Source organism: Lytechinus pictus, chromosome 2 (assembly GCF_037042905.1).
Source record: "Lytechinus pictus isolate F3 Inbred chromosome 2, Lp3.0, whole genome shotgun sequence".
Taxonomy (NCBI): Eukaryota; Metazoa; Echinodermata; class Echinoidea; order Temnopleuroida; family Toxopneustidae; genus Lytechinus; species Lytechinus pictus.
The window spans coordinates 9,995,966-10,068,054 of NC_087246.1; the positions used below are offsets into that span (position 1 = coordinate 9,995,966).

The window sequence follows — 72,089 nt, forward strand, 5'->3', positions numbered from 1 at the left end:
ATTTCCAATATCGTTTAACTATTATGCTTTATATGACACCTAGATAGATCCTTGTCATTTGATTGGTTGTTTGATATCGATCATTCAGCCCATTTTACAATGACGTCATCAACCGTGTAATTTTGGACCCATTCATCGTGCATCTTTGGATCCATACGATTTGTCCATTGCATGTGTGCACTGAGACTGCAAGCACTACAAGCAAAACCGCTTGAGTTTGCAGCGCGCATGCTGTATGTACGCAACAATCAAAAGACCGAGTTCGCATATTTTGCATCAAAATTCATAAAATTCATATGAAAAAGAATCTTTTCTTAGGTGTCATATAAACCAAATAATGAATAATAATAATAATATAGGTATATTGACCCAGGGTAGCCACTTTAGTTTCGAAAACTGTTCTACCAGTGGGCCCTGCTATTATTATTACCCCAGCTTTAGCTGAGCTGCCTAGGCGCTCAAGCATTCAAGGAATTTCTTCCTACCTTTTCTTCCAGGTGAGGTGAATGGAAATGAATGTTATTTCCAAAGACACATCACACATATTTATTCATCTTCCCTTCCTTTCTTTTTCTTTCTTTCTATATTCAATTCAAAGAATGGCAGAAACCTTTTTTTCTTCGGTGAATGATGAAATGAATGATCCATTCAACTCAGCTACGCCTCGTTGAATGGATCATTTCATCTTTTACCTCATGAAGTATTCTGTCCATTGCACTCATAAACATTCATTATTTGAATACAATGTATTCTGTACATTGCCAGTTTAGCAATTGACAAATGTAAAAAATAATTAAAAAAAATCTTCTATAAGTCTCTCTATGGTTATATAATTTTTCTGTGGCTTTTTAATAGTGTTTCTCTTTTCTTTGGAATTGATCTTCCTAATTTTTTTTTAAGTGATAACTGAAATAGTTATTTTTCAATTGCTAATTGGGCATTGTAGAGAAAAACATAGATAATTGAATCAATTAATATACAAATATATGTTTAAATGATGGAAAAATATTCCAGATTTCATTTTATTTTTTTAGACTCTTCAAATTTCCATAATTATCTCTTTTTCTTACCAAACTTGATGAAATTGTTGATGAGATTATTGTCCCCTCTTTCTAATGGAATTGATTGCCCGATAAAGGCTTGCAGTTTTCTCCAAGTCATACCCGGGCCTCACTGTACAAAGGGTTCCATTAGATTCTAAGTCAAATTGCTAATGACCTTAATTGGCTATTTCTTAAATCCATGATTTAAGATTGATTTTCTTATATTAACTTATCACATCTCTTTGTAAAATAAAATGCATTCACTGCATCATTATTATTCACTAAAAATCAATAAGCACAATAAAGGGTGAATGAACCTGTTAGCAGACATAATTAACCCATTAAACCTCATTATGGAATCTGGGATGTTGATGGATATTACACATGGCATGTATCTGTTTGACTCCTTCATAGCACCACTAGGGAGTGTGCAACCTAATTCTAACATAGTTAATATCAAATTGATGGCTTCACATGGCTTCATTATAGGCTATGTTTAAATAATATATTCATTTATACTCCTGTCACACCGATACCAATGTCACATGTCGTACAAAATTAATGTTTAAAATAAGGTTGGCTGAGGTCAGTTTTGCCAGGTGTGATGGTGGCATCAGAATCAAATTCCTTATCAAAGGAACATGTTAATAATAGGATTTTTTTATGACTAGATTCTTGTGAAATTGAATGCATTCTTCTATCATAAGCATTAAATTTCCGTCAGAATCTAGAATATTGTTATAGAAATCATATTGTGTGCCCCTCAGATAAAAAAATCTATTCAATTTGACTTGTACTAGAGTACGGCTATTTTAGATTAGTTTTCAAAACTTACCAACAAATCACAAACATGACAAATGATCGATTACAGTTTCCTAAAGCTTAAGCAGTGCAAATGAAATCTTGTGAAAAAAATAAAATACAGAAATAAATGGCATATAATACATCATCTCAATGAGGTCATAGACATTGTATTGGTCATGCAAGAATATATTCATCTTCATCTCCAGCTGAGTTTAAACTCCCACTTCCCTGGTCTAATCAAGAAATTTGATTTGTGCTGGAATTATTAAAAGTGACTTGATGATGGACCATGATTTATCGGTAAAGAGCATCAAGACATTATAATGTATTAAACACTGTATAGAGGCTCAGAATGGGATACAGAAATATTCCACAAGTTAGGGTCCATATTCATGTATATCATAACAAATGCTATTCAATATAATTATGATTACCTTGAATGATGATATTACTCGACTAGTTTGGTATGTAAGCCGAAAGTAAATTATCAAATATAGGTGCTTAATGCAATAACAGCTAATATCGTAAAGGCAAATCATGCAGAACAATTATGCATTTTTTAAGAATTGCTCAAACGCCATGCGAATATATTGTAATCATCATTATTATCATTATAATTACAGGGGCCGTATTCGGAAAATTGTCTTAAGAGAAATATTCTTGTATCTGTAGAGTTAAAATAAAATCCCTATTCCGAAAATTCTTGTATCTTTTCTTGTAATTTTTTTGTAACTTTTGCTGAGCGTGTATGATGTCAGAGCTAGAATTATACGTAAAGTTAAAAACGGCGCATAAATATCCCTTTGCGCAAGATAACATATCGAGATAAAAGGAATTCTGAAAATTCTCTTATCTTTATAAGAGGTAGGGGGCTATTGTAACTTATTGTCGCATGCGATATTTGTCCGTCTGCAATAATTATTTCTTGCTGCATCCCGCAAGAACATCATATTTTACAAAAGGACACATTCCAAAGACATTTTCAGCAATTAAAAATTGGTGTTCGAGATGATGAAAATATATCTTTGAGAACAGCCACAGGTATTTTTAGCACAGAAGCGCACAAGCATAAGCGTCGGGGGGCGCAAGGAAATTACGCCTCATATCAACAATGCGCTTCATTATTTTCCAGAAAAGACGCTTCTATTGGTTGACCTAGAAAAATCTAAGCATATAACAAGCTTAATGATTGGTTGATGATGAAATATTGGGCATGTAAGAGATAAAATAGGGGACGTCCTTACAGAGATTAGACAATTTTCAGAATACCAATTTATGAGAATTTTAGCGAGCTGTTATCTTGCTGACTTACAAGAAACGTTACAAGAAAAGTTAAGACAATTTTCTGAATACCACCCTAGGATATGAACATCATAATTGGTATTATTTAAAGGGGAATCCAACCCTAATAAAAACTTGTGTTTAGAGGAAAAAGAAAAATTTGACAAGTTGAAGTTGACAAGGTGAAAGTTTGAACAATATCGAAACAAACAATAAGAAAGTTATGAATTTTAAAAGTTGCAAATATTGGTAATATCTATAGGGGAAGGCGGGGTAAGTTGTGACACTTTTTGCATTTTGCATGCTAGAATTGATATGACTAATAATATTGTAGTATTAAGTACCTTGCCTTTAAATTTGATTCTTGGGAAATATTTTTCATCTATATATAACTTTCTACCCCCACACTGAAAGTCACTGTGACCTTTGAAAATAACGATGTCAAATGGCTCAACTTGCCCCATCTATGGGGTAAGTTGTGCCACCTTCTGGGGTAAGTTGAGCCACAAAAACTATGTACAAAATGTATGCAGGAAGAACCAGCATGTCAATTTTTATTTAAAGTCTTTTCACTTGCTAATTCTCTATAAATACTAACATCCTCTAAAAGTAAAAGAACTGTCATGTCAATTTGCTCCTTTCTGTCTGCATATCAATGGCTTTTTAAGGTTTGTTTTTTGTTTTTTATACATTACCATAAGAATTACCATGGCTCAACTTGCCCCATGTTGGCTGGCACAAATTACCCCAGTCCGAACTTAATGCGGTATTTTCACATCCACACATTTCTTATGCATCCATCATGTAAAAGACTATGACAAGAATGAGAATCCATACCTGGACTATCAATATTGTTCTTATTTCTTTATTATATTTAAAGACCTGTGTGGGTAAAAAGCACTTATCTATTTTACACCCTTTTTTACTTTTTTGGATGAAATTCATATTTTTCCCTCTAAAAGAGTAATTTTTGTTTCAAAGTTGAAAACAATGTGGTGGGAATAAGGGTTATATAATGGGTCATCCATGCATGACACCACCACAATGTCTGACTCATTCATTATTGGCCTGGGGGTGGCCCGGGGGGGGGGCACTCAGTATATAATGCATAGTGGGTATGTGCCGCGGAGGGGACCCCCATTTTTACACTCAAATTTCCGTTCCAAGGCATAGCATTTTTATCTTATTGAGAAAAAGAACAAAGAAAGCCGCTCCAAGGCATAGCATTTCCTTCTTATCGAGAAAAAAAGAAGAAAGAAATCCGCTCCAAAGCTTCGCATATTTTTCGTTACGCCGTTCCGGTCGCATTGATCTGCTACAAGGAGCTGCAATTTTGGTGAAAAGCGGCCGTAGAGCGCTTTTCGACCGTCGCCTAAGCACGAGCGCACCCGGCGGGGGCCGCGCTAGCTGCGTCATGGGCGATTGCCCGTTCCATGGGGATGCATACGCACTCACAGAGATACGAAGATCCGTTCCGAGGACCCCCGTTTTCACAAACATTTGTAGTTCCGAAGCCCGTTCCGAGGACCCTCCTTTTTTCCATAAGCCCGCTCCAAGGCCCCCGTTTTTTGCCTCACCCGCGGCACACCCCTACCACTTTTTTGGTCGAGTGCCCCCCCCGGGGGGGGTGGTGGCTCAACTTGCCCCTATGCTCAACTTACCCCGCCTTCCCCTACCCATAGATACTTCAAATTTGCCGCATATTGATGTCATAGTGATGAAAGGCAAGGACTACTATTCCATGTACTCCAATTCATAAAATGGTTAAAATTTCATTTTTTCAAAAGTTTTATTTCAAATTATATTTTTCTTTCATGAGGGCATAAAACAATTTAGATTACTGCCCCAGGTAAATGGGGTATGTAGAAAGAAAAAAAAATCCCTGATAATCAAGAACATGATCTCTCGGATAGTTGTCCTTTCCCCTTGTCATGAATTTAAAATCTACATAGTCTTAGGGGTCTCAGCTTTAAAGCAGCCATATAGCTTTCTTATTGCTCGTCTGATTTCTTTCAAACTTTCAAGGAATTTTAAGATGATTCAGCTAAATTAAATCTCATAGAACTTGATCAACTTTTCTTCGAATTCATTTCACCTGTAAGTGAATCAATTCTATGATTTGCGCTTGAAATCAGCCAGTAGAGAAGAGGTGGAGGTTATTGTGAATGAATGGACGTGGGGTGTTTGGAGCAATCACAATCAAATGCATGTCACACGCTATGTATGCTCTAACACTGGAGCATGGTTTAGACAGGGAGAATGAATTTCTCTGAAAAGCACAGACAAACTGTCCTGAACATGATGAGGGTATTACTCTGGAGACAAGGGAAACGTGATGAAGATTCTCTGAAAGGTGATCAACTCCTCTGAGAACATGACCAAGATCCGAAATCTCATGAGCCATCCAATGAGATATATATCAGAACAGCATTACCTCTAAATAATCAGATCTGTCTATCTCTTCCAAATAAGTTGAACCATGTATGTATCATCTTTCTATCTCCTGAGATTGTGAAGATATTAGCTGCTTCATTTTGTGCAACTCATCCTTCACGAAAAGAGAGGTTGCAATATATTTTTTTTTGGTAAGTTAATTTACAATTACTTCTGTCCTTTCAAGAACTTTCTATAAGATCAACAGTCTTCAATTTTTCTATCTGTTAGGTATTTAAAAATCTTAATTACCCTCATTACCACTGAGGGTATGTCAAATAAGGAGATTATTCTGTGTATCTCTTGCATTGACAATCTTTCTTCTTTTTTCATCACATCTCATTCACACTTTTTTTATATACTTATTCACAAAGGAGTTATTGTTGAATGAGTACGTATTTAGATTGAAGTTTAAATCCCAACTTCCGGAAATGAAACATTTAAAGTCTAAGGGGTAAAAAAAATGCATTCAATGGCTACTATGCTTTTCTGATATTGTAATGTTTGTTGATATTGTAGTATTGTTTACATTACTGACCCTTTTCCATATTTGAAGTGTACTAGAATGCTGCTATCTTTATGAATTAGTTGAATGGAGTTTGTGTTGTTTTGAACCTGTCTGTGATTCATCATTAGTTCATAAAATATGTTTCCCCCCAGGGGTCATACAAATGTCCTAAATTTTTATTTGGACATATAATGTCTAAAGGTCAAGGGAAGAGGTAACACTAAGGGCAACAAGGAGACCATGCATCTTGAACTTGATGAATCACAAAAGCCAAGGAAGTTTCAATTAAAACCTTACTTTAGTTTTGGTAAATCCCTCCAGAAGTGCTTGTCACTTTTCCAATTTATTACTTCAGTATATGAACACATGTGCCTTAAAGCAGGTATATTGCAAAGGATAAGTTGTGTTAGATAGATTTACAGATCTTACATAGAAAAAATTGTTTCAATTATGTGCTCAATCAGAATAGAATATAGCAAAACCCAGTGTGTAGCATTAAAAAGGCTAAAAATCTTAGGATTTTATCTTTTTCATTAGCTTTCTTAAATTCAATTACTTAATCTGTAGAGTAAGGGCAGCTTTAAAAAGAATTAAAACAATACTACAAGAGGGGGCACTAGATGTCAAATTTAAATGCTTTTGGCTGAAAATATGCCAAATCTAAATAATTTCTAATGACTGAAAACATTTTTCAATGACATATATACATTTGTAATATTGGAATGTTAAGATGATAATTAAGTAAAATGGGCTACAACCTCCTTGCCAAAACAGCATTATCAAAGCATGAAATACTTCTAAAACTCTATGATTATTTAAATCATATTTAGCTCTTGAATCATCTTTATTGTTAATATGTTCTTATCAATTCAGAGGTTTTACATTTAACTTGTAATCATTTATCTTTTCTTTATACAAGATAGTCTCCTCAGTGCAGTGAATGCTTTAAATAAAGGGTCCTATAAATTATTCATAAATTTGTTTAAAGGCAAAATATAACATCGCTCCCTGTTTAAAAAAAATCAATGTTGATACCTGAAAATAGTATGGGTATAACAGTTACAATATTAAAATGCCGTCATGAAAATCTCACATCACAAAAATCATTGGATATATTTATAAAAATATGAAATATAAGTGACCCTCTTTCAGTTGCAGGAGTCCGTTGTGACAGAAAGTTCGTTGCATTTCAAAATTGTGCCATGTATTTATTAGTAGCGCCCTCTTCTGATGAGAGTGTGCAATGCTCATAGATGATCGTTGATTGGTGCTCTGATGTGTGGAGGCGGGGCAACGAGCGACGAGGAACAAGTGTTTTGCTTCTAGGAAGTACGTTCCCATATACACATCGGCGTTTGCCAGGTGCCATTGCAGTTTGGCCGCTCAGCGTGTCTCTGTTTACAAAGAATCCCCACGTTTCCACTGCCGCCATGTCCTCGCACTGATTGCGATCGCTGATTGTGTTTATGATACGGTCTCATGTGGTCGTAAGAGGTCAAAGGCCAGTCTAGTGTGTCTGGTGACTATTTACAGAAATCCCAACACCACTTGGATTGATGCCTGCATGTTCGAACCTAGCCTCTTGTCGAGGCCCTGGCAGCTGCTTCCTGAGCGAAGCGAGGGCTTTCCTAATTCGCGAAGCGAATTAGGCCTGGCGCGAGCCAGCTCTCTGCCGTGCTTTGCCATGTTCGCTCGGAAAGCAGCCGACAGGGCCTCGACAAGAGGCTAGTTCGAACCAGGCATACGCATATCCCTGCTCCATGTAGGCCTATCGTAATTGCTAGCTACTCTCTCTGTGTTTGGCAATACTCAAACTGATGAGGGGGGGGGAGGGGTGGGTGCGGTGTGTGAGTTCCTTGGTTTGCTCCAAAATTGTTACAAACGGTAACGGTCATTTTTTAGTATCGCAACTGTAAATTTATGTAAAACAAACAGCACTTGTTAATAATTATGACTTTGTTTTCATGATTATGTTTGCATGTTTTATGGGTTTGTAGCTTATAATAAGACAAAATGATTGTTTGAATTTTAAATCCCCCAAGTATTTTTGCAACAATCAAAGTAACAGGGGCCGCGGAACGTTTTTCAAAGTGGGGGGCCGTGGGGGGGGGGGGCTGACCATCATCGGCTAAAAATCACAATCATATGGTCATTTTTACGTATTTGTACACGGTTTTGGAAAGGGGGGGGGGGCTGATGATGAGCCACCTCGGTTCCGCGGCCCCTGCATGCTAGAACGTAGTCAATTTGCAAAATTGAATCTGTTTCAACATCATCACGATACTCAACGGGACTCTGTTATAGTTTGTAGGTCTGTGAGTTCCTTGGTTTGCTCCCGAGTATTATTCTTCAAAATTACAAACGGTAATGGTCGTTTCTAGTATCGCAACTGTAAATTTATTTAAAACAAACAGCACTTTTTTATAATTATGACTTTGTTTTCATGATTATGTTTGTTTTGTTTTATGGGTTTGTAGCTTATGATAAGACCGAAATGATTGTTTAAAGTTTAATCCCTCAAGTATTTTTGCAACAATCAAAGTACCAGGGGCCGCGGAACGTTTTTCAGAGTGGGGGGGGGGGGGTGGCTAGCTGAGACAACTTGTGGGGGGGCTGACCATCATCGGCTAAAAATCACAATCATATGGTTATTTTTACGTATCAGTGTACACGGTTTTGGAAAAAGGGGGGCTGATGATGACGCCACCTCGGTTCCGCGGGCCCGCGGCCCCTGCATGTTAGAACGTAGTGTAAAATTTGCAATTGAATTTGTTTCAACAACATCACGATACTCAACGGGACTGTTATAGTTTGTAGCCTATGCCTAGGCCTTTTATTGTCCAAACAGTTGTAATGTTTGTAATCATGACTTTGTTTTATGCTTATAATTTTTTTTTCGCTTATACTAAGACAAGACGCGGTAGTTTTAACTGATCCATTTCAAGTTGATATATATTCATGGGCTTACAGGAAAAATACTTATAAGTCTACAATAGTATTCATTATATCCTTGGATTACATCTTTCATTTTATGAATCGTGTAGGCCTATAATGTTGATTAAATTTTGTACCCCTATTCTGGTTTGTGTGTGATTTATTATATTGTGGTGGGAGCTTACGAATCACTGGCGGATCAAGGGGGCACATCCTGCGGGCATCCTGCCCATGCCCATGCACCCCTATAACAACGTACAACACCCTCAAAATTGTAAATGTAAGTATCCCAAGTGTGCAAATTACCTATGCAGGGGGCCCGGTATGGAGCGGCATTGCGACCCCGTCATGGATCATGTAGCCACTGATTTTTTTTTCTGAATTCATTGCACAACTTCCCCTGAGCCATGCACCGTTCAAGAACAAGTCCAGCCAAACAAAAAGCTAATTGAATAGAAAGAGAAAAATCAAACAAGCATACCACTGAAAATTTCATCAAAATCGGAGCTAAAATAAGAATATTATGACATTTTAAAGTTTCGCTAAATTTCACAAAACAGTTATATGCACATCTTAGTTGGCATGCAAATGGGATGACTGATGACATAACCCAATCACTATTTTTTTGTACTTTATTATTATGAAATATGAAATATTCTCATTTTCTCCCCATTGTCATGTGAAATAAAGTTGCATTCCTACCCGAAGATGTATAATTAAATTGTTTTAACGTTATCTGGTTCAGACAATATAAGGTCCTAATTTTCAAATCTGTAAAAGCTGAAATGATATATAATTCAAGCAATAAAAACAAAACAAAAATAATAAGTGAGTGACATCATTGACTCTTATTTTGCATATCATAGTATTGAGCATATAACTGTTTTTTTTTAAATCAGCGAAACTTTAAAATGTCATAACTTTCTTATTTTACATCCGATTTTGATGAAGTTTTCAGCGTTATTTTTGTTTGTTTGATTTTCTCTATCAAACAACTTTTTTTTTTCTGGGGTGGACTTGACCTTTCAGGTAGGCATAATCTTGCCCAGCGCACTTGACATGATTTACAGGCCTAGCCTATAATATATCGATTTCACAACCGAAGAGTTGTCGAACATATTTATTTTTAAAGGAGAAAATTCTTACATCACCTAATGACCAGACCCCGTCACTGAACGAATTTATGAAACCATATATTCCAAAAAAGGCTTTATATGCTTTGTGTCAAAAAGAGCTTGTCAAAAGGAGGAAAACGCGGCTACGACCAGATATAGATATTAGTTTTATGGCCGCAGACGTTACACCGGGCTGAAAATGTCTAAAGTAGAATTTACTAAAATTTTATCAAATTCTGATAACAGCAAAATTATTAAATTTGAAAGTTTAGCAATATTTTGTGAAACTCGTCGTCATGAATATTCATTAGGCATAGGCGGATCCAGGGAGGGGGGGGCCGCCCCCCCCCCTATTGGCGGAGCAAAAAAGAAGAAAAAAAGGAAAGAAAGAAAAAAAAAAGGAGGGAAAAGAGAGGGAAAAAAAAGAAGAGAAGGAAGACGAGTGAATAAAATAAGATGAGGGGAAGACTTGGAAAATAAAAAGAATCTTTCATGTCACTAAAATTTTTGATCGCGCTTCGCGCTCGCATTCCCTGTTAGGTGATTTACATATCTCTTTCAATATGGAGCTTAAATATCAAGTTTGGAAGTCAATATATATTTCACCTCGGAAATCGAACTTTCATTATTTTGTGTGGTTTCCAAATCAATTTTTAAAAAGTGCTCTTTATAAATGAAAGTTTTATGGTCTGAATATTAAAATTTCGGCTCGCGCTTCGCGCTCGCAAATTTTGATTTATCAGGTACCTATCATTTTCGTGTATTCCATTTAGTTTTCAAAATATCCCTTTTTCAGGTCTAATTGTCAAAACGTATCAGATAGCGATAAATGCTCGCATTTTGATTGGCGAGTTATGTATGTCTCAATATTTATTATACAACAAACTACTTAAAATCCTCTTTTCAATACAGTTTATCAAAAATTTTGGCTCGCGCTTTGCGCTCGCATTAATGGTTAAAAATAGATTAACTGATGCATCGTATTCCTAATTACAAAAGTGCTTGAAATGTCCAGTTTTCAGGCCATAATATCATCAGATTTCTCACTCTCATTAGGCATTGATAAATAAGATTTAATAATTACACTGTCTCTTTTGTTTCATCTTGCTGCTTAGCAAGAGGAATATGAAGATAGTCATCATTTTCATATGATGATAGGTCCTAAGGATGTCCCGGTCCAATGTCAAAACTTGAAGTAATGATAATGAAAAATATCAGCTCTTTATTAAGTTCGAGCCATATCCACCTCACAATTTTCCTTCAAACTGCTTGAAATATAGAGCTGAAATTGACTTTTTCAGATCGGAAATATGAAATAGTTTAAGCTCGCGCTTCGCGCTCGCTTTGATTTTCATGATAAAAGATGTATTTAGAATGCCTCGGGCCAAATCTGAAACGCGCGCGCATGTTTATTCAGATACTCAACTTGTTCTCTATATGTAAATCATTATCCAGTTTCAGCTTCGCGCTCACATTATACGAATAAGGATTATGATACTGTATATTCATGTTGATTTATTTAAGAATAAAGCTAGGAAGTTACTATGAGGACTACCCCTTCAAAGGAATAAAACAAAAATCATCTTCGAGCGGCCGATCGGGGAAAATATGGCTGGAAAAAAATCCTGCCCCCCCCCCTATCGGCGAAGGCTGGATCCCCCCCCCCCTGATTAGGTGGTCTCATGATGTCAGATCCCCACTTGCTCTTTTCTTATGATGGCCTACTAAATCAGTTGACAATCCATTTTTTTTAGTGCTTGGAGGAAAAAAGGTGAATAAACCAGGTAATAAAATACAAAATAAATGAGTGAGGATATGACATCAGTTGCCCATTGAATATTTATGAAGATATGTTTCACCAGATAATGCAATCTTTAAAATGTAACTATGTTATCCCTTGTCCGGGCCGATTTTGATCGATCAGATTTTCACTGTTTTGTTTTTCTGATTTTCCTTTATGTGTTCAAATCATATTAATTTCAGATTTAAGTACCCCTTTAAAAAACGCATTACAATTGCAGATTGCAAGTATCAGGCAGTTATATCATGAATGTTTACAGAACAAAAATCACAAAAATATATAGGCCTATAGGGAAACAATGCTGTAACAGAGGCCGAAATTATAACATAACTTGTAAATATACTTTTGAAGAAATATAATTGTTTCATGATTTCGTTCGATCGACAAATAAAGCCAGATTGCCGATTGTAGTAGGCCTATATTGTAAAAACAGTGGCAACCCCCCCCCCGAAACGCGGCGCGAATGGTAGGGTTAGGGGATTGGAGGGATTATGTGCATCCCTAATTTGCATACCTATCAGTCCAAAAGTGCGAAACATGCGGCTTTTGGAAAGCCATGCTTACATAAGGAAGGTTATCTCTGAAGTGCATTATTGTAAGTATCTGTGCGACACTTTTCTTCTCCCTACCTTCGTCCATTTCGGGTTTTTTTTTCGTCTAACTTTTTACTTTTCGAGTTGAGCACAAAACACTGCGGCAAACCAAAGAACCAACTACCGTATAGCGCATCACACGTAAACTCTATGTACACGTACAGCGCATCCGCTGTATGGCCGGTATAAACGTGGTAGTATAGTTGCGTAATCCATTGACTGCATGTGCTGCAGTTGATTCACACAGGCACAGAGCAATCGCATGTATCATGCATGCCCATATATGGATGGAACTGCGAGTTTGATTGGCAGAACTACACGGTCTCTTATCACAGAGGGAAGCAGACAACGTTTTTTTGAACTCGGCCGTTGCAACTGTTTTGAATTATTATCGGCACGATAGAAATTATACAAAATCTTCAATTATAACCTATCAAAAGCATTTCTTTCGATGTTTTTGTTGGTTTCAGAGTTTTTAGGTTGATAGAAAGGCATTCACATACATATTTCATCTCTCACTTGATTTTTTTAAAATAACATGTCTACAACGTTAGTCTTTGCCTTTAATGTTTGGAACAAAAAGGCCAAATAATTCTCATATCAGCATAATTGAATAAAGGAGGAAGGCAGTGAGGGAGAGAAAGAGAGAGAAAAAAAAGAAGGGGGAGAAGGGAGGTTCAGTGAGGGAGCAGAGGAGGAATAAAAGAAGAGAGATAGAAAGGAAGAGAGGGAAAGAGAAGATGAGTAATGGAGCAGGGGCCCTGGGGGAAAAGGGGGGTGTGGAATTGATGCATTCCCCAAAGGGGCCTACTGTTACAAAAACTATGCCCCTTCAGCAAATCAATCAACCATTTATTTAAGTATTTTGGCGTGTACTCTATACCGGGGGGGGCCACTTACATTGACGAGTGGATACCATGCGCGACCAAAAAAACACGTAAAAAGGATGTCCTTTTCACGATAGGGCACGTTACGTACGTAACGTGATAAGGGTGTCAAAAACACAAAAATAATGAAAAAAGGGTGTCTATTTCGCAAGGAAAATTACGTGTTTAGGGTCGAATTTGCGGGAATGATAAAACAAAATTAAAATGTTTTATAAAGGATGTCCATTTTGCCCCAACACTTCGTGTTTAGAGTCCGATTTGCGCGAGGTGTAGAAGGTGGGGTCGTACTAAACCAAATAAGGTAAAGCCGACGACCGAAGGACCCGTAACAATAAAACATTCCTGTACTTGTTTGGGGGTTCATTTCAGGGAATATTTGCAAAGAGTATCGTTTTGTTTCCAATACTTGTTAAAGGTAGGGTTTCACACGCCAATACTTGTTAAGGGGTGCATTTTCAGAATATGGAAATTACGTGTTTAGGGTACTTTTCGAGACCCCATGGTCGCGCATGGTATCCACTCGTGAATGGAAGTGGCCCCCCCGGGACTCTATATCAACCAAAAGAGGAAGGAAGGCTTTTGAAAGATTTTTTTTCGTAAATTTTGCCAAATTGATCTTTGTTTCCTATTTATCTAAAGAAAATATTGCGAAGGAGAGTAATTAGTCCCTATCTCTAGTAGAGCCAAGGTAATTCATAACTGGTGCCCCTTAAATGCTATTTTAGAGAGGCACTGTGTTAATCATAAGCTGTAACACTGATACACTGATTTAACATCCTTTGGGATCAAACACAGGATGAAATTCCACATCCCCATTGACCCTAATTGCCCGATAGCTATCGAACAAATGATTGCAAATGGTCTTAGGTATCAATAATGATTAGGTTCATTGGAACCTGGTCACACGAACCTTACTCCTTGTTGGCTATCTGTGATTGTCGGAAATTGACTTCATTAAAGCATAGAAAATAGGAAAAAGCCGAGAATCAAAGTCTGTAGAAACAAACTCTACTTGACATTTGATGCAATGAAAATGGCCCCAGTCCAATAATATTATTTATCCATCCAATAGAAGTTATGTCCAGAATTAAAACAACACTTAAACAACCCTTTCGATACATACAATCTATAAAAACACAATCTTTGATAGACTAAACTGCTTAGTATCGGAATATATGCTTAACCAGTACTAGCCGCCTAACAGGGGGGGGGGGGGGTCTAGAGTAAAGACTAGACACCAAAGGCTCCGTCATTAGTATAGCCAGCCACAGTACATAGTGGATCTAGTCTCACTACTTCAGACTCTGCATAATTGCCAAAACCAAGGATCTGTGCCTGCATCTTTTTTGACACCTCAAACAATCTCTGACGAAGTTCAGCACATGCGCAGTATTGATGTAAGTAAACATGCTTTTGTCTGCATCCCGCATGGTCAGCCAGCATACAGTAGGCCGATTATGAATACATTACTTGCTTCACGTATTTGCTCCTCAAAGCTTAGCAATGCAATTGCAGAGGCAGCACCACCAATTGGAAGGCTAGCCCCACTTATCAGGGTAAGATAGTAAGGGTGTGTTTATGCTTCCATTGCAGAGACAGAATCAGCATTTTTGAATGTCATTTCAGATCACCAATTGCAAACGTGGTTCTGGGAGTGCTGTTGATGCTTAATTTTTCACAGGCGATATCGCATTCTGCAGCTGGCTTCACATCGTAATTTTCGTTGAGCGGGAAAGTGATGTCAAATTTGGCGCGCCCTTTTTCTAAAGTTTTTTTTCCGAGTGTTGTTATGGTCAACTATTATTTTAACTTCAAACAATTTCTGATCTTCTTGTAATTGCATGGAGCAAATTTACATAGCCATATAATTTCCACCGTAGTGAAGATAATAGTAAGAGAAAGTAAAGTACATATTAAGTATACATAAGAAAATAAAAAGACATCTGTTTATGCTACTGGGGCTTCTGGTTCAGCGATGTCTCCTCATCATAACCCATGTTCCGGTTTGTTTAATCCCTCAACATTCATTGTGATAGTACTTAATTTAATATTCACACAAGCAAATGTACATTGGTCATGATTAAAACCAGAGAGTTGAGAGGTAATTCCGAGGAGGTAACTCCCTGTAATATAACCACACAACTGTATTGCCCGCAGATTTTCATCTCTCTGGAACCATGTACCAAATGACATCATTTAAACACGTTTACGGTCGTGGTCCTTTTTACACTTCCCCAGAAACCCTGATTCTGGTGAAACAATGTTTCTAAACGCACCTTTTTGTAGGTTTATGAACGGTGTTCTGAAACGTCATTTAAATGAAAGTAAGCATGGACACAACCGTGTTTTGAACTAACCACGTATGAAAACGCTGATTCTGGCCTGAAAAGTGGAAGCATAAACACGCCTTAAGAATAACATCATATCATGTTATGCAGGGCCTAGTGCTGGGCGATCAGTTCATCAAGAGCCGAAATGGCTACCCTGGATAACTAGGAATCATTATCAAATTAAATCTTGATAAGACATAGCCTATAATCTAGGCAATGCATCAGCAATACGTCTGATGTGGAAGATTATGCACAGTAGTGAAGCAGCAAACCTTTATAGGCCTACTCTGGTCTTTTGATACTTGTTGTTTTCTTTTTATAGAAAGTTTCTCTTTGCCAAGAACCTGCACCAAATCCTGGTCAATTAAAAAAATTATAATTTTGTTGAAGATCAACTAAGGATCACAGAAAAAGCTGTCTTTTCTAACATTCCTGTAATATATGCTTCAATAGGAAATAATCTTCCAGGGAAACCAAACATATGATATTATTATGATAGACGGGTGGTCCTTCTACGCAGGTGTTCCCTAAGACTTTAATAATGTATTCAAATCAGCGATTCTTATTCAGGATTCTGGATTAACTGCCTGAATGCATCTAAAATCAATCACTTTACATCCACTTTGCTTGGACAGTAGTACTGGGCAGGTCACGAATGCAACATATTGATTTTCTTCTTCTGCATACAACCGAACGTCCAAGAAATTGATTTCGGGCAATTTTGGATGCCATTACCTTTTCAAAGATATAATCAGTGCATCAATATCAAGCCATTTGCAAATTAAATTTGCGCTTTCTTACAACAGCTGACTCCCTACCCAAGTAGTTGCGGATTTAGTAAGTTTATGTAAACCTAACTTTGTAAAATACTGAAATCTAAGCTGAAAAGCAAGCACTCTGAAGGTCTTCAACACAGGTATGCCCATGTGGGAATGTGTATTACTATTTATTGTCAAAAATTGCCAAGCAGGAAAGCCATGTTTGTTTGCTCATTTCTTAGCAGTTCATGTGCTACGCTATGTGCGCAAGCGGGCTAGATTACCCATATAATGTTTATCAATTATTTCTTTTAAGTATACATTTTCCACAACAAATTGCAAGTTCAAGAATTCAAGTTCATTCATGAATACGTATTCGCACAGATAACTCAACCTAGTGGAACGAAAAAATCCAACATGAAGGTGCAGCATTTTAAACTTTATTATACACCATCTCATTTCAGTGAAAATTGTGATGCAGGAATGACAGGAACTAGATCCCAACACGGCCAATGCATACACATACAGTCCAGTGTCTATGAAATAATGCAGTCTGGACTTTGACATTTGGTGTGTACAATTAGGTAATAATATCAAAAGTATTGATTAGTTTAGATCATTTTTATAAAGCCAGTATCTCCAATTACCAACTTTCAAACTGAATAATTGGCACACAACAAACCCAACATTTATACAGCCATTTTATTGGATTTTGTTTGAACTCATATTGAGATAGTTACAACAGTTTGAACTTGCCTTTAATTTAAAAAAAACGTCTAGGTTCCTTTTAACAACAATGGGGTAATAACGATGTTCCACTTTCATCAATATAGGTTTCCAAAAATAATGTAGCTTTAATATGACATATTCAATCTAGTACTCAAAAGTAGAATGCCTCTGGCAGTCTTGCCGATATTATACAATTCAATATAACAGCAGTGCTCACTTTGAAACAACTAAGATGATTGATTTTTCACAAAAGTGGAAGAAAAAGACATTCACTTAATAAAACACTAAGTTCAATGAGCTTTGACCTTGACTGAGCAACTTTTTATTCATTTCTAATTATTTTTAATATCAAATAACAATCTCATAAAAGTTTATATCAATTCTCATCCAAGTTAATTACCTTTAACCATGACCCAGTGATATAAATATTAAACTCATCTAATTTCCAATACCTGTTAATCACTGTATCCAAATTATACAGATTCATTATTTCTTAAGAAATCAAACTCTTTTAAGTTGACATTAGTTTAATTACTGCCAAATTACCTTTGACCTATGCAGAGTGACCTGAATTTTCATTCATCTACATGTATTTGCCAATACTACATAATTATAGCAATTATGCAAAAGGGACGTATACTTTCAATCTAATCTTGAAAATTCAAAATTATAACCTTGGTTAGTTTTTTACGTAGACAACACAACATGATCAAAGTTTATTGACCCTAAATGAGCTCTGACCCTGGTAGACTAACCTGAAACTCATGCAAAAAAGATTAAACTGATAATTTATTAGCCTTTTGACAGTTTCGTTATTATTTTTTTTAATGTTTGATACCATAACATTGTCAAAGTTCAGTGATCTTCGACTTTGATAGACTGACCTGAAACTCATGCCAAATGATCAAACTGATAATTTACTACCATTATAATATTTATATCAAATTTTCCTGAAATAGGTGCCTATTTATGAAACAGCTTTTTACCATTTTAATTACTATAAACAGGCTAGTTGAAGACTGGCTCGCTTGGTAGTTGCGTCGGGGTTACTGTGCATCATCAGAGAACATTTTTTACCAACTTTTTGTATTGCCTGAAGAGTATAATTTTATGTTTATGAAACCTCTTGGCTCAAGGTTTTCGGTATTTTAGCACAATATCCAGTAATACACTTTGACATATCTATCCTCTATAGCAAATTAAGACATTATTGAGCACTGTCTTGAAACTTATCAATATTCTTGTTGACAAATTTATGTTGAATGCTTACATCATTGATTAGTTGCCGATGTTCATAATAAAACAGATAGATAACAATACAAATACCAATTTTTACTAAAAACATGAAAATTTGGACAAAAAATCTAATTTTTCCCAAACACTATCACCCAGACTATCCAGAAAAAATTGCATTCAATTTCTACCATCAAATCATAATGAAAAACACATTTATATAAACTTTTCCAATCATCTGGGCAAAAGTATGAAAATTACTTTTTCATGAAAAATCCAAGATGGCCACCAAAATCGTCAATTTTAACCCCATGAGACACGATTTGGCAAATGGAACATCAAGATTCATTAAATAGACACTTCAGGCAATACAGAAAAGTTGATTAAAAAACTCTCTCTCATGCACCACAGGAGAGTTTATGTTTAATAAGTTATCATGAAGCACTTAAGTTTTGCAGTACTTCAAATTCAAGTGCACTTCCATAAATGCCTTCTGGTGCACTTGACGCCCATTTAAAGAAAGCGTGCTCGGAGGGTCATTGAGTATTTACTACACGTGGCCCAGTAAAGCAAAGATTTGTAAAATTCACAAAATGGCAACCACCAATCACGATCAAATTTGAATACCCATATCATTTTAGCGTAAACATTATTGGTGGATAAATATACCATTGATTGGGAGTTATCATGTAGTACAGTGTGTATAAAAAAAAACAATTTACACTTGTAATATCCTGATGTTTTTTCAATATTACTGTATTGGTATAGGTCTCTTTATATATATGCCTTGCACAAAAACTGGAAAGATTTATATATAGATGAAAGTGGACCTAAATGAAGAACTCATGCACTTTAGCTAAGTCTTGCAGATTGATTTGTAGATATTTCCCTTTTTAAAACCTCTTCCCTTGCCCAACTCAATCAATCAAGCCACACTGCCCCCCACCTTCATGTAGACAATTAAGACATAAGTAGCAGTTTACTGCATGAAATAGGCTTGAATTTTTTTTTATACTTTACTTGGTTTCCCTTTTTCTTGTTATAGTCATGGTTGGGAAAGCATAGAGAAATGCATATGAAATGAAAACCCATTATCAAACGACAAAATGTAATCAAGAAAACTGCTACAGATGTTTGAAATGAACTTTTGAATATGTTTCATTTTATGTCACCTCAGATCCAGCTGTCACAAACAACCCAAAATTATGTTTACCTATATAGGATTAAAAATGTGAATTTTTGTAGCAATGTTGTTCAAATATTAAAGTTGCAATGTATTATTTTTATTTTTATGAATAAACAAGAGTGTCGCTAAGGCGAGCACAAACGACGCCCATCTGTAACACGGAAAATTGAGTTATTGGTCAAGCAAGAAAAGTAGAAGGTGGTGACTTCACCTTTGACCTTCTGGCCTCAAAATCAATAGAATTGCTAGGATCCATGCTAGTATCATATACACAAAATTATATGAGCCTAGGTTAAGTTAAACTGAAGTTATCGCATTTACAAGGACTGCAGAAGGGTAAGATGAAAATATGTCACTGTGACCCTGACCTTTGACCTTTTGCCCTCAAAATCAATAGGCTTCCTGGGATCTATGCTAGTATCATACACACCAAATTATATGAGCCTAGATTAAGTTTAACTGGAGTTATCGCGTTTACAAGGAAAAGTTAATGGACAGACAGACAGACGGATGGACACCGAGCGTGATACCATAATACGTCCCCACATTCAGATTCATGCACAAGTTCCTGTGCAAATCTTCTCTGACATGCCTTAATATTTATTGTTAATAAAATGACATGCATGAACGGTTTGCCAAGTTTTTGGTCTAATATCAAGGAAGAGAATCCACTCTTTTCAATAAGAGTCAAATTTGTAATAAAAACCCATTTCACAGTTGTGAAATCCATCTCTGAAAACAAGCTTCCTTTTTTTGTGGGACGCATGTATAGTATAGATCCAAAGTATTCTTATTACCAATTCTTCCCTTTCCTTTTTTGTCCTCCTGATATCCTTCTTCGCGTTCCTCCTCTTCATCAATTTTTCCTTTCTGTTTTATTCTATTTCCCCTTTTTTGCCACAGGGCCTATTGCTTTTCCTATTATAAACTTATTCTGAAGGTATCAAAATTATTAAAGGCCCGGTCCCACTGGCCGACTGACACAAAACATATTCATAAAGGATACAGCGGACAAGCGAAAATTTGGGGGTGCCTCCATTCGTTTTCTTCCGCTCCAGACAATGGACAAAATGGGCGAACAATGAAATCACACAGGACAGATGCTCGATGGATATAGAGCGTATGAAACACGTATGCAAAGAGTATACAACGGATACATAACGTTTCCAAACAGATGGCAAAATTATTTTCCGTTTTACATCCTCTCTGCATCCCTTAGTGCAGTGGGACAAAACATTAATTACATGAAATAATTCCATCACAAGAACAGTATTTATCTCACAACAAGCTGAGCTAGATCCTATTTCACATCTTAAGTGATTGCCTTAAATATGTATAGTTTTGTTATTTTCAATGAATTCTGGTGCAATCAATTATATACCAACTTGCCATTCCTCTACCTTTAAAATGCTTTTCTGTTTCTTCCAGCAGGATTTTCTCCATTGGCTACCCAACAATGATGACACCTAATGCAACGATGGCATCACTGGATCTACAAAATATCACAAGTTCTTCAAATACTGTTACGTCAGGGGTTGTATCTGTCTTTGACGGGAATGAGAAGCATATGACCATAATTTCTGTGCTCTATATCATCATCACCATCGTAGGAATGGTGGGGAACATATTTGTATTGGTTGCCGTGGTACTTTCGAGGAAGCTTCACACATTTACCAATGTTTTTGTGGTAATCTGAGTTTATTTGATTTCTTGACTTGCTTCGCATTGCCCTTCCAGGCTGTTGGCATCATGGCAACCGATGGCTGGCCACTACCTCCTGCCATATGTACTATCATCTCAGCTATGGCTATAGTTACACAGTCTGGGAGTGTCATGACACTGGCCCTGATTGGAATCAATCGCTACCTCCACATCGTCAAACCAAAGGAAGTCTACTTCAAAGTCTACACTCACTTTAAGGTTGGAATTATGATAGGCAGCACGTGGCTCTTTCCTACTCTCTTTCTAGTAGGACCACAGTTTATTCCGGGCATTGGATCATTGAGATATAGTGAGAAGTTCAAGGTCTGCATGTGGGATACCAACTGCAAGTTAGCCATTATTCTCCAGTGTATGGGTGCCATAGTATTCATTATATCAACCTTCATTATCATCTCCTGCTACTCGGCCATTTATCTCTTCATCCGCAAGCACTTCAAAGACTCCAATACCTCACTGCAGATAAACCTCAATCTTCCAGGTAACAATCATCATCCGGCCAACCTCGTTCCACAAGGAACAACCATAATGAACAAACGACAGATTCAAATCACAAAGAACCTTGGCTTGCTCATGTTGGTTTTCTTTGCTTGTGTTCTTCCCTACACCTGCATACTCATATTACCTACCAGACAGGTTGCAGGGATCTACATTGCCATGCTCTTTATTCTTCCATCTGCCATCAATCCCATCCTCTATGCAGCCAAACATCCTCACTTCAAAGACGTCTTCAGCTGCATGGTGCACTGCAGATATTCTGCCATTCCATTGCCTTCTACATTACTCAAGAAAATACTGAAACTTTCATCAAGAAGAAGAATCCCTTCAACAAATTAAGTAGAGTGACCATAACTGGACTCTGTCATATTGCTGCAGGAGCGACAAATCTCACATCCATGAAAAAGAAAATGTAAAATGTTGAACATAATTCTTTTAAAATCCATGGCTACCACACTGTGTGCAATGGGATACCACGTTTGTTTGTACTCAGCTTGAAAAGCTGAAGTGATATAAAGCTTTATATTCCGCATACTAAGAATCTTGCTATAGGATTGGTCAGAAGTCAATCAAGGGATAAAAGGTAGTTTCTCAATCAACCATCACTCGCAATGATGGACTTTCTTTGTTTCGCTGATCTTTCTCAGCCCACAGGGTCATAATGCATTATGAATTAGTTTGAGTACGCACAAATTTTGCCAGTCGGGTCCATCTTTCTCCATCACCTGCAGTGACGATCGCGCAAGATCTAAATGGGAGCACACAATGTACATACAAACAAAAAAGTGCATTGCCCCTCGATTGTTTTGTTGTGATGATCAAGTTCCTTTGTGAGGTCACAATAAATCTTACTGGAGCAAGATCTTGGATGCTTGCGCCCAGTTTATATACGTGCTAGCATTAAAACAAGCATAATTGTCTCGATTTTTTTCAGATGAAACCTTGATTTAAAAAAAAATATTCTTATAGAGATGCATTGATATCAGTTTCTTCATTCAAAGCGGTTCTCGATGCGGAATATAAAGCATATATTCAATTCACCTCTTGATTTCAGCTGATGAGGCTACACTTCGGAAAGAAAGCTACATCCAGCTTGCCTCGTGAGTGATAGTTTGCACCTCAACTTCACCAACAGTGATAATTTGCTTAATAACCCTCATTGCAGATCATTTTTGTTGCAAATTTTATGACATTGTGCTAATTATGAGCATGCTCTTCGGTTGTTGTTTGCACAGAACATGCCTGCATTCTGCTCCTACATGGACATGAATATGGCCCAAACCTGTTCCAGATTATATGTAAAAAACAAACTGAAGCTACCTTCTTTGGGCATTGTGATCTGAACTGTAGCATGTGTCTTCTTTCATTTGATTATTGTAAATGTACTTTGAAGTCTATCACTTTTTTGGGGTTCCCGCATATGAAAACATCCATCCCAATAGGCTTGCCAAAGTGTCACATTAAGTTGAGTTGAGTTGAGTTTATCAATAACATGAACATATTTACATGGATGAATATATATGTATTATACATATTTATATGAATGTGTTTGTATAACATGAATCATATAAATGCTATTTATAACATAAGCATAGTCTATATAAAAGCATAATATGATACCGCATGTGATATCAGCATAAACGAAAGAGTAACATGTGGTTTGTCTTGATGCAATTTTAACCTGACAAGGAGCAAATCACCATAAGAATTGATCGTATGCATGAACATAAATTATAAATGGTATGGGTGATTATGTACCAAAAGAACCAAAAGTTAGCACAAGTGCTAACATTGTTTTTAAACTTGGATTTTACGATTATCTTACCATTTTTTTATTTTTTTCAGTGCTGTAAGAATGATTCAGTAAAGGCCACCTTTTAATAATTCATGGACAGGACTTGCAGTTCTCATCAAAAAGAACATTTAGAGAACATCTGGCAGGGGAGGGGTGTTTCATCAACATTACAATCTGACAAGTGGTAACAATGTGACCCCAAAACAACTGCAAAGTCCATAATGATACACATTTTTCTGCATGCAGTCCATATTACTCAGTCAGATATATATGATCATTTAAATACATCACTTGTCTGTCTTTCTGTTACAATTTTCATTGACCAAATAACATGGAGCAGATTCTTCCACAATTCAATCTCATTGCAATGATTTGTGCTTTATATTTTACTGAGCAATTTCCAAGCAAAATACTGGATAGAGCAATTTAGTGTACAGTACACCCACAAAGCAAAAAACCCTTTTGGAGTCAAGGAAGTCACATTCAAAATTAATTCATATCAACACAAGAGGGCACTCTCCCATTACTGATTCAGATTATCATTGAATATCATAGCAAAGACTAATGGGAGTGAATTTGCAAAAATATTAAGAGAATGAAAACGGCATCAAAGGGAGTTATATTGTACATTTTGAATGATTCATTTGTTTTCATGTTTGGTAAAAGGATGGAGTATCCCATGGGTAATAAATGAATTCATATGACACAAGGGTGCTATTTCATAACTAATTCAGAATGTATATCATATCAAAACCTTCTGGGATTGATTGTATTTTGATCAGGTATATATTCCAAATAAATGTAAATAATAATCAAAGCGATAGAGCCTCGTCAATTTGGCTGCTGGGCCCACAATCAATTGGGCAAAACAAATGTTCAGAGTATTTCATTTCATGTCTATTCCGAACAATAAAATATGGATTTTTTTTTCAGAACAAAGTTTAGGCAGAATAACACATTCTAATTTCACTTCATGACTGTTATAGGGGATACACAATTATTCATTCTAATACCAATTGAGCATTGAAAGGGGTACTCCGGGATGGAAATAATTATATCTAAACGGTGTAAAATTCTCCAAGAAAAATGCTTAAAATTTCATCAAATAAGAGATAACAACTTTACTGAATTTTAAAGTTCAGCAATATTTTGAGAAAACAGTTTATGCACGCTGTCATGATATTTAAGAGATGGGCTGATGATGACACATCCCCATTTTATTTTTTCTGATGTTATATGATATCATAATTATTTCATACATAATACATAGAATAGAACTGTTTCTCCAAAATAATGCAAATCTTAAAAATGCCATAACTTTGTTATTCCTTGTCCAATCTTGATCAAATTTTCAGTGTTTTGTTTGTCTGATTTTTCTTAATCTGTCCAAATCATATCATTTCTAGCCTGGAGTACCCCTTACATGGGAGAGTAACAAATATGGCTGCACATCACCACAAGAGGGGGATATGCAATCACTGATTCAGCATTTGATTGAATATCACATCAAAGCTTGTTGGGCTCACATGAGTATTACAGACCCCCATTCACTCACGTTTTAAATCATAGCTCATCAAAAATCAATCCCACGATAGATTTTGCTTTAATTAACTGACATTAGTCACAGTTAACAGTACATTAAACTTGATATGTTAATCGGGTACTTGTCTAGCTCAATCAATAGTTAAATGGCCTGAAATAAGACTAACCATAATTTCAGCCAGTTCATTGCCAGAAAAACCTGAACAGCATTATGGGTTATAATAATTAAAATGAAATACAAAAATGCAATCTAGCATCCCCAAAGGCCTTAATAATGAAAGAGTATGAACATGACATTGTTTCTATTTATATTTATATTTTGATATACAAACATTTTGTCTATTTTTAATGAATTATTTTAATCAATAAAGTCATGTGATCTTTACTTACGCCTGTCCGGCATGCTTTGCGCACGGATGAATTACTCTCATGTGCCCTGTTGAGGAGTGAAGGTGTGATACATTAAAACTACAGACTAAAACCATCTGCAAAAATCTCACAAACCAAGTTTAAAAAAAGAAGAATATTATCATTAATAACTAACCATCAAGTTATAAAGCTGAAAGACAAGTTTGCATGTATATTTTTGTATTTATAAAACACTGATGAGTATTTTTTTTAATCTAAAAAGTTGCTTGATCATCAGTAGTTCAGACTGTATTTGAATGTCAAAGAATAACCTGTTGTGACTTGTGAATGATTTTATTTTGATCTGGCACGCAATAAAAAAAAATCATGCAAAATAAAAACAAATAACAGCTAATACACATTTAATATACTTCATTTTATATCTGTTTTGGGGGGCACACATTCATAAATTCTAGTATTAGTTATGAATTAGAATAATGACATGCACACTTGAGGGAAGGGGATTTATGAAAAATTGAAAAGGCTTTCAGTCAGGGCTTTCTTCATATTCTGATACTGGGAAAAATGAAAAGTGCCTTAATTCTTTACTTCTGATGCTAGTTTCCTCTGAATAAACCTTCAAGTGTTTATTTCTTTTGGGTTTAATTGTGTGTTTGTTATCGTTTTTAGTTATACTCTAAAAAAAATCTCCCATGAAAATGGTATGTTGTGGCACCTGTCATTGCTCGAGATCTTATCCCTAAATGGTACCATATTTAGCCCCTAAAATATTTTTCAAAATAGCCCTCAACTCAAGAAAAAGCCTCCGTCCATTACCACTGAGTTACAAACATTACATAGTTCAGAATGAACAGAAGTCTGAAAATGGCGAATTATAGCCCCCCCCCCCCCCCATGACATCAATCTCTTCCGCCTATGTCCTTTCTCCATATCTGGTATCTGTAGATTATGAAATATCTGCAAGAAAGTCAATAGTGCTAGCATTGGTAGTTTTGTAGAAACCAGACAAAATTGGTAGCAGTTTGAATCTCACCTTTCCTGTTCCAGAGACAAATCTAGAGTAAAGGAAAAAGTGAATATCAGTACAGCAGACCCCACAAGAGATCTCATGACGTAGGGGACCCAACCCTTCGCCCCAGTTTTCTCATCCCTAGACTGCCCATATGGCCTAGATTCATTCCACTTCTCTCTTCCACTCCCCCCCCCTCTATCTTTCTTTCTCTCCCCATATACTTTTCATTTCCTTTCCACCTACAATAGTTGCCTCCCAACTTTCACCTCTGTTCTCTACCAATCATCCCCTTTCCTGTAGAATAAAAGTTCCCCTCTCATGACATGAAAACATTAGTACTGGCTCACTAAACAATATGCTCCCCTAACCTATATTTTATCTACCTGCTCTCAGATCCACCCCCCATCTCTTTCTCCCTCCACCCCCCCCCCCCCTCTCTCTCTCTCTCTTTCTCTACCCTTTTTCGGTATCTCCAGACTCTAGCCCACTTGCCCATCTCCATCCTCTATCTCTACCCCCCATCCTCTCTCTCCATCAATTTGCTCTACAGTATTGCACTAAAATTCCATATTAAATTCAGTCACAATTTTTCTTTTAAAAAGAGGCAATAAAATCAAGTTCAGGACAAGAGGAGAATCTGCAGAGCTATGCGATCCTTTTTAATCTAATTTCAGCAAGAGGAAGTTGATGTTGGGCCCTGTCTGCTCCAATTCTCAGCTGGTGTCAACGGACGCTTGATCTCACCATGATACAGGTCTACCCATTTCTGCAGAATCATCCTCCCTCGTCCACTCCCTCTCCAGGGAGGGAAATTAAAGCAATGTAAATATGTATTCATGACATCAAACACGAATAATGATACACAAAGATAGCTCTTTAATTGGGACACAGGGAGTTATCAGACCAGGCCGAGAATCTTGTAACACAGTGACAACACTTTTCAACACCTCTGAAGTGAATATCAAATACAAATATCAGATTATAGTGCTTAGTGCTTATTATGTATCTGAAGGAAATGACTGCATGTTTGCCTTATGATGAGCAAAGTTAGACAACCTGGCCTCAAGATATTGGATCTGAAATAAAAAGGAATAAACTATCATTAGAGAGGAAATATGGAAGGACTTGGGTCAAGGGGGGGTAATCTATGATTGTGCAGACTCATGTACGTGAAGAAACATTCAAATTTTCTCCAGTGTTGAATCTAAGTTAAAAAGGGATTCCTAGACCCTATCATTATTCTGTTCTTACAAAAATAGGGTTTTGCTCGACCCATAGCCTACTAAAAGCAGGAATCTGTGAGGACAACAGAATCAGATTTCAATGGCTAATGTTGCTAGGCAATTTTCAACTGGAAAAATATGATTTGAAACATGATAATAAATTCACTTTCAAAAGAGACAATGAGGGCAGCACAATCCCTAGCTGCACAATCTTGTGCCAATAAGTAGAAAGTGGGGCCAACTCACATAGTGAACATCATTTGGGGGCAAATATCCATCTACTAGTATGCTAGTTTAATATACAGTGCATATCAAAAAAAAGTATACACTTAGAAATAATCCTGTAAAATTATATATTTGTAATATCCTGAGGCTTATTCCACATTTAAACATTGGTACAGATCTCTTAGAGCAAATGACGAAAACTGTTGAAAAATCTTTCTGCTTGAGTGAACACCATTTACTTTTGATTTGAAGATATATATTTTACCTTTTTAACTTGTTCCTTGCCCAAAACACTTCATAGAGCGCCATTGCGCCCCCCCCCTACAAACTGAGACCATCGTGACGGATCTGCTTTAAACAAAGTTGTGATTCACATTAAATGGCTTAATTAGGCTTGATTTTCCATCTGTTAATCATTGCTAAGCTTGAGTAAAAAACTTTTTAAATTTATTTTTCGCTACTGCAGTTTCGCCTTCATCAAGGGTAAAATTATGCTCTTCGGGACCAAGGTATCAAAGTTCTTCAGACTCCGAGAAGTCTTCTTTGCTTCATTGACAGTACCTATCAAATAGAGGAAGTCACAAACGGAAACTACAAATCGAGTAAAGAAAACAGGAAATCATTGCCCAGTTGAACAATTCAAAGTGTTGAAATATCTGTGGATTTCACTAGCCAAGTACATGGCAGGGTGAAAGAGAGAAGATGAGAGAGGAGGATCATTCTCTTAAGTTGATTATTTAGTTTTATTTGCTCATCAATTAGATAGTATTTGGAAAGATGCTACAAAAATAGAGCCTTCAAGAGCTTATTGACAGTAGGTCAAGTGTTGTGAAAGACTACATGTAGCTCAGCATCATCTGAAGGTGAAAATGGAATTTAGTAAATAGGCACATTCACACATGCTCTATGATTAGTTCTTTTATGTCACAAGACAGACCTGAGACAGATAAAAATCTTGAAAAAGAGGATAATTTCTGATTGTGAGGGAGGACAGCAATCGAACCTCCTCAGGGTTGGTCCAGCAACTTTTGTCACTCCAGGGTTTGAAAATTCAAATTTAAATTCAAGATTAAATACATTTGTTAATGATATTTTAAGGGTATAATATAATTGACTGTTCTGCCCTTCTCACCAGATAGTATGCAAAAGTAAATCAGAAGAAATATTATCCCATCAGGGAGGTGGGGCAATCAGGGACATAGAAGGGCAAACATCTCCTTACACTCTTGTAAACTACAGGAACATTATCTGAATGAGGCAATTGAGAATGCACAGCATGACTATCACAATATTCTGAGGCTTAAACAAGTTCTTCTAATTTACATTACATTTATCTGATGAGCGAGGTGTTAACATGGCTACTCTAAACCTCTAGCTTCTACTCCCACATCAAAGGAGCATTTCATAACTCAAACAGTTTCTTTGAAAAATTCTTTTAAGTAATTGAAATCCTTGAAAAGTAAAAAAGCGCTGCCATTCAATTTACAAACTAATACTTGTGTGCTGCTGAGAAGTTACAAGGGGGGGGGGGGCTCTGGACCTACCCTTGGCCTCAAAATGGGGGTCTCAGGACTGACTTTGGATTGCTGAAAGTGCAATGCTCTGGAACATGCCATTGTAGTATATTAGACAAGGGTAAAATGTGTTGTAGCTCATGCCTGAAATCGTATAGGTCTGTGAACATTTATACTACACCAACAGAACATCTAGAGATATATTATATATTGGCATAGATTGAGAGTGCGCCTGATTGTGACAAACACGGCTGTTTCTCTTGCTTGGGGGTTTATATTCAATCATATTTTATTTCAACATGCAGTCTTTTTTGGAGGAATCTGACAAACGAAATGAAGAAATTAGTCAAATGATTTTTCATTCCTGTTATGAATTGCTTCAATATTTACAAATAAGAAATGAAACACATGATTCAAATATGTACTCAGTTTAATTAATTTATTACATTTATACTTAAAGGAGAATGAAACTCTTGGAGCAAGTTAGCTTTTGTGACAGCAGAAAAATCAAAGAATAAGATCAACAAAAGTTTGAGTAAAATAGGACTAGCAATAGAAGAGTTATGAGCATTTGAATGTCGAGATCCCTAATGCTATGGAGATCCTCCTATTGGCAATGCGACCAAGATCTATGATGTCACAGATGAACAACTCTCCCCTTTTGGACACTGAAAATATACCCCAAAACATCTCTTTTTGCTCATTCTAATCATATGACAAACGATTCATCAATGATATAATGTTGTGAAACCTCTGTACTTGTCCTCTCATAAAGAGAACACCTCACCTTGTGATAGACTCTATAAAAGTGAAAATATAAGTGAAATAAGTACTAAAGTAATGAGGGAGTTGTACGTGTGTGACATCACAGATCTTGGTCGCATTGCCAATGGAGGATCTACATGGCATTAGTGATCTCAATATTCAAATGTTCATAACTTTCTTATTATTCATTCAATCTTCTTCAAACTTTCAACAATATGTTTCTTTGATTTTTCTCTTTGATATGGATTCAGCTGGTTTCAAGGGTTTCATTCTCCTTTAATTTGAATAGGCACAGGTGCAATGCATAAAGAGTGCATGTACTATAAATTTCAATGGATGCCATTGAACCAACAACCGATTAATTAAATTCAAAACATTCATGCAAGTACTCTGCAGTAAAATTGAAAAAAAAAGGATGGGTTTTAACTGTCCAATTCAGAAACATCCCTAACAACCAACCATGAGGAGATGTTTTTACTTGAAGAGCCTGATATACACCAAAAGATATAAGTTAAAAAATGATCATTGTGTCAGAATATAATGCAGCAGACTGCTACATGATTTTGGTACCAGGAATTATTCTTGTTATTCAATTTCTTCTTTCAGGAAATATTTCAATGCTTTTGAAGGCATGCATTATATCTATAATTGGCATTTAAGTAGTTGTTGTGGATTGAAGATGCCTTGATTGGCCAAAAACTTGTGTTGACATCTACTAGTCAACATTTCTAATTCATCAATTATTGTTGTCTGGAGGGAGCAAAATTAGAGTTATAATATCTTAAATCATGTATGTTCATCTTAAATCTGCTCTGGCAAAAGTGACTTCATGGGTGATAGAAACGTCAATATACTGATTCCCAACTGTTAAAGTTGGTCCTCAACTATTTCTCTCTCTATATTTATTCTTTTTTAACTTAGACTTTACATACAAAGATAAAGACATTTTAAAGTACAGGAAATACTGACATTGACTTAAAACCCCTTGATAAAATATGACTTCTAACAATGTGTTACAAAGTGGAAAGGTGAATCATATAAATCTGGATGCAATGTTGTCAACTATCTCACAATCCTGCACCTGATACAATACACAGTTTTTTTTTTAATTTCAGTTCTGTAGGTTTGGCCTGTTGCGTATTCATATCACCGATGATTATATTTCATGATTATGACATTGAACAAGTAACCTTTCTTCAAACTGTTGAATATTTCTGGTGAACTGATAAATATTTCAATCTGTTTTTAGAGAAAAGTGGTACATGCTACAATAGTACATCTATAACCAATTATTCTGACAATTTTAACGTTTCACATTTCAAAATGAAACAAGGACAAATTTATTACTATATTTGTTTATTTATCTGTATTTGAAATATATCTATATATCATCTTTAATTTGTATATGCATTGTAATTGTTCCTTGTCACAATTTCTTGATTTATATTACTAAATAAACAATTTATCTAATAATTTATTGCTAAAGTAAACTTAAATATTCTATATCATGTTATTTGTTAGCCTAAATTTGATTAGCACTTGTAAAAGGAGGCTGTAGAGAGTAGAACCAATGGAATATCTTGCAAGCGATCAGTAAATTAGATGAAGACATACATGTAGCATCTATCTACAGCATCTATAGCATTTCTAAAATAGCACTGATAATTAAAGCAGGAGTATTATGTCTCATCTCTCTGCAATGTCAAAGAAATAAGGTCATCATAACAACATGTAAAAATGCAACAGTAGTAATCTCCTTTAATGTATATTCAATCTAAATATATCTTGCTTGGCACGATACTCAATTTCCTAGTTTCAAATAAATTCAAAGGACAATAAATGAAATAAACTTCATAAAAAGCTTTGTCGCCAAGCCCACCAGTTTCATGGACTTTGTTAATGACGTCTTTACCCTATATTTTATTATTTTCAAAGGCCCATCTGAAGTTATCATGTACTGGGGCTATTCAGAGAATCTTACATAGATCTACAATACCGAGGAAACTATTGTTTATATGCGCTATGGCGTATATGAATTTTCTTTCCTTAATATAACATTTGTGAAAGAAGCCACTAAAAATGAGGATGCAGTATACCATAATATGCACTGACCCCGGTTCACGTGTAGAATTGTTATGTATAAAATAGCCAGAGCTTTTGCTGCTTCTTTGGAGATAGATGACTTATATGACCAAGGCAACTTAGCAAATCGTTACATTGGTGAACTGAACTTGTACAAATTATCACTTGGAAGGGGACCTGGATATACAGTAGCTATCTAAATAAAATACCTGAATTTACATAGCACTCATTCCTCAAAGCTTTTGATATAACACAGTGCCTATAGTGAAAGTGTTCGGATAAACGAGGATTGGATTGTGTGTCTCATTACCTAAAAATGTTGTATTCAAGAGATTATTTTGAATTCCATACCTGAAAACATTCATATACAGATGGAAAATGTAACTAGTTTACAAAACACAAACATGACATTTAGGCCTGAAGAATGGAATTGTAACTATATGGACATACAATGGCTACTAGCATTTCAGCAGGTTAGCATTATGTGTTTTCTGTACAAGGTACTATGCATCTTTTCTTCTAGGATGATTACCGTAACAGAGAAAAGAATGTATAATAGAAAACTTTAATGATAAATGCTAACTTTCTAAGTATGAAGAATATAACAATTTGAATATAATTTCAGTGGTAAACTATTTTGCTTATCTAATAACACTTTGATAGTATCTTTTTTATTACTCTTTAGGTATATTTAAATAATATTTCATAAAATGTATACATAAGATTTATTGATATGTTATTAGTATCATTATTGTCATGATTATATTGCTATTATCATAACACATATAGAAACAAGTAGTTGCAGTCAACTGGGTGCTTTGTGAACGTGTTAATAGGAGAGTAAGCTGCCAGCAGTTTACTCAGAAGGCAACATCACTAAGTAATATATTGTCATTTTAAAAATAATTTCTTGACAATCTTTTTTGGATTACAGCAACTTGAATCTGAACTTTTGTGCATCAAGTATCTTTGGGGAAAAAAATGCAGCTGAAAATCTTAAAAATGACAATTTCATAATTATTTTTTATATATACATGTACAAACACCTAATACTAGAGATAGCTTCAGATCTCTATAAAAATGACACTCCAAGAGTAACACAATCTAGGTTAATATGACCACAATCAATGTATTAGATATAAGGCATACTGGTTTTAAACTGGATACAATGCAGTGGTTTTGATTATATGTGATAGGGTGATGGTGACGAGCATTCATAGTGATATATCCGTGATGGAGTTATCAGGAAAGGCTTCAGAGACTGTCAAGGTGTTGATATTGTGTTTAATGATGAGAGGTGTGCAAGATCACTCTGTCTGTCAGGCTGAGCCAGGGCTCGTCGCAAGATGGCCGATGGTAGAGGGACCCTTGCCAAGTCGCAGCGTATGATACAGGAAAAGACCTCCCTGAAGTGTGGATGCTTGAGACAGTAAAAGAGAGGATTCAGACAGCTGTTGAGCCCAAGAAGAATTGCCAGGTAAGATGCCACATAGCCGTAAATGTCTGGAGAGGAACTGAAGCCAGTGGCGCAGAAGGCAATCACAAAAGGCAGGATGCAGATATAGAAGGCACAGATGACAACCAGGAGGTTATTGGTGATGATGATGTCAATGCGCTTGTTTGTTGCAATGGGGGCACTCTGCCTATGAGAGGCCATGTTCTGAGAATGGTTACGTATGTACTTGAAAATCAAGATGTAGCATATACTTGATAGCAAGAGAGGAAGTGTGAGAAGTGCCAGAGCTCCTCCCTTGTAATACATGTCATATTCATGAGTTGGATCCCATATGCAAAGCTCAAGGTGCATGTCGTAACCCAAGCTGCCATACCCAACAATTTGTGGGACAATGAGGAAACCTGTCAGGTTGAGCCAGGTAGATGCTATCATCAAGACAATGTTACATGGGGTAAAGATCCTCTGGTAGGTAACCCTGGATCTGGTGATGAGGAAGTAACGGTTCATGGCTACGAAAAACAGCGTTGATACGCTGCACCCGACTGCAATCATGATGATGGATCCAACCAAGGTGCAGGTCCATTCAGGCAGGGAAACATCAAGTTGAAGAAGCCACAAGCTCTCCAAAGGAAATGCTATACCTATGACAAGGTCAGCTAAGCTAAGGTTTACAACAAAAATGTTTGTGATGGTATGCAGTTTTCGGGAGAGTACAACCATGAATATTAAAAGGAAATTCCCAACAATGGCAAACAGACCAACAGTTGCATAGGATATTCCTTTGACCAATCTCTCAATCAGCACTCCATCTGTTATTGTTGAATTATCATTTGGTGTTGAAATTCTGAACGAATCAGTCTCATTGCCATCAAAAGAAGCCATACTTTTTCTGGTGCAATAGCCAAGAGCACTGCACAATTTGAATTGATAAGAGAATTTCAGGACTGTACTTCACAGTCAGGAAAATGAAATCTTTGTATTGTCAAAATTACCAGAAATCAATCAGAGTGCAGAACAATGCATTTGAAAATCAAGTATTTATATGAGAAATATTAGATTGTATCTGAGCTCCAACAGGTGATACATCAACAAATGAGAGACTGGGTGAATGACGGCAGAGCATGATTATTCCTCCAACGACGCGATGAAGTGAACCTTCTTCTGCTCATATGCACAGTGATCATGCAAACACTGCAAATTCACAAAGCAATAGGTTTCCATGGTAACTAAGGAGTCACAGCATCATGAGCATTTATTATCAACATCTCTTATCCTATTAAAGGCCCTTTTTCTGACCTCTTTCTTCAGCCTTTTCTCACTTACTCTATTCGGATTTGCATTGTGTAAGTCTACATATAAGATTTGATATTACATATGCCTTTCTCAACACTTTTACACAAGCAAATTATCTACTTCAATCAGTGTGTTTCTCTCAATGAATTTGTGTACATGGAACTTATAATCCATCAAAGGTTTCCAATCAAAATGTCTTTGCTGTTTTGTATAATATGTTTTCTTACAGTTTAAATCAGAGGCGCATATTCTGAACTTAAATTGAACTCCGGGCTAAAGTTTTTATGGATAACCAATTGTAACACATTTATAACAGTAATAAAGGTTTAATTTGTCAGCACATTTGGTGCACAATTTATTCATAACTGTTTGGAAAAGATAAACAAAGATTTTTTTTCATTATTAAACGACAAGTCCACCCCAACAACAAGTTAATTTGAATAAAAAGAGAAAAATCTTACAAGCATAACACTGAAAATTTCATAAAAATCGGATGTGAAATAAGAAAGTTATGACATTTTCAAGTTTCGCTTAATTTCACAAAACAGTTATATGCACATCTTGGTCGGTATGCAAATGAGAGGACTGATGACATCACTCACTCACTATTTCTTTTGTATTTCATTACATGAAATATGAAATATTCTAATTTTCTCCTCATTGTCCTGTGAAACAAAGTTTCATATTCCTCTCTGAGCATGTGGTATTACCACTGTTAAGTTCAGTTAAGTTGGTCCTTAATGTCAAATTGGTAAAAATTGAAATGTTGTATAATTCAAACAATAAAAAACAAAATAGTGAGTGATGGACATTATCGACTCTTTCATTGCATGTCACTGAGTTGTGCAGTTAACAGTTTTATGAAAAATAAGCGAAATTTTAAAATATCAAAACTTTCTTATTTTACATCCGATTTTGATGAAGTTTTCAGCATTATGCTTGTTAGATTTCTCTCTATTCATTAAAATCAACATTTTTCTGGGGTAGACTTGACCCTTAAATGAAAAAATCAGCCTAGCGATAGGTTGGCTTTCATAAAACAGAGAGAATAAAAAAATAGAGAATATTTGTAAAGGTTATAGCTGAAAATCCACCAACGAATAACAGAGCTATGACTTTTTAACGTTTTGATTTGTGACGTCACAGACCAGCACCTCCTCCATATGTCATGCAATATGAATTTTAAAGAAATTCAGTTTTATCAAAAAATTGAAAGTGGTTGCATTTGCGAAATATCATCAGATACATAATTTCATAAAATTCAGTCACCATGACAAGACTATCATCAAACAGAAAATGTGATCACAGATTAAACCACACCATGGTTAGTATAAGAAAGATAACAACATAACTTGACAATCAGCACATATGAACACACCCTCTCGCTCACCATCAGTTGACAGTATAAAGCCTTCTGCATTGATTATCAAGTGCTCACTGAATCTTTAAGTTCACTAATTTCCTTTCTTGACACAATGTGTGTTTACTGATGCAAGGCCATCATGCTCTGCTACAATGCATAATCAAATATGGATCACAGTTGCGTGCAGCGAGGAAATTGGTAAGAGATCCAGAGAGAAATCTTTTCATACTTCACAGAATATAGGAATAATCATGATGACAAGTATGCTGGCTACAAAGATATTGGTAGTATTCATCTCCATAGGGAATTCAAATGAAGAAAGGTGTGCTCTTGGGGAATTAAGTAACAATTTTGTGAAGGGAAACCACACCCTTGTCTGCGATATTTCCCCAAAGTGTTTTTTTTTTTAAAGAAAATATATATGGGGAAAATAGCAACATGTCAGAAAGATTTTATTCATTTGATTTTTTTTTCTATCAACATAAATGTCATATTTTTCTCAAAGTGAAAACATTGACAAAATGATAGCCTAGCCTTTGCTGGATCCATTAATTCCTACTTTACATTTACATTATACATTAACTTGACATGATCCATTAGTTGTCCCTGTAGAAATTCTATAGGAATAACAAATTTCAAATATCTTACAAGGTTCTTTTTTTCAAAAGTATACCATAGTTTATGCATAATAATACTTATATGCATTTATATGGCGCCATCTATCTGGTACCTTGAATACACGACAGAATAATGATGATGACGATGACGACGACGACGATGATAATAATAATAATGATTTATTTATAAAGAAATAATTTAATAATAAAATCCCAAGTTTTTTAAACTTGACTAAGAGCCATATATTTCATTTCATACCATTTATTATATCCAATAACAATCTCATATATTTCATTTGATATGATTAAATTATTTTTTGTTAAATCAACAAATTATTTATTCTTATCCAAGTTAACTGATCTGAAATTACTCAACTACTCTGTGACCTGCAAGTCGTAAAAGATTAGTAATACGTAATTACCCTTATGTCTAACTATTATTGAACTAGGTTGATATTGTGACATTAAAAAACTTAACCTTGGTTACGATTTTTTATGTTGACTACCACATGCTGCCACTACCACCACTCTCAGAAAATCAGCACTTAAACTCTTGCTCTGCTACACAGGCGAGGTAAATATGATGCAAAATTCATTCTAGAGTAAAAGGGGTCAGAATATTAAGGTTCTAAACATACTATATATACAGAACAATACTGATGGAGCACAAGGAGCGATAGAGAGTGAGAGAGAGAGGGAGAGAGGGGAAAAACAAGATTAAGTAGTGAAGTTGATTGCAAGGGTTTCTACTATGTAGAAAACCTGAAATAATTTACACAATTCAAATATCACGGACATTAGCTCATATCAAACAAACTGGAAACCTACTAAATATCAATACGTCAAATCCATGCACCAGAATACATAAGTAGATATTGAAGAAATCATTGAAGTGTGTTTGATGGGTTCTCAAATGTCAGATGTAGTGTGAATAAGAAGAATTTAACAATAAACTTCAATAAAAAAGTAGCTTTGATCTCGCTTATGATCAATATTTTCATTCCATTGGAAATTTGAAGGAAGAGTGCAGGAGTGTGTATTTTCTGACAAGGAAAAAAAAGAGAATGAGGTTGGGAGAAAGGCCTCCCCCACCATGTAATATCCACCCACATTTCATCGTACTGTCTTGGACCCTAATTCAATACTGATTTTGTGTGATTGCAAAAATGGTTTAGGGCCAAAACAAGTATGGTTGTGTAAAGCCTTGGCTTACATCATTCTTGTACACAGATTTTACGCCTGCATCAGTATAATGAAGGAATTTCCTTGCAAAATTTTTGTTTGTCTTTACAGTGAGCAGTGGTGATAGGGATGGGTGAACCTACTCCACCGTAAAGAGCAGAAACTTTGAAGAACATATATATGAACTTTATAAAAAGCAAGATAAATTGTAGTAGGCCTGCTGATATTTTTCTAAGTTATCTTACTATAATCTCATACCTGAATCTTCACACTTGCTCATAGAGGTTGCTTCTCCCCAGTCCTCTCCACTCTCCCCCCCCCCCCCCCCCACCTTGCAATGTGCCTGCACTAATGATTTTTTTTTTCAAAACAAATACTATGAAAGCAATACCATATACTTGAAGTAGAACTAGCTTCTGAAGGTTTCCCTGGTAATGGAATGAATCGATGTATAGGCTTCATGATACAACAATAGAGAGTTTTAGGAGCAGTGAACGAGAACGATGTAGCAGTTGTCTGATCGTTCGAGTCAAACGTCGTCGTCTGCCCTTGTTCACTACAGATGCAAATATTTTAGATTTCACTTGACTTGTGCGTGTACATACGTCCACATGAAACAGTATGATAACCAGCGGGTCATGACAACCTGCCCGACCCGGAAGATCTGGCGTACCATCGCCTGGCGACCCGGTCGGGTGATGCGAAGATGCAACTTGTGCACACTTGCCCTTTCACTTGCTTTGATTCCTTTTTACGCGAGTTAGGATATATATCGATATATATTTTGGAGATTTATACAACTTACATTAATTTTGTGAAAAGTCACTGAAAACTGTGTTTTAAAAGGGAAAGGTTGATCTTCATGCTGGGCTTGAATGGTTTAAATGACGTCACTCACGTACACATCGACTATGATTTAGGAGAACCACAAAATGGATGTGGTTCTCGATTCTGATAGTGGACGTTTGTGAGGACCTGAGGCATATAGCAGGCCAAAAAATGACGTCATCACGTATCAGTCATCTATGTCGACCTACGTTTCTAAAAGTGCTCAGTGTATTCCTTGTGAGCATATGTTGTGTCCTGAAAAACGATCACCCTAACATAGCATTTGGACTAGCAATCTTTGGAAGAACCATGTTCTTACAAACGTTACTTCTTTTTCAGACTACTTACTCTATTCATTTTGATTTTGATCATGATCATTTCATAATAAGTTCCTTTGAAAAAAAGCATCAAACAAACTGAACTATATATCAGTCTCTTATTTCTGACAATACCATTATCAGGATTTGTATTTATAAGAAAACTTTCAAAACTTGAATACAAAAATAACAAGACATGTCTATAATATATGAAATGAAACTGCATTGACAAACAAACCTCTTTTATTCCATCAGGTTATCCATCAAAATGATCAAACTTCTTACCTGTATTAGAGAGTGGGGGGAAAAGTAAATGAAAATAGATAGAAAGAAAGATCAATAGATAGATAGAAAAACAGCAAAATGAATCGAGGGATAAATAAGAGTGAGAAGAGGAGGGGAATGGAAATATCAAAACATAAAAATGCATTCTGTAAATATAATCATTTGTCAAATCAATTATTCACAGAAATATAAACAGTAATCTCTTATGGAAAGCTACCATAGTCCAATGTACATGAAGCTTAATTGATCTAATCCTACAAAGGCTTCATTTACAAAATATTCCCAAATATAAATAAACTTGGGTGGGACTTCTTTTTCTAATTTAAAATGCTGCATGCAACAATTACTGGATATATTAACAGTGAGAATTTTAGAATAAAGCGTTTTATCATCTTTCTCCCTTGGTGCTGAGAACCATACTCACTGCCAATTCACTAGGGAGAACATAATCCTTTAACCACATATCAAAGTAGGTTAATTATTATGATGTAGTCACTTCAACACTCATCATTTCGAACTAGCAAGAATCAGGCCAATTTATTAATTCCTAACAAAATATGAAAACCTTTTTCATTACACTTAGTGGAAAAGAAAAGTGGGCTGTCAAAGATAGGTGTGTCTACTCATAAGATGGATGACTACTCTCTTAAAAAAATTGAGTAAAAATGCCTCATGAGGGTACCTATGTGCCCAACCAACATTGGGCATTTCTTTTGGGCTTTTTTATTTATCCAGTGTGATGAAAATTTTGCCCATTCTAAAGTAATTGCTGCTTATTTTTTAACCTTACTGGACAATATGCTTCCTGCATTGGGTAAAATACTGCCCAAAATTGGTTGGACACATAATTACTCTCGTGCTGGTTAAAATTTTACCCAATATTTTTTACAGTGTATTTGGGGATATGTAAATAATATAATATATTGTCATTCTGACTCCTGAGCAAATGATTAGTAAAAGCAATGATATATCAACATACATCCTGGTAAAACCTTAAATGAGAACCTGTTTTGAGAACATATTGCTGGTAAATTTACTTATAGAATTTCATTGTATGATTGCTTTCTTTTGCAATCAATGTTTTATATGCTTTTGTAATATCACTTTTAATGAACATTTCGATTTGCATTGAAACAATGTAGGTTCATGTTCCTGGTTTTGATTGTCACTTTGTCATTGTTTGTACACTGCTTTTCTTTGAAGAAATAATTAATATGAAACAATTAAATATTTCTATCACTTTGTGCATTCTTTCACTTCACTAACTCTTTGGCTATCTACTGGACAGATCATTGGATGCTATCATGTCAGGAGAAAGTTGCAATATAAAAAGTGAATAAGAACAACTAGTCTACTCCTACTCTACCCTAGGGTAGGCGCGATAGCTCAGTCGGTAGAGCGGGGGTTTTCGGATTCCGGTGACCCGGGTACGGTTCCCACCAGTGCGCTAGTGCCCTTTGGTAAGGCATTAATCCTCATTACCAGATCCCTCAGAGAGGATCTTAAGCCGTCGAAGCCGTCGGTCCTCTGGTTGCTTGTTACAGGCATTCATGCTTTCTTAGCAATCAGGTAAAATATCATCACCGTTTATCACCATTAACTCCTGAGACACCTTATATTCTTTCCTTAGAAGTGATTGGTCAAGGGACTGATTTATATGATTTTTTTTTCATTGATTTTCTGAGATCAATCATCACCATGATCAATAGCTTAGCTTTATGTTGAAGGACCAAAGTCCTACTCTAGCTCTCCTAATATACCCATTTAAAACTTTGTTTTGAAATATTTGAAAACCAAACCCTTCTTCTTCTTCTGCCTTCTCCTTCCTTTTCCTTCTCATATCTCTTATAACTTTTATCTCTTATAACTCTTTATAACTCCTCCTTCCCATTCCTATCTGTCTATCAACTATCCCTCTTTATAATCTTTCTGAATGGTCTGGATTATTTTATAATGTTGATAACTCTTATAGAAATCTGAACTATTTTAGAGGAATGGTGTTCAGGATTTCCTTCCTTTTTTTTTTACTTCCCTGTTTCATTCTATTTGTGCAAATTTGTCCGCTTTAAAAGGGTAATAAATTGTCAAGCAAATTATGTATTTGTATTTGACTGCAACATTTTTCATGTGTACATCATTTTTATTTTATCATTGATCCAAATATCATGATTGCAATGAATGAAAGAAGAAAAATAAATGCATTAAAATAAACATTTCAAGGTTTCACACACAAAGACTACAGATTAAAACTGAAACAGTGCCATGTGAACATGACTAAGAGGACAATATTTATCAAAATATCAGAATAGGATATAAAAGAGTTAGAATTACTCATAATTCTCTTAAGTTCACTAGTATATCACCTGAAACTGTATGACTCAATACAACCTGTAGGAGACCAGGATAGGCATAGGATCAATAAATCATATCTAAATTGAGAGCTGAGTATATTGCAAGACAGTTGTAAATAGCTATATTGAAAGAGAATATTGATTATAGCAGAAGCAACAAAAAAACTGACCGCCACATTTTGCCATGTAATACAACTATATTATATGGCAAATGACACTAGAAGGGAGAAGGTAACAAGGAAAGTAAGCAAGGCAGTTTGGCATTACACAATCCTTCTCTGATAAATACAATTGTCTGATAACAATTGTCTTGTCTGCTATGTGTTGCCAATGTTCACTGCTTCCATTCAGTGTTAAACAGTTGTTTTAAACAAATTGTAATTATTTCAAAATATTTGTCTTGCTACAACTACATGTACAGTATATCAGAAGTTATGAAAATTCTGTCAGAACTTTCTTTAAAAAAAAACATTGAATGAATTGTTGCTGACTGGTAAATCTATATTTATAATCATACATTCAACTTTAACTGTTTACTCAATTGGACGCGCAGTTCGCCAAAGACCTAAAAATAATAATCAATTATTAGACTGATTGTATATTTTACCATACAGGGAAGTGATGTTATAATGTAAATCAACAACAGACAGAAAGTTAGATGAGCACTGACTGATAAATCTATAGAACCATCTTACATCCAATTTATTGTGATTAACATATAATTTTTCAAAGACTTACAAATGATAAAGTTGCAAAGTCTCTTTATGGAGGTGATGTGATAAATCAATATAATGACAGACAGCTATAGATGGGCAGTGACTCATACATATTAACTGACACTCTTCTTGAAGTTCTGGCACTAATAATAGGGACTGACTTTCCTTATTCTGTTTCAATATGTCATGGTCTGTCAAATCATCAGATCATATCACACAGTCTCACTCCCTCACTCGGATCAATCTTTTAATCTGATATATACCCTGCCAGCATTTACACAATATGGCATCACCTGGAAATGAGTTCTGACATTCATACATCAAACCATTAAGGTATAAAACCATTTTTTTTGCCTGATTATATTACAATGATGCTCTTTTGGCAGTCTATGAGCAGGATGAGGTAACAGACAAAGCCTACATCAATCAGACAGTGCCAGAGAAGGTGTGGTAGATTGATTCATATTTAGGGTAATCAGGGGGGATTTCATGAAACACATCTTTAGTGATATCCATTGACTATTTGTTATAAGCTTCTGAAATCCTTGCATCTGATTGGCTCAGAGCAAATATGGCATTAGAAATCAACAAACACTCTCCTCAACTATCTAGGTCTCAGAATAATCGGTGAAGAGAAAAAAATAGAAAAGATGATAAAGAGTAAGAGGATATAAAGAGAGGGAAATAGAATGGAGTGAAAAAGGAATAAAGACTCATTTGTTTTTTAAAAGGTCTCAACCATTTTACCTCTCCTAATACTTTCATCATATGTACAGTAAATTATATACCTAAAACTTTTTTTTAAAAGGGAAGAATAGCAAAATGGAACAAACTTGACACAAAATTGAATGGAAAATGGTGTGTGTTTTGTGTGTGATGACGAGAGAAAGGAGGAAGGGGGTGGGAACACTGAAAGAGAGAATTAAGGATGACGTGCACACACACACACACACAAACATTCATATAGAAATGAGAATGGAAAATGAAAGAAGATGGGGGAATAAATCATAGGACAAAAGTGACAGACTGAGAGCACATGATGAATATATCAAACCGAATGCCAAGTATGTAACTGACATTTTCATAGCATTAACCTCCATTTCCCTCAATTTAAGTAGAAATGGAGACAGACTCCTGATTTTATAATTCATAATTACTAGATAAAAAAAATTGCGGATTGCGACATTTTGCAATTATCAAAGCAGGAAGATGCAACTGTCTAATAAAGTCCTTTGAAATTCAAATTAAAGATAAAATCCAGTTGTGGTAATGGTAAAACTAGAACTCTTACAGAATGCAACAACTTGACCATAAAGGTATAACAAATGGCTTAAGAAAAACGAAATTAGTGGATTATTAAGTAATTAGCAATTTAATAAAGGCATTTAGTAAAAAAAAAATATTTTGTCTGACGTGTAATACAACACATAATAATACATAAGACTTGAATAGCGCACTTTTCATCTTGATTAGATGCTCAAGGCGCTTCATAACAACAAAAACAGATTACAAATAATACATGTTTGAACAATAAGTCGATGTCTGTAAAAAAAAACACTCTTATACAGGTATGTTTTCAGGTTACCCCTGAAGGTGGTCACTGAAGTCTGGGTTTTTAAACATGCACAAGCATGCAAATTCGTATTGCAGATTTGTCTTTTTGTTTGTTTGGGTTTTTTGCACGACTTCCTTTTCAGCTATAGAATAAATCCTTTCAGAACATTGGCTTGCTTACACCTACAATGATTGACTTTAACGACTTTCTCTCAATCTCACTGCTTGCAATGGCTGCTTAAAATAAGACACTGTTCTCACTTCTTTCCTAACACTAGTTTAATGGAAACTAGTTTAACGCGTAGTGAGAACGGTCGAAGCGGTCTTGCAAGCGATCTTCCAAGCCAGTTCAGAAAACCACCTCATGATGTAGTTTTCAAGATCGCTTTGCTTCGGTAAACTGGTTTTAGCGCGAGTGAGGACACAACCGTTCTTCGTGAAGCAATCTTTGCACATTTTGAGTGCGCTACTCCACATGACAGGTGTAGAATGCCTACGCTGCGCTTTCGAATTTCACGTGAAACGTGTCACCCCACTGAGAGCGTTTCCATAGCAACAAGATCACTTTATGTAAAGTGATTTTGAAAACCACTTTCATGTGATCAAGTGGGAACGCTAGCAAAGTGATCTTCCAAACTGGTTTCCAGTAAACTAGTTTTAGAAGGCATACTGAGAACGGTGTCTAAGATAAAGCACAAGCTAAATAACCTACTCCTACATGATATTTTAACATCTAAACTAAGGGGAATGCTTTTTTTAAGTGGTGGATATTGTGAGTAAAGAAAACCGTGTCTGTACACAGTCATTTAAAGGAGAATTAGGGATTCAATTTAACACCATATTTTCACATGATTTTTTCCCCTCTCTAATTTTTCTTCTATTGTCTATTGTCTATTAGTTGTATATGTTTAATTAAATATATGCTATAATTTTGAATATCCGTCTGAATGTGAAATGATTTTACAACCGGGCTCCCTTGTTAAGCAGGCTTCTTTTGCAAAGAAAACATTTACTAATAAAATTAAATGCACTGTTTCTTGAGGAACAATTTGGAAGACCTATTGTATCATAATTCATAAAAAAAACACTCAATATTAATTGCCTCTTCCAACATATAAAAACCATATATTTCGCAACACTCAACCAATGTGAGATATATGCGGACCTGATAGGATCCCCCACCCGAATGCATAACAACAGTTCTGCTACAGCCAGGGTAATTATACTGCATCATTGGAGAGATACTAGAACATTCTGATAAAAGAAAGGATAATCATTAGAATTGCTTTCATAAAATGTTATTTTTAAATGTTTTTTCTTATATGGGCAGAGTATTCTTGTTATCAGCAGATGAATAAGAAGCCCCCCCCCCCCTCCCCATTCTTTTCTAATCTGTAACAAAAAAAGAGAAAATGATGAGGATGTGATTATTAGGACTTGAACAATATTCCTTCTGTGATGACAATGATTTTCCTTCCTTTTGCTCATCATGCCAAGTCTGCATCTCCCATAGGATAGGATGAGAGAGAGAGAGAGAGAGAGAGAGAGAGAGAGGGGAGAGAGAAAGAAAGATATGCAGAGACAGAAAGAGTGGAGGGGGTGGGAAGAGATTGGAGGGGGTGAGTGGGGAGAGAAGGGGGTAAAGAGCAAAGAATGATTTAATTATGAAAAAATAGTGAAAGAGGAACCCAATGCACTCATATATGAAATGAAAAACAAAAGAAAGCAATACAAAGTAATGATATACAAATATGGATGGGAACCAGTGAAAGACGGAAATATATAAAAATTAAAGTGTATAAATATAAGAAAAGGGTTAAAAAAAACAGGTAAATGAAAATGAAACTCAAAATGTTTTACATACAAAAGAGAGAAGAAAAAAAGAGATGTACAAATAACTACTACGAAAAGTCATGAAAGCAGAAAAGCTGCATCAGAACATTACAGATAAACAGAATAGAACTACTTTATAGGTAAAACGATAACAGAGATGGAAAGAACACAAAAAGATGGACTGTGAGTCAACTTTCCAAGGAAGGAAGACCAATACATGACACAGAATGAATAAGGACTTCAAAACACTCATACAGCCAGAAAACAGAAGACTCTATCCTCTATCTGAAGAATCAAAGAGTATCATGTTCCACCAAACAGACTTCTAAAAATATTCAGGACTATCCAGGTGCTTTGGTGTTGGTATATCTAATTACAGCAGAACTTGGCAAAGACGTCATTTCTCTGGTGAAGAAGTCACCTAGGAATACTGTCATTTACAGAGACATCTTTATAATAAGTCTGTGTGCAAAGTATGATGTAATGGGTTAACCCACATGAAACTATGAATTTCTTCGGTGTAAATGTATCACCGTGTCTGGTGCAGAACCTTGTTAATTTTGTTGTGTCGTATCTGGTCAAAAGGTAACCCTGAGCTCAGACTTATGTCCTAGGAAATAGAACATTCTCTCCTGATCTTATCTCTTTATGACAGACTCAAGACACTGTTACAGATAACATATGTGTAGATTAGAATCACATCAATGTCAAATTACTGATCATGCATGTCTTGTTGATAAAAATAAAAACCTTAGTTAAACATTCTCAATTTGAAAGTGGATGAGGAAGAAAACGTGATAGAGTCATCGTGCCCAAAATGTCACTTTTAGCAACCATTCATGTTGCATACAAATCTAAAAGCACCCATTATGTAAATTTATATGTTAGGGATCATAGGGCATTGTAACATGCTCTTTGGATTATATATCGAACATGCATCATATTTTGTGTATATATACACATTGAATGAAAAGCAACTGTGCTTTATCCCTTTGCACTGAAGATTGCTCTCTTCACCAAATCAAAGACTGTTCAAGTGAGAGGTCCAAGGTACCCTGCACCCAGATCCTCTCTCCTCTAGGACAATACTGCAAGAGGAGGCAAAACCAGAAACATTGCTCATAATCTTGAGAAGGAAGATGATTCCTGCTAAAGAGCTTTAGGGTGTGATAGGTAACACCTTCATTATCCTCCCTTAGGATTAGCACATGATCGTAAATGTCATTGTCTATCTGAAAAATTTACTCTTAATCATAGTTTCGGAGGTAAAATTAGATACATTGAAACCCTTCCGGATGCTCAGAAATGTTAGGGGGAAAAGGAAATCAGTCACCCCCTTTACATCGTCAGACATCAGTTAATGTTGTGTACCCCCAAATATTATACAAATAATGCACGTAAGCGCGTGCATGCAGGACCGAATAATGAACGATGTGCGAGAAGAGCTGATGGATATACCGCACCGAGGTCCGCAGGACCGAGTGCGGTATATCCATTTGGCGAGTCGAGCACAGAGTTCATTATTTAGGTCCTCTATGCACAAGAATGCGTGCATTGTTTGTTTTATACAACCCCCCCTCCCCCATGTTACCGAGTTGCCCCGAATGCTACATTTGATCTAAATTCTAGATAATTCTAGATAATTTCAGACCTCGCACTATCCTGCACTCTGACGTCAGAGTGCAGGATAGTGCATTTTGGATGCAATAGTGCAATATCACGTGATCAGATTTGGACCAATCAACTAACAAAACATTCTTGGGAGTTGTATGTCATATAACATGTCTGATATAGTGATAGCTTTGAAGCTGCTGAAAGGGATTACACTTCAAGGTTCAAGGTCTGGAACTGAACAAAAGGCCGAAGATGGGGTATTTCACTTGGAATATGATCTATTCATAAATGTTATGTTCTCATATACACCATTCTGATTCTCAAATGGATTATAATGTGTAGTAGCAATCTTTAACTTGAAAGGGGGGTCAATGCAAATCGATTGACAAGCTATCATGGAAACTAATTAACACTTTCAAGTTTGTATCATGTCTGACATTTGTCTATCAAGGGAAATGCAAATCATAGTCACAAACCCAAAGAATTAACACTTTAGATAGATCACTATTAAATAAAAAGAGTATGCCTCTCTAGAGAGACATGGTAAAAAAAGTGGATTAATAGTTTCAAGCAATGGCAGTACCACAATGGATCTTAAATATAATTTTTGTTTCTTTGGGAATCACCCCCGGAATCACCACTCTCGTTATTGATGAGACAAGGAATAGGTCATATGTAGTTCAGACCCTGTCCCCTAAAGCCACCATGCATGTATAGCCCACGATGGATGCCACTACGCCTTCACAATACAAATATGAAGAAAATTCTCTGACTAAAACATATTCTTCTGATTATACAAATCATAGATATTTATCTTGAGCTGAACAAAGCAATCTATTTTGGTAGGGTACCTGTACGGATCACAGTTCTTCCTGAAATTTGAGGAAAGCGACTGATATCAGCTTTGGAAGCATGAATAATGAGTGATAATTTCAGGAGAGAAAGAGCAAATATAATCATGGCATGCTGCATCAATAGTGCAGGCTGAGCCACAAACATGGACCACATGTTTCTCGGAACCCTGTCGGGTTTGAATTTCAATCCCAGAACGCGAACAGGAAACGGACAATGGCACGTAACAAGGGGAGAGCTCTCACGACAGGGCAATCCCTTCCCCTGTTGCTCGCTTGCGGCAAAACTTTAGAGCTTGATCTTTCATTGTGCATCCATTCACCTTCATCATACCCTGATCTTTGACAAGGTCTTATTCCCTGGAGGGGAAACTTGGGAGAAACTAAGTTCGAGAACTTAAAGTAGTCATCAAATGCAGATATTCCCAAGTTTTATTCAAGAGTTTGTTTCTTGAACCTAAATGATATCTTAAAGATACTGATTTTCATCATCAGCTTGCTCCTTGTTTTATGTGACCCCCTGTACAATTAAATGTTTCTGTACAACTAAATTTTAGTTGCTCACATGCTTACCTGAAAATAAAATCACTTGAACAAAACACAGGAATAGCAATAAATTCAACGCAAATTAGAATTGTTGTTCACTTCAGATAGATGTAAAGAGGTCTATGACCAAATTACTGTGATGTTAGATCTTCATGACCTGCAGTTCAAGAACCTTCAGCAATGTGTAACCCCAACAGATATACATGTCTAGAATGCTCTTTAATAAAATACTGCGCTGGTCCATTACATTTTAATAACCTTAAAACTTTCACCTTTACACCTCAGTCTCAGCTGGTATATCAACTCATTACAATTTTTAAACCAAGTTCAAGGCCTAGTCAAAGAGCAAAGTTTTAACTCGTGCACTTTTTTTTTACACGGGATTTTCTTAACCCCTGACTATGGCCAACCTTGTACTATCCTCAACCCCGTACTAAATATATTTCTTTTCAAATAAAGCCAAATATTCTGGCTAACCCCAGCTAAGGAAATGCTTATTTCAAACATAATTCTGTAATCCCTGACTAGTGGTAGACATTCATTAGTGCTTATCTCTGATTGGACAACAGCGCTGACTCCGTTGCACTAGGCTAGGCATAAATCAAGCAAAGTACTTGGCTTAGCTGGGTTTCTTTTTACGCTAGCGATCTTAACCCCAGACTATCACTGTTAGCACCGCGATTGCTTGGCTAACCCTGCTATTTTGCAGGACCAAATAATCCTGTACAATAGGTGGGTTAGCCCACTTTTCAAAAACGCTGTGTAAACATAAGGTGGAGCTAAATGGCAATTTAGCCCCACATAAAGTAGTTACAATGGGGTTAAGGAATGTTTTATGTGTGTAAAAAGCATGGAAGTAAAACTCTGAAAATGCACTTCTGAGTCTTCTAGAGAACTCAACTTCTTCTTGATGAAGAATCTGTTTTGCAGATGTGCCCTCAGAGCAAACTGGAAGTAGAGGATGAGTGTTTCTAGGTCTGAGGAAAGGCGCAAGAGATGAGCGGGATGAAATGGTGGGTGTGGGAAGTGACCATCGAGACTACTTAGGGTTTACTAGCAGCAATTGTTGTGACGAAGGCTTAGACATCTGTTTTGTACTTGTCACTGGCAATGACTAATTGAGTATCTTAGACAATAGGGAATAAGTGAGTGTGTTCAAGGTTTTCAAGGATTGTGTAGGGGAAGAAGCATGGTCAAAGTCAAGGGGGTGGGCAGCCCCTTGAGATATAATGAAGTGATAAGAGTGTATATATGGAATGTTTATACAGAAACAGATACATTGTTATAATGAAAGATGATGAATGATGATATTATGATGACAGATAAGCGTACAGATAAGAGGAAAGGATTAATGTTGTGACATATCTACCACAATTGTGGTAATTCTATTTAAATGTCAAGTCCACCCCAGAAAAATGTTGATTTGAATAAATAGAGGAAAATCAACCTAGCATTAATGCTAAAAATGTCATCAAAATCGGATGTAAAATAAGAAAGTTATGACATTTTAAAGTTTCGCTTATTTTTCACAAAACAGAGATATGCACAACTCAGTGACATGCAAATGAGACGGTCGATGATGTCCCTCACTCACTATTTCTTTTGTTTTCTGTTGTTTGAATTATACAATATTTCATTTTTTACAGATTTGACAATAAGGACCAACTTGACGGAACCATACAGTATTAAACAATGCTAATTCCACATGTTCATGGAGGAATTAATCATTGTTTCACTTGACAATGAGAAAATTAGAATACTTCATATTTCATATAATAAAATACAAAAGAAATAGTGAGTGGATAACGTCATCAGTCTCCTCATTTGCATACCGACCAGGTTGTGAATAATAACTGTTTTGTGAAATAAGGCGAAACTTTAAAATGTCATAACTTTCTTATTTTACATCCGATTTTGATGAAATTTTCAGTGCTATGCTTGTTTGATTTTTCTTATTTTATTCAAATCAACTTTTTGCTGGGGTGGACTTGTCCTTTTAAGGAGAAAATATAACACTAATTTCAGAACTCGGTATGTCCTCCAGAAATAGTGTAACAACTTGACAATTAATGTTGTATTTTAATGGGATTGTTTTTTTTTTCTCTTTTTGTTCAAATAAAAATTGTGTTGCCCAAGGTAAACTGGCCCTTTAAAGAAACATAAATTTGTTATTCCTCTGTGATTTACTTTGATCTAGGCATCATATTATACAGAATTAAGAGACATGTGATTTCCTTTTTGAAATCCATATATACTATCTGCAAAATGATTTTTTTTAATATCCTTTCGCCTTTTTTACCCACTCATGAATGAATGAGGAATCATATCAATTATATGAAATGAAGAAGAGACTCTTTTGTCAATTATATTAGTGATTTAGCTATGATTGATAATTTTCAGTTTCTTTTTTTTAGACTGTACAAGAACATAGAAAACACAATAGGAATTGAAACCTGTCATAACCCTATTCTGAGCTGTAAACAATATTTGATCTTGACTTATTCTATTATATGAAATCTAGCTGATCCTTCATCACTTCATAATCCATCCATTGAATTCACAAGCCTCAAGCTAAAATATATTATCATGATGATGATAAGAAGTTTCATATCTTTTACTCAGTTTATGCATCATTTCCTGTGATGGGCAACTGATATTAAGTAAAACAAGGGTAAAGGGGATAATAGAATAAGAACCATTCAAGTATCTGTTTAACCATGGTGTTTAATTGATTTTTTTTTAACAGAGGTGCATCAATCAGAAAAAAATGATTATTTGCATCTCAAACCATGAGGGGGGGGAGCATTTAGTATAAATATGTAGGTCCATGGTATAAATGTATGATACGTATGTGCCACGGTTGAGAACCCCTTTTCAGCCTAAATTTCTGTTCCAGAGCATCGCCAATTCAGAAAGCTATAGAAATTCCTATTTTTACCCATTCCGGAGACCCTCAAATTTGTGTGTTTTCGTTCCAGTGCGCACCCACCATAAAATTCTCAGATTTAGTTCCAGAGCCCCCTATTTTCGACTCTGGTGCGGCACATAGGTATCATGTTATAGGGGGACCCATCTTTACTGTCACCATCTAAAAGATGTGTCCAGGGCTTATACCTTGAACCTCTGCATCGATTCATAACTTCCCCTAATGACCAATTGCATTTAACAACATCTAATATGTGGCTTCATCAGAACTGATCCAAAAATTTTAATTTCAAATGCAAATATTTTCTAAAATTAAAATTTGATTAATATTCATAGTTCAAGGTTCAATTCAATTTACTTTGATTATCTAAAGGAAGAAAAAGACAAAAGAAGAAATAAGAATGAAAGCTTCTAGAGGTTATAACCTGATAATAGGAATATCAAACTCAAACCTAATAATAAGAATATCAAACTCATCAAGCTTGCGGCTTTCTGATTCATATGGCGCATTGGGAGTTAACTTGGCACATGCTTCAGACAACAAAATTTGCCAAAACTTTCACAGGAAAAGGGAGAGGACCACCAAACAATCCTTTTACATGTCTCTCTCCTCTTAGTCTCATTCAAGAATTTTTGTCTCTATATATCCCCATCAATCAGAGATGGTATAGGGATGTATTAACAGAATAATTATGTAATATTGACTGGCCTTGAGGGAACATCAAATATGTCGCCCGCAACATAATCATATTGGCCCTAGTCTTTAGACAAGGGCAATATGGTTCTTTTAAGGGCAACATATTTGATGTTTCCCGAAAGATGAGCCAGTCAATATTATCATTATTACCTACGGCTGTACAAAGTGTACTTCAAGCTATTATTTAGAACAATTTATATGCCTGTTTGCTTATCATTCCTTCTGATTTCGAGTTATTTACGAACTGAGTGAAGTAACCCTTGCTAAGCGATTGTGACGTAAATTGTTACCTTGCAGTCGCGCATCATGCATGGCGCGCACATCACTTAACATATAAATCTTGCGCTTGGTTTTGTGTATGCACTGCATAGAGATGCACTGGCTGCGCCGCGCATTATTTACAATACGTTGGTTCATAAACTGGTTCCAGGCAAATTTCTCAAATACTAAAATTAGCAATCAAAATCGGCTCAAATGAACAAGCGCCCTAGCAGAAATACAGCCAATATTGCCCTTTGTTTTTATATACAGGATTCCTATGGGCAAAGCCCGGGGAGGGCAACATGGCAAATTTTTACTTCGTTGGTCTCGGATTGAAAGTAGCGAGTGAAGTATGATATTTATTTATCTGCTAAAATTATTTGTATCATAGGTAATAATTGCTTATAGCTGAATGAGAGGTATGATATATTTTGTCAAAGTATTAGCCAATAATACCTGATAGTTTTAAACGAGGTGGATGTTATTAACTATTCAGAAAAGCAACAAATAATAGAATTCTGCAATATGTAGATGTGTGGGTTTATTTCCAATCGGTCTTACGCCAATTCGTCCAATTACCAACTCGTCTCCTATCATTTGGTCCAACATCAGTTTGTCCACTATCTACAAGGTCTAATTGCCATTTCGTCCATTCACCATTTCGTCTAATAACCAGTTGATCCAATCGCCATTTAGTCCATTTACCATGTGGTCTAATTGGACCAAGTGTTAATTGGGCAAAATGAATTAAACTAACATGGGTATTAGACCAACTGATTATGAAATGGTCATAGACAAACTGGTAATTAGACAAAGTGATGATTGGACCAAATGGTTATTGGAGCGAATGCTTGTTAGACAAAATGTTGATGGACGGAATGTCATAAGCCTAAATGAAGACAGACCATGTGATGAGTGGACAAGCTGGCAACAGACGAATTGGCAATTTACTGGGAGGTGTACCAGTGAAGTTGGCTATGCCTGCCAAAAGAATCCTATTAAAGAAGTATGCTCTTGTGTCATGAATTTTCTATCATGGATATATGTAATGTCTGTTTACATTAGTCTACAATGCCCAGAAGATTCCTGTCTGATTTGTTTATAGACCTGGTGGGTGTTTCATAAAGCTGTTCGTAAGATAAGAGCGACTTTAAGAACGACTGGTGATCCTTTCGCGCTAAACCATCGCCAATGAATGTACCATTTACTACAAGAAAGGATCACCAGGCGTTCTTAAAGTCGCTCTTAACTTACGAACAGCTTTATGAAACACCCACCTGGTACAAAGACCTCGTTTGTACATGATCAATCTACCCAAACAGGCAATTCTACCGGCCAATGCCATGGCCCTTTCAGAGTGAAATCTTCTGATAGGTTAAGGTACAACTGTTTTTGTCTCTCATTTTATCTTGAGAAGCAATATAAGCTCAACTGGTCCTCCAGGCCAGATGAGTTTACACGATCATATCTGTTTTGCTATTTTCTTATTACCCACTAGATGATGAAAACCAGAAAGTATATATTCATTCATTCTTTACAATAAAGTGGCTTGGCATTTAAAGACAATATGACGATAAGATCATCAGAGCAAGATCTGTGCCAAAAGATTTCTCCCACCAATCAAGATGGTGTAAAGAATCATCAAGGAACAGACATGACACCAGGACCCTATTCTCATTTACAGTCCTAAAACTAGTTTACTGGAACCAGTTACATTTGATGTGTAATGGGAACTTTAGAAACGGTCTCAGAAGTGATCTTCCAAACAGGTTTGGAAAACCACCTCACCATATATGGTTTTAAAACTGTTTTGCCTAGTTAAACTAGTTTAAGCATAGGTGATAGATAACACAACTGTTCTTCAGGAAGCAATCTTTGAACATTTTGGACGTGTGTACAATGCCTACACTGCGGTTGCAAATTTTGCGTGAAACATTTGACCCCGCTGAGAGCATTCTTATAGCAGCAAAACCACTTAAATTGAAGCAGTGCTGAAAACCAGTTCAGGAGATGTTGGTGAGAATGCTGGCAAAGTGATCTTCCAAACTGATTTCCTTAACTTAAGGGAAACCAGTTCAAGAAAGTATACTGAGAACAAGGTCAAAGAACAAGGCACATAGGAGCAAAGCAGAAACAGGGAATGAATAATACCAGGAGAGTGGTAGTATGAATAGGGCCGTCTGCACCAGCCCGAGTTTTCAAATTAGCGCGCTTTTTATATTCACTTATACCTTTCTGCACCTAAAAGGTATATGTTCGTTTAGAGACGATGACCCTTGGTTTTAAAAATGGTGATGTATACCTGATTAAGAATAAAATTCAAAGAATGATAAAATGACTTGATGACTTTTTAATCAAATTAAAGCTAAATGAACGTAGTTGCAGTAAAACACTGATTTTGTGAGAAAGTCTGTAAAACCAAGGTAAAGTATTGATATATCATCGTGGATCTAGATCTGGTACAGTTACATAAACTGAACTTTGTGAAATCATAATATCTAGCTAAAAAACTATCACACTGAAGATCGCCAACACAGATAGGCACACGTGGGACAGTGTATTATTATTGCTGGAATAAAGACCCGACGGAAGTGACCGAATCCGCGCTTATTTTGCTTATTTCTCAGCAATTACACTATTTCTTCCGGAATCCTTTGGCACATATTTTTATTCATACAAACAGACACTTTGGTGATCATTATATTAAATTCTGTAAAAAGTCATTTTGAGATCGTTCCCACAACTGGAATTTATCTTTAATATGTTCAGCAATATTGTCACTTGGACATGGATGCCCTTAAATCTGAGTATAACCCAGAATAAACATTAATAAAAGAGAAATCAATTTTTTTAACAAGTGGAATGCCTCTGGCGGTCTCACCTGCATCACGCGATTCAATATAGCAGCAGTGCTGACTTTAAAAACTACTATAAAATAATTATTCGCAAAAAAGCAATCATATAATGATACAATACTACGTTTATCGACATTTGACCTTGATCATGTAACCTAAAACTTGTCAGTGAAACTTGATTACCCCCATATCCATATTTTATACACTATATCTATAAACTTTGAAAGTTATGACAGCAATCTAATAATTACCTCTAAAATGGCCAAAGTTCAATGACCTTAAATGACCTTTGACTTTGGTCATGTGACCTGAAACTCAGACGAAAAGTTAAAAGATACTTGATTACTCTTATGTCCAAGTTCATAAATCAGATCCATAAACTTTCAAAGTTATAAAGGTAATTTAACAGATACCCCCCCCCCAACATGGCCAAAGTGCATTGACCTTTGACCTTGGTCATGTGACCTGAAATTCGTACAGGAAGTTCAGTGATACTTGATTACTCTTATGTCCACGTTTTATGAACTAGACCAATAAACTTTCAAAGTTATGATGGTAATTCAACAAACCCCCAACTTGGCCAAAGCTCATTGACCTTACATGACCTTTAACCTTGATCATGTGACCTCAAACTCGCACAGGATGTTCAGTGATACTTGATTACTCTTATGTCCAAGTTTCATGAATCGTATGAATTCGTATCAGGACAACTACCCCCTGGACAATTACCCCCCGGACAACTACCCCTGGACAATTACCCCCCGAGGACAATCACCCCCCCCCCTCGGACAATTACCCCCTGCGGACAATTACCCCCGGATATTAACCCCGAGGACAATTACCCCCCGGACAATTACCCCCCGAGGACAATAACCCCCTAGACAAAGGGAGTGCACAGAGTCATACAAAAGCCGTACGTTTGACGTAAGAAGTACTTAAGGCATTTTCAAGTATCTTGGAATCAAACGAGAAAGCCGTAAAAAGTGAGCTCCATCTGCAAATCTTTACGAAACCCAAAATTGTATCATAATTTTTATATTAAAGATCATTCGTTTTGGCAATCTTCGCAGTGGCGAAGCTATGGGGGGCCAGGGGGGCACGTGCCCCCCCACCTGAAAAAAATTGGCGAAGCAAAAAAAAGGGGGGAGAAAGAAAGAACAAAAAGAAGGGGAAAGATAGAAGAAAAAGAAGAGGAAAATAAGAGGAAGAGGAGTGAATGAAATAAGGTGAGGGGAAGACTTTGTGTTTATGTCACTACAGTATATGAAATTTTCGCTCACGCTTCACGCTCACATTGCCTGTTCAATGAGATTCATGATATAGAGCTTAAAATATCAAGTTTTGAAGTCAATATACAAAATATATTTCAGCTCAGATATCAAGCTTTCATTATTTTTTCATTTACAAATTGATTTTTTCAAGAGCTCTGTAAATTGTCTGTTTTATGGTCTAAATTTCAATATTTTCAGCTCACACTGCACGGTCGCATTATTTGATTTGCCAAGTTCCTATTGTTTTGTATGATAGGCCTACTTCTTTATAAATTCTCACAAACCATCCTTAAAATGCACCTTAAACGAATTGTATATGCTTAACACTATCATGATTGCCAATTTGTATGAAAAACACTGTATTTGATTATGTCATACTGGTTACAATTTTGTAATTTTGGTTCTTAATTTCCTTCTTTAACGTTGAATTGCTTTCACCCTAAAATAATACACACAAGAACACTTTGTAATTTTATCATTTAGGGCCTAAACTTACAAGGTGTTCTTGTGTGTATTATCTTTGCATCAATTTGTTTTTAGCTTACTGCATTAAGTTATCAACTAAAGCCACATCTTAATCTGGAATGTGCACCAATTGGTTCATATTTCTTAGCTTCTTTTTGTTGAATTGTTTTGAAATAACAGGTTTATAGGTTATATGTGACATGGTTTGTCTAAATCAGACAGAAGTCGCTCGATACCGAATTGAGAAAATGGGTAAAATGCAAAAAATCTTCAAAAATCTCGAAATTTTTATTTTTACATTTTAGGGATGTTCAATGTTTCAAGTATACTCTGTCAAAAAATCAATCGAAAATGATAACGGGAAATTGTCGAAAAAGCCGTTTTTCTGCGAGTGTTTTTTCGGTCAGTTCGAACTTTTCTGACACTCCGCTCGTTCATCAAGCTCAAATCTTCGCGCTGTACTAAGCTCCGCCCCTAGCAACGTACGCCATTTTTTATTGGCTATTCATAGTACTCGCACGCAGCCGGTGCATGAAGGGGATTATTTAGCTGAAATCGATGAGCTGGAGTTAAGAATTCGCATCCCGTTAGTAAATCTTTCTTAACAGGCATGCTTTTGAAAAGCGATGCTTTTGATCTATCTTTTTGAAGCGCGAGCGGGGAGGTTGTAATAGAACTGGGAAGGGCGGGGGCTTGGGCGATGAGCTTGATTATTGGGTCTCAATAACAGCCGAGGACAAAACGTATTTAAAACACGGTTTGTAAATGAGGATTAATTTCATTGAAATTACAAAGGATATGCTGAATTGAGAAATAATCTTTTATTTAATCTTAGGCCCATTATCAGGATTTTTTCATTAAGCGTTAAACGTGAGATGGCATTTTCAAAAGAATGATTCTCAAATCCTTTAAAATATTGATCGTCAGTGAATGCGTGTTGATTTATTAAGTTCAAGAGAACGAAAGAGATCAAATATATCATTCTCCCCTCACTATGTTGGTTCACTGTGTATTCCCATGTCTTTTTTTTATGGTTCTCTCTGTTGGCCATTGTCATAGGTATTTATTTCATATGTAATTCATTATAACTATTGTTATCCGAGGGGTCTACGATCCAGCTTCTAAGTGGACCTCTCCATTTCCAGCGAAATATTATTAATTCACCATAGTTTTTTATTACAATGAGTTTTTATCAATTTTGGTTTCACACTTATAAATGTAACTGAAAATATATAAATATAACTAAAAGGTAGATTGCATGTATTCTACTTTGCATTATTGTCATGATACTTGTATGAATTTTCTATTTTTGGGGAAATGAGAAAAAAATAAAAACTGAACTGAACTAAAACTGTAGCGGGAATAATCATAATCACTTATTCAAGATAGGGAAAGCGGGATCTGGAAATGTTCTGTTTACTGTACACTTTGTGAACTTATAGGGATTAGAATCATATCAAACCCTTTATGATTCAAACCTCTCGCCGTCAAATTTTCTCATGTCGTTTGAAGAAACAATAGCATTGGCGAAATGTTAACAAAGATACCAACAAATCCAATAGAGAGATGAAACAAGAAAAAAAGATCGATTGCTTAATCAATCACAATCACCAACGATAATCGTGTTTCAGGGTAACTACAATGATAATGATAGAATAATACTAACGAAGATAATAATAATGATAATACAAAATAACAATTATAATTACAGGGATGATGGTGATGATAATAGTCAAAATGATAATTATGATAATTTAAAGAAAATCAATAATTAAATATAAAAATTAATTTGAGCTTGTACTGCCTTTTCCGTATCTCAACAGTTATGGCTATCAAAATAAAATAATTCTAATCAATTTAAGAATCATAAACTACTAGGCTTAATCTTAGTGTTTTCTTGCTATAGGCCTATAGGCATAATAACGTTCTCTGATGGGTGAGAAGAAACATGGTATTAATACTGAATCTTGCTTGTGGTTTAATGTTATTGTGATAGAAAATAATAATAAAAAACAAAACAAGCATGTTCGAGTTAGCATCTGTGTCTGGCTTTGGTAGGCCAATTCATGACGAAATGCTAACAACGCAATCATTACAAAAATAAAAAAATAAAACACAATCTGTTACGATTCCTATTTTTTACTTTTGATGGTGCAAGCATAGGCCTTTACGTAGAAAAAAAAAAGACAGATTTGATAATGAACAATGAAGATAGTCCAGGGTGTAGCGATGGGGGTGGAGATGCTCCCGGCCTGCGCCAGGTGCAAATTTTTTGTAAAATACTTCAAAAGGCTTAGGTTTTTTTCTTGTTCTAATTATAAAAGCTAGATTGTGGTAAAGAAAGGAAGCATCCCCCTCGCCTTCCCGCCCGCGCTTCAAATAGATAGATCAAAAACATCGCTTTTTAGTGTTCTCAAAAGCATGTTTTTAAGAAAAGTTTACAAAGAGGATGCGAATTCTAAAGGCGTAGGTGTGGCGATAATGGCACTGGGCCGGGCGGGGGCGTGGGCGATGGATTATGAGCTCGAGTATAATCGCGAAATAAAAGCCAAGGGCAAAACGTATTCAAAACACGGGTTTTTTATGAGGATTAATTTCCTTAGAATTACAAAGGATACTATCAAGGAGACAATGATAACAGGTACTTTCTCTATCATAGGCCATGATCAGGATCTTTTCATTATTTAAAACTTTTTTTTTTCGGAGATGGCATTTTCAAAAGAATTAAAGATTTTCAAATCTTTAGAAAATATTGATAGTCCGTGAACGTGTGCTAATCTATTAGTTTTAAAGAGAATAAATAAAGAAACTAAATCGAACGTCAAAGTTTGCGCTATCCAAGTGAAGCCCCTTTCACAATGGTGAATTATGTAAGAAAAAGAAAGAAATTGATGGCTTAATCCATCACGAACAATAATCATGATAATTGAAAAAATAATAACCATGGAAATAACAATGACAGTAATACAAACGATAATAACAGTAATCATAGATATAAAATGGTAAAAATGTTGATTATGAATGATGATTTTTTTTTTTATACAATATAAAAAATATATTAGGAGCTTGATATTTTATCCGTATCTCAATATTACTGGCTATTAAAATGAAATATCTTCTAACCAATTCAAGAATAATGACTAATAAGCTTTATATTAATTTGTCATAGGCATAATAGCGTTCTTTGATGGTTGATAAAAAAACATGGCATCAATACTGAATCTTGCTTGTGGTTTAATTAAAAAGTTATGATAGAAAATCATAATTAAAAAACAAACAATTATGTTCGAGTTAGCATCTGTGACTGGCTTAAGTAGGCCTTCATGACGAAATACAAACAACACAATCATAACAAAAATAAATAAGAAACCAATCTGTCCAGATTCCTATTACTACTTTTGATGGTGCAAGCATAGGCCTTTACGTAGAAAAAAAGACAGATTTGATAATGAACAATGAACGCGAAATAACCAAGGACAAGACGTATTAAAAAAAACCGGTCGTATGTGAGGATTAATTAATTTCATTGAAATTATCAAGGATATGCAGAATTAAGAAAGTTTCTTTTAATCATGATTACGATATTTTCATTAGCGTTTTTAACATTTTCAAAAGAAAGATTTTCAAATCCTTAAAAGATTGATCGGCAGTGGAAGTGAGTTTTGTTAATCAATTTTAAAGAGAACGAACACTAAGAGTTAAACGTAACACGTTCTTAACAAAAAGTGGGGTCTATGAGTGAGGGGATGTTAGACTTCTTGCATGATATTAAGAAACACATCTGTGAAAATATCCTTCATGGAAGAAAAATAAAGCGGAATAAAAACAAAGACGGCGTGTGCCTCTGTGTGTTGGTTTTTACGGTGGTATAAACACAGTTCGCTTTACTCATTTTACCCCGGCATTTTACGTTTTAAACTCTTCTCATAAAGGTGATGCAAGTTCTTAAGATGCCACGAAATTGATAATAACTTCAAAAAAGAAGGAAGAGAAGAAGGAGAAGAAAAAATGAGGAGATAGCAGATTAAACTCCCGGATTAGACTCATGGTAGTATAGGGCCGATACAGGCGCTGGTATAGACTAAAAAAGGTTCAGTCCGCATTCAACATGGACGCCACGCACAATCGCAACTGAAAGCACAATGTGACAATAGACAGAGAACAATACCAGACACGGCAAAAGCCACGCAAAATGCATCACTGTCCAATAAAATAGCTTGTATTTCTCTCTTTAAAAAACGTATAATTAATGGTTGAAACGATTACAAAAACTTATTTTCTTTGAGGAGAGATCTCAAGGATTCAGGAAAACCCAATTTTATTGTAAATCATTGACGGTTGCTAAGCACTTTCAGTCAATGAAGGGATGAGTTTCCGCGTGAAACATGTGAAAAAGGCTCCGAGAAGTCTGAAAGCGGGCGAAACTTCAGAAGCGATTTTCTCGTAAAAATACTTTTTATGAACTCTCGTACCTGGGACATTTAAAGACTATTTTCTCAACAAATACTATGTCCCTTAGCATGTGCTATATACCAAATTAAAGCTTGAGAAATGGAGAATCATAATTTCAAAAAAAATTATAATTGAAAAAATCGATTTCTGTCTGCTTTTGACAGGACGAGTCACATATGTTGATGGTTGCGTTATCGACTTTCAATATTGCTACCTGCGAAGGTGTCTTTTTAACGTTTTATCTATTTACCTGATTTTTTTCCCTGATATTAAACCCAAAATATAAAAAAAAAATCAGATCAGTTGGGATCAGAGATATTCAGCATTTGTGATTATTATGTCTAATCGTTTCCTTTCACGAATGTTCAATTGTTCTATGAAAACTTAGTATGAGGGCCAGTTTACATATTTTCTGATGCATATATGCATAGCCAAACGGGAGGTTTGGGCCAGAAGCCCCCCTCCCCCCCCCCCATTTTTCATGATGCAGAAGGCACCGCTAAATAAAACAAAAAAGATGGAAAAGGAAGAAAAAGGAAAAAGAGGAAAGTGAGAGAGAGAAAAGGAGATAGAGCATATAAAAGAGAAAGAGAAAGTTATTAACATAAAATAAAGTAGAAAATATTTCGAAAACATGCGCCACCGACCAAGACTTACAATGGGTCCCGCTTGATTTTAACATCGATACCGGAGAGAAGGGGGGATTTTCCAGGGGTAATTGTCCCGGGGGGTGATTGTCCTTGGGGTTAATTGTCCGGGGGTAATTGTCCTTGGGGGAAATTGTCCGGGGAGTGATCGTCCTAGGGGGTAATTGTCCGGGGGGTAATTTTCCTTGGGGGGGGGTAATTGTCCTCAGGGGGTAATTGTCCGGGGGGCAATTGTCCGGGGGGTAATTGTCCTTGGGGGGTAATTGTCAGGGGGGTAGAGTTATGATGGTAATTCAACAAATGCCCCCACGTTGGCCAAAGTTCATTGACCCTAAATGACCTTTGACCTTAGTCATGTGACCTGAAACTTGCACAGGATGTTCAGTGATACTTGATTACTCTTATGTCCAAGTTTCATTAATCAGATCCATTAACTTTCAAAGTTATGATGGTAATTCAACAGATACCCCCAATTTGGCCAAAGTTCATTGACCCTAAATGACCTTTGACCTTGGTCATGTGACGTGAAACTCAAGCAGGATGTTCAGTAATACTTGATTAACCTTATGGCAAAGTTTCATGAACTAGGTCCATATACTTTCTAAGTTATGCTGTCATTTCAAAAACTTAACCTTACGTTAAGATTTTGATGTTGATTCCCCCAACATGGTCTAAGTTTATTGACCCTAAATGACCTTTGACCTTGGTCATGTGACATGAAACTCAGGCAGGATGTTCAGTAATACATGTACTTGATTAACCTTATGGCCAAGTTTCATGAACTAGGTCCATATACTTTCTAAGTTATGCTGTCATTTCAAAAACTTAAGGTTAAGATTTGGTGTTAGGTAACTTCCTCATCTTCCTCAAAGATTAAAATGGTAATATATCCTCAAAAGCTTGGAATATGTAAGAATATGCAAATGAAAAAGTTGTTTTGATGTCACACACTAGATACCTTATTATTGTTATTACCCGAATTATGACATATTTCAATTTTCACCCTTCTGATGTTAATTATTGTTCGACTGCTCTGTGAATGTGTGACATCTCTAATGAATACTAGTACGAGTCAGTCTCTTTAACTGACAAAAAAATCATCACTAGCTTCCCCTCTTCTCACCACAATGTCTACCAGGCACTCTCAAGCCTATATCAGCTCTTACATAAGGTGGTTTCAAACCGCCTCGATCACAAGAATCCCCGTTAAATTACGAGAACTTTTTTAGGCTGAAAAATACCCATTAATTATTCCTGCATTCACACCGCCCTGAAACATACCCTTCGGGATAAGTTCCTGAAGTTACGAGCATGCGCAGTATGATCTGATAAGCAGCAAGGCGCGAAATTCAAAATCACTAGCCCAGCAGCAACCCATGCACGGCGCCGCACCCAACGACACGCTGGGCTAAAAGTTCCCGTAATTTGCTTTCAGACCGCCAAAATACCCACGACCTTGGAAAAATCCCCGCGAAAGTTCTCGTAATTTCGCCAAGTACCTACTATTTATCGGGTATTTTCTTTCGGGGATATTACGTGTAGTTTGCTTTCACACCGCCAAAATACCTGGTATTTTCTGATCGGGGTAAATTTCCCGATCAGAGAATAGCTGGAACTGGCGAACTTCGAGGCGGTCTGAAACCACCTATTGAGTATATCAACAGATAACTATTTAATTAAATGCACTCTCCATCATAACAATGAACAGAAAGTAAAGTATGGGATAGTTTTGAGAGTCAATGGTACTTAATTACACATTATTTACATTAATTGCTAATATACATGTCACATTCACTTCCCGCTCACCATATTCCAGTTTCATATTATCCATCACCTGCTCACTTAGACCATAAGGAAATAAAAGATATCCTCATCTAGAAAATGACATTATATTGAATGATTTTAAGTTTAAAAATCATTGCCCAGTGCCTCTAATAGCTATACATATCACTATATTAGTCCAGTGGACTTAAAATTGTAATGATTAGACTTTCTCTTGAAATCATTACTCTTTGCAATCACTCAAGTTTGGTTTCAACAGAAAACAAAATGTTGGTAATAGGTAAAGATAGTGATTTATGATGTATATCTAAAATTTCTTTGACCACTTCTGAACTCCTTCTGTCATTTATGTACCCATTTTCAAGTCTGTAAACTGTGTAAAAGGATAACACATTTTGTGTATTTATATTTCATCTGCCATTAAGAATTTACTCTAAACAGATCAGATTTAGAAAATAATAATTTCAATTACTTCCCCTTACAAAATAACTATTTGAAGGGGGATTATTTGATAATTAAAATAAATGGCACAAACATAACAAAATCAAAAAAAAAAATTCTCTCTTATCAATATGGTTTCAACTTGGAGATAATAAAGAAAGTATCCTTTCATAATTTGAGTAACTTCCTTAACAATCTCTATTCAAGGAGCCAATCAATTAAAGAATACCAAACAAAAAATCTGAACAACAATATTTTATTTACACATAGCAGCCACTTCAACTATGAATAACTGCCACAAATCAGTAAGCCTTGCATCATGGAAGATAATCAGTACCCTTCTGTATTCACGCAATACACCTGGCTACAAAGTAGACAGTCCATCTATTACAATACAAAGCCAAATTGAGATCAGTGCTGCAGACCAAAATAAATTACAACCATTCTTCTTCTTTTTTTCATTGAAAAAAAATGTCAGCCTTAAGTCTCTCGATCGGACTAAAAACTCTGTTCATTCCAAACAGATCTGACTTTAAAATATGTCAAAAACAGTTGGAAACAGTTAGATAAATAAAGTGAAATCATTGCTGCTTGTTTTCCTTTTGAAAACCATCAAGTATCCTGATGAAATGTATGAAACCCAAATGAAAAGTAAACACTTATTTTATTCTTTGCTTGTATAACAATTCATTACAAGTGTTCTCTGTTTCCCTTTTTGCTCTTAAAATAGTGGGTATAGGCCTACTCATGAATTTATTGAACCCTTAATAAGGAAGTGATCACTCTGTAAATAATGAATTTACATTAATGAGCAAAAACAATATCTTTCATGTCCCTTCTCTTTGTTTCAGGTATACAATAGGGTAAAAGTGATCACAAAGTATTCAAGGGAGAACACAGATTAACACAATTCAAAATAAAGTGTCTGCAGAAGATCATTCAACTATTCAAGCAATTTATAATCAAAGTTTTTTTTTCTAATTTTAAGACACACATAAAAACCTTGAATTTTTTTTCATGTTTGTGTTTGGAAAGATTGAAAAAAGCATTGAGCAGACTGTGTCTAAAGAAAACCAAAATCTGGTGAGAGTAATAATGGTCACTCAAATACATAGGCCCGTATTCTGAAGTCGGGATTAACTTAAACTCAGGTTTAAAGTTGTGGTTTAAGTATGGATAGCCAATTTTTTTATAAATCAATTACAGTAGAGATATCATATTTCAGCTAATTTGGCCGTAAAATCATTCATAATTGTCTAGGAAGTATAAATAAATGATTGTCTTCACCATCGATGAATCAGGAAAGAGCAGAGTAAACATAAGAAACATATAATTTAATAAAAATTTTGGCACTTTTGGCTTCCCATAATTTTAGCACAGAATAATAAAATGGTCTAAGTTAAACCTGACTTCAGAATACGGGCCATAATCTGTTTATTTGCGGAGCACTAACATCAGAATTTCTATCAAAATATCACTACTTACTAGCATGAAATACGACCTGGGTGATATTCCATGAAGAGGACTTTGAAGTTACGCATGACTTAAAGAGAAATTCCAGTAGTTGCAGTAAACACTGATTTCATTAGAAAGTCTGTAAAACCAGGCTTAATTGTCAGTATATCATCGAGGATCTAGATCTGGTACAGTTACATAAACTGAACTTTGTGAAATCTTGAAATCTACGCTGAAAAATTTTGAGACTGAACTTCCCCAACACAGATAAGCGCACGTGGGACAGTGTATAATTATTGCTTTGAGCGTTGGGCACGACGCTCTACCCGAATCCTGTGCTTATTTGCTGATTTCTCAGCAATTACACAATTTCTTCCAGAATCCTTTGGCACATGCGTTTTATTTATACAAACAGACACTTTGGTGGTCATTTCATTGGATTCTGTACAAACTCATTTTGATATCATTACCAAAACTAGCATTTACCTTTAATGAACAACTTTACACATGACTGGAATGGCCTACTGTATATATCTTTTAGCATGATATTTTGATTGACTATTGAGCATTGTTACAACATGTAGTTACCACTGCATGGCAAGGTTACTATAATAGTAAATCTTATAAAATGGGGAACTGATAACAATGAAAGGAATCAACATTCCTAAACCACAGTGGTTCTATTTGATTAAATCATTTACAACAACAGTAACACACAGTGGGGTCTGAGTGAAAGACTAGGAAACTTTTTTTTAGTGTGGAAGAAAACGAGATCTGTAGTCCTGTCATCAAGCCAGCAGCACAGCTACCGACCAAGCCAAATTGGTTGCTACATTTATAGTGCACCCATCAAGCAGGTGACTTCCTATTGCACTTCTATATTTTGGAGGGGCTTGGGAGACCGATGCTCGCAGTCCAGACGATGCTCTGCGGTGGGAGGGGTAACATGTTGAATCAAGAAACACTCTCTTGGACACTATTCTGATTTGAGCTTGTGTATTGGAGCATTGCCATACTTTGGAAAAGTTCTTAAGATATAATATGTGTTGGATTTTTATCTGAAGAATTTGGAACCTCTTACATTTGCAGGTTAGTAATATTCAGTAAACATAAATATATCCCATCGCAAGTTATAACAAAATTTGCATATTACTCCCATTCTGAAATGTCATTTTTCATTAATTAAATCAACCTTCATTAAGATTGTGATTAATATTTTCATTCATTATTCCATAAAGTTGTTTTTCATGTATGCTTTTGTAATTGACATTTGGTACAAAATACATTTTATGGGATTTAAGTGACTTCGCTTTCTATTTTGACCATTAATTCAACTAATACATCACTGTTTTAACTATTCTACCATGATTATTCACATTTTACTTTATATCCCCCCCCCCAAAAAAAAAAAAAACACATGTAGGCCTATACTCTTCTAAAAACAACTGCACAGTAAATATCTACATTTTATTTTTTTGGTAAAATGTGTCACTGACAACATTATTTAACTAGGATATATATTCTGACAGAAAAGGGGAAACTTTTCCCAAATCTCCATGAAAACATTATAAACATGATGAAAGTCAGGAATAGTTGAATTTGTCTCCTAACCCTCTAGCCAAAAAATAAAATCAGTTTAGCTCTAATGAAATTATATCCACACATTTACAGATAGATGTACATGACACCTTTTCAAATTCAACTTTACATTCCACAAGGTCAGATAAAACCTTTGCCGTTTTTTCTCAACAAATTTCTTTCAAGATTACATTTTTATTTTCATTTCGGTTATCCACTGTTCAAAATATAAAGACATCACCTTGTAAAGGCTTGAGTCTATTCACAGTAAAAGAGACATTCAATGTGCTTGAGATAAATTGAGTTGAAAAACATATTAAATCTCTATTTATATGGTAAATCTTGTATTGTTTGAATTAACTATGATTTGCATTTCATGTCTAATGGGGCTATGGGGTCAACTTGCAATAAAAACTAAATTTGTCTTAACTCTTTGTGCGCTGGGCCACGAACCCCTCTGTGCTGAATTCTTTTCAGGGAGGGAAACAATGCATTGTTTGCTTGAGCGTGAAATGCGAAGTTCGCATGGCACCAAGTGTGCATACGTGCGAAGTACGCATGGTAAGGGTTAATATCCTTCCACTCTCTGTACTCAAAATCATCCATTCCTCCCTTCCCAAAGACTTTTTAACAGATGATCTTTCAGAATTTTACCTCAAACTTCCCATTCATTAAATTAATCACTTACTAAAAACAATATATTCTAGTATTGTGACCTTGTAGTGTGACATCCTCTGCCAATTAACAATGTTCTTTCTCCTTCAAGTTCCCCCCAAGATCAATTAGGGGATCAACCGCACCTTCCAGTGTCATCTCTTGTAAAGTTCATCCCATTCATAATTCATGCTATAGAACCTTTGTCGAATCACTGTTTTTCACACTACTGGAATTCTCTCATTTTTATTCGATGTTATACATTCAACTTTGTTGGGGTTTTCAATAAAAAAAACTTTATTTTATTACAAGAGTAATAACCCAGACTATGATTCCACTGGCAAAAGGATTATTTTTACTCTGATTTGATTTCTTGGTATCAACTAGAATCACAATCTATGTGCTAAAAAAAACCCAAACATTTAACCAGGCCTCATTTGTTCATTGATCGATGTTGATGGTATAGAAATCAGGAGGAATTGTCCATTGTAATAGGGATCCATCTGTCAATAAGGAATTTTAGATTTCAATGGGAAGGAATTGGAAGGAACGTGCTCTCTTTGCCCTTTCCTCCACTGGGATGTAAAGGGTACAGACAATGTCTACCTGTATCTGTTAATTCCCTTGCTTCAGATACATCCTTTATTCAATTACTCAATCACCTTAATCATGGAATGGAGGAATGAAATAGAGGGAAAGAGGGATGTGAATCAAAGAAGCAGAGGATGCTCAGAAGATGAAGGAAATAAAAAAAAGATAGGATTTGAAGAGTAAGGAGTTGAATATCAAATATATGTATGACACTGGAAAGAAGAGGGAGGGAGTGGGGGAGAGAGAATGATATATGGGAAGGGGAAAAATAGAAGAAAACATAAGAAAGGGAAAAGAGAGTAAGAAAAATAGAGAGACAGGAAAAGATTAGGGATTATAATACATTTTATTATACATTTTTAAAAGAAAATAGGCAGATAATAAGGGGATATGGAGTGAAGAAATAGGGGGAGATTGGTCATGGTTGTAGACTTGGAAAAGAGGGGGGAAAGAGAGTTGAGTAACAACAAAATAAAAGGCAGTGAATAGTTTGAGAAAGACAGAGATAGAGAGAGGGGAAGAATCAGAGGAGAAATATCAAGGCTAAAAGTAATTACTTGTAAGATAAATCTAAAGGAAGGAATGAAAATCAATTTATAAATACTCCTCCCTACAGCATAGCAAGAGTCTGAATCTAAGCGGAAGTTTCCTCACTCCTAATGAAGTCAATTACGAATGTGTGTTTATCGCCATGCATTCTGGCAGCTAGACACACATGGCCCCTGGTTTTCAAATCTTATCTCTGATTACCTGGAGCAAAACTTGGCCTTGCCAGAGTTTTTAAAGTGTAAATGCCCATAACAGTTGTGATTTGTTAATGAAACTTCCAGACAGAAAAATACATCTTCACAATGCAAATAATTCAAGGTCCACTGCCAGTAATTAATTTTCAGTATGAACTTTTCTCCATATTTGAATTTTTTTTTAAATTCACAACTGTATTTTGTTATTTTGAAACTTATGAACAATCTACTTTATTCATTTTTTGAGAATAATAAAACATTTTGTTATTTCACAGCCCTTCCAAGATTTATCTTAATTGCCAATGGATCAGAGGGAAGGATTGCTTTGAACTGAACAATGGCTACAGATTCTTATTTGACGAACCCACCTGCCTGGGACGATGGGAGTCATATACATGGCATTAACAATTATGCAGAGCGTGCTTTTTTGGCTATTCTCTACTGCATCATCGGTATGGTGGGTATCGTTGGAAATCTCTTTGTGATGGCCGCCGTTCTCTTATCCAGGAAGCTCCAGACTGCTACAAACGTCTTCATCATCAGCCTGAGTGTGACAGATTTATTGGTCTCCATTGTCCAGCCTTTCCAGGCCGTTGGGTTGCTTGGCCCGAAAGGCTGGCCACTGCATCCTGTCATCTGCGCCATCGCGGGGTCAATCGTGGTGACTGCAGTTAGCTGCAGTGTGTTGACCCTGGCCCTAATTGCAATCAACCGTTACATCTTAATCACAAGATCTCGGAAGGATTACAGACGGATATACACACCATCCAAGATGGCCCTGATGGTCATTCTCTCGTGGATGTACCCTATAGTAACATTGGTCGTACCTCAAGCCGCAGGTCATGGGAAACTAGGTTTTGATATCAACTCCAGACTATGTGCATGGGACTTCATGCATCCAATAGCTTATGTCTACCAGATTCTAGCTGGTATTCTTTCAATGATGTCTTTCATGTTGATTGTCATGAGTTACACATTCATTTACAGACATGTCAGGGAGCATGTTCGGAACACCATGGCAACAGCAAGCAAAGCAAAGCTATCCCCATCAAAGCCATCACCAAACAAGTCTTCCGAAACAGAAAAGGTTCCACCTGCTAAAAAGGAACCAGGACAAAAGAAAGTGCACAAGCCAACAAGACTTGACATCACAATCACTAAGAACCTCTTGTATGTCATCTGCGGATTCTTCATGTGCGTCTTGCCGTACACCGTCCTCCTCTTTGCAACGACTTTCGTCAAAAGTCCAGGTCTAATCTCACACGTGTCGTCCTACTTGGCTCTGGTTCTCGTCTTTGATAGTTGTCTGAATCCCATCATCTACGCCTTAAAACATCCAAACTTCAAGATTGTCTTTGGATGCATGGTGCGCTGTGAATTTTCTCGCATACCAGAACCGTCCAGATTCCTACGGAGATTTTTGAGTAGTTCTACATTAACTGATAGCGACAATGAAGCAAGATCAAGACAGTCAAATACAGAGACAAGTGTGTCTGGCATGCACACATCATCATGTTGAATGAACTTATAATCTGTTAAGAGATATTGACTTGACTTATGAGTAATAAGACCTTACAATATTTTTCTTCACATCTGTCTCTTTAATGCTCTGACAATTTTCACCTTAAAAATCATTTGGATCAAACATAATTTTTTCATACAATAATTGGACTGATTTGTGAAAACCTATCTCTCATGGATAATTCAATTCACAATCTCTAGTCTGATAAACAGTTGGAATTACTAAACATTTCAAGAAAAGAAATATAAATTATATACAGTGGAAATATGTTTACTTGCACTTCATGTAATTGTATACCAAGTAATGATTATTAAGTTTCTTTACTTAATGTCCTGCAGTTAACAATGTTGCAAATAACTATTAGTATAATCTACATTTTTATCACTGGAATTCTTGATCATTTTTTGAAGAAAAGGGGTTCTTATTAGGCAAACTTGTCAAGTACGGATTATCCATATACCAAACTACATATTATTTTGTCAAGCATATTTACATCTTATAATCTTGCAATAAAATGCAAGTCATGAAACTGAGGTATGAATATTAATGCACCCATGCGTGTCCA

The 72,089-nt window shown here is 35.8% G+C and overlaps 2 protein-coding genes and 1 pseudogene across 2 annotated transcripts in view; 2 read left to right on the top strand and 1 right to left on the bottom strand.

Moving 5' to 3' along the window:
* Positions 1–21,084: 21,084 nt before the first annotated feature.
* On the top strand, positions 21,085–24,574 carry LOC129275786 (somatostatin receptor type 2-like; annotated as a pseudogene).
* An 8,898-nt stretch (positions 24,575–33,472) lies between these two features.
* Positions 33,473–34,771, bottom strand: LOC129275776 (gastrin/cholecystokinin type B receptor-like). The gene has a single exon (XM_054912265.2). The coding sequence runs from the start codon at positions 34,715–34,717 to the stop codon at positions 33,644–33,646; it is 1,074 nt and encodes a 357-aa protein (XP_054768240.2). The 5' UTR covers positions 34,718–34,771; the 3' UTR covers positions 33,473–33,643.
* A 32,217-nt stretch (positions 34,772–66,988) lies between these two features.
* Positions 66,989–72,089, top strand: part of LOC129275765 (G-protein coupled receptor moody-like) — a 6,381-nt gene continuing 1,280 nt past the window's right edge. The window contains exons 1-2 of the mRNA XM_054912254.2: positions 66,989–67,525; positions 70,278–72,089. The exon at positions 70,278–72,089 is cut by the window's right edge and continues 1,280 nt beyond it. Coding sequence (XP_054768229.1) covers positions 70,340–71,521 — 1,182 coding nt within the window. The 5' untranslated portion in view covers positions 66,989–67,525; positions 70,278–70,339 and the 3' untranslated portion in view covers positions 71,522–72,089. The remainder of the gene's footprint in view (positions 67,526–70,277) is intronic.

Coding starts and splice junctions, on each gene's coding strand:
- LOC129275776 (XM_054912265.2), bottom strand. CDS start 34,717: ATGGCTTCTTTTGATGGCAATGAGACTGATTCGTTCAGAATTTCAACA.